Raw genomic sequence first — 55,507 nt, 5'->3', positions numbered from 1 at the left:
TTCCTTATTTCACTGAGCATGATGTCCTCAGGATCCATCCGCGTTGTAGCAGATACCGATTTCCTTCTTTTTGAAGGCTGAATGATAGTCCCACGTATGGATGGACCACATTGTGTTTATCCATTTAGTGATAATGGATCACTAAGTCGTTTTTTAGAAATATTTTAATATGGGCGCCTGGTTGGCTCAGTTGGTTAAGCGACTGCCTTCGGCTCAGGTCATGATCCTGGAGTCCCGGGATCGAGTCCCGCATCAGGCTCCCTGCTCAGTGGGGAGTCTGCTTCTCCCTCTGACCCTCTTCCCTCTCGTGCTCTCTATCTCTCATTCCCTCTCTCTCAAATAAATAAATAAATAAAATCTTTAAGAAAACGAAATATTTTAATAGATGTATTTCAACATAATGGACTTCCTTGTAACTTCTTGTATTTTGTTTTACGCATCTACAAATGGTATTTTGAGAAGACGCTCTGAGCTTCTCCAAACTGACAAGGAAACCCGGTCAAAGGCATTACGACTTTCACAGGTCCTTGTCCATTAAAATAAATAAACGAATAAAAATTATATTTACAACCATGTTGGTATAAAGACGAATATAACCCAGGAAGAACCATATTCATTGTTTTCTTTCTCATTTGAAAAGAAATGAAAACATTTTCGGGGGTCCCTAAAAGTATGGTGGTCCCACATCTTAACTATGCCCAGTGGACATGTGTGCACTGGGTTCAGGACCCCCAAAAGGTTAGGGTCCCTTATGAATTCTTAAATGTTGTGTTTGCAGCATAAGATATGCCATCTCAGCTGCCCCTCTTCCAGGCACCTGGCGATCCCCAAACCCCCCCAGGGTGGCCGATTTCGGGTAGCTCTCCCCCAATTATTACCCTATCCCCCTGTTCTATTCCGTGGAGAGCATTATCACTAGTTGAGATGATCTAATTTTTAAATTGTAGTTACTCTCTCCCTAGACTGCGGGCGCTCCGAGGGCAAGGCTCTGTCCCTCGTGGTCCCCAGCGCCCGCGCGGGATGTGCCCAAAGTCGCCGAAGATGGCAGCCCGAGGTGGGGCGCAGGGTGTCGCTGCGGGGCGCCTCGGGGACTTTCCCTGTCCCGCGAAGAAAGTGTGACCTCACCTTCCTGCCTCGCTCCCCGCGGGACGCGGAAGGGGCGGGCGGAGGCCGGGGGGTGGAGCCGCCCGCGCGCCCTCAATGCCCCGCCACCCGCGGGCACCGCCGCCAGGCCTCCCGGCCTCCAGCCCCCGCGCCGACGATCGATGGAGCGGGACCCCGGGTAGGTGGCGAGGGGACCAGCGCCTGCTGGGTTGGGCTGGGGAGGCTGCTGCTTCCCCTAGGGTTCGCGACCAGCTGCTCCCCCCACCCCCCCGCTCATGGTGCCCTCGCGCCCCTTGTTCGGTGCCCCCCTCAGCCCTCAGCTGCCCTCCTGGGTGGCGCTGGTCCTCCCCGACCCAGATTCCTCCTCACCCCCCTCGCCGTGTTGCTCCCCAACACCCCAGATCTCTCCCCAACACCCTGAATTCCTTCCTGACACCTCGAAGGCCACCCCACCCTCCCGGATTCCTTCCCACCCTCCTGGGTCCCTCCCCAACACCCTAGTTCTTTCCGAACGCCGCCGACTTCCCCCCAACCCCCCAGATTCTTCCCCACACCCAGAATTCCTCCCCCGACATCCCGGATTTCTCCCTAACATCCGGTACCTCTCCCCAACCCTCCGGATTCCTCTCCAGTACCCCCCTCCCCGCATTACACACACACACACACACACACACACACACACACACACGTTTCTGATTTCTTCCCAGAGCTTGGAGCCTTCTGTCCCAGCACCCAGTTCTTCCTGCCCTGCCTGCGCCGCCCCTCCCCCCAGACCCTTCCGGCCCCGAAACCACTTTTCCCAGGGGCTCCCGGGACCCCCCTCCCGCGGCAGGAGCGTGCTTCCCTGGGCTCGAGCCCCCATCAGCGGAGATCCGAGAATCTCCAGGCCTCACACCTCCACCCCTTATGGTGGGGTTTGGGGTTGGTTGTTACCCACCTAGGAGCCTCTGCCGTCACCACTCAGATCTGGGTGGCCCCAGGAGATCCTCAGGGCAACCCCCCCGTTTCTTCCCTTTCCCTGTGGCTGAAGTAGAAGGTTGGGGAGGGGGCTCTGCTGTGACGCCCAGGCAAGCTGGAGGTCGGGGTGTGGGTTCTGGCCTGTGGGGGTGGGCAGGTGGGTTCAGGGGGCTCCTGCCTGGACCTCTGTTTCCTCCTCTGAATAGGGACACGCATCCATCTTTCAGCAAACATTTAGGAAGAACCAGGGGCAGAGTAGTGCCCTCACAGTGTCCTCAGTCAAGACAATAAGCAAAACCGTGAATGGTCACGGTGATGTGTGCCCGATGCATAGAGTGGACATCCAGCAGCTTCTCCGGTGGCCTGGCTTGAGGATTCCTCAGATCCAGGCACCGGAAGGGGCCCCACAGAGTCGGTACTCGGTGAATAAGAGCGGGGGCCCTGGAGCCAGGCTGCCTGGTTTAAATCCCTGCCCCCTCACTTTCCACCTGTGTGACCCAGGGCAAGTGGCTCTACCTCTCTGTGCCTCCCTTTCTGATGTGCACAAAATAGTCCTAACTTCCAAGGTTGCCATGTGCTTCATCCGGTGCCCGCTGCATAGTAGGTGCTCAGTAAACACGTAGTGAACAAATGTCCCTTCGGTCTCCTGCATATTTTTCAGGGACAGTCTGGCTATGTTTTGCCTTCCGTGTCTTGTAATATTTCTTAATCAGCCAAAAGGACTGAACGGCGCCTCGAGTCTGTGCCAGTCCTGGTGGGAGCAGATTAGACTTTTTGTCTTGCTGGGGAGAGGATTCAGCAGGAAACATTTATGGAGCGCTTACTGTGTGCCAGGTGCTGTTCTGTCCATTCATTGATTGATCCTGTCGATCAGTATTTATTAAGCACCACCCGTGTGCCAGTCATTAATGCAGCTGTGAACAAGACAAATGAACATCCCTGTTTTAGCAGTGCTGACTCAGGTGGGAAGCGATGCATTCTCAACAAAGTAAGTTGGGAAACCTATAGTGTCAGGTAAGGAGAAGTTGGAAGGAGAAAAATAAAGCAAGGAGTGTGTGGGAATGGGCTTCAGTTTTAGGCAGGGTGGCCAAGGTTGACCTTGATGAGGAAGTGACATTTGAGCTGAGACCTAAAGGAGGTTCAAAGGAGCCAGCCATCTGAGGAAGGGTGCCCTAGGCTGAGGGAACAGCCAATGCAAAGGCCCTGAGGCAGGATCACGTGTGATATATTTAAGGAGCAGTGTGGTTGGAGGGGAGGGAGCGAGGGGGAGTGGGAGGAGGTGAGGGCGGGGAGGGGACAGGGGCCCGCAGGGAGGACCCATCAAATGAGTCGTGTCTGAGACACCTCTGATTTCTCCGCCCTAATCACAAACCGGCTCTTCCACATTTTCTGAACCAAGTATTTGCGACCAAAGCCTAGGTGCCCTCCTTGCCTCCTACTGATCCTCTCGCTTTCTCCAAATTATCCACAAATCCAACTATTCCCCACCTTCCTTGAGATCCCCACCTGGTCCAGCCCCCGGTCACTGCTTGCCGGAGCAGGTGGTCACCACCCAGGTCCCAGGCTCCTGCCCCTGCTCCCGCGTCCGTCCTCCCTGAAGCAGCCGCCAGAGGGCGCCCCTGAGCCCCCGTGTCAGGCCCCGCCCTCCTCTGCCCACAGCCCTCCAGGGCTCTCACCTCCCCGCTCCCACCGCACGTCCTGAACCCCTGTCCCTCTCTCCCCTTTCCTCACTTTGCTGCAGCCACACGGGGCTCCTCATTGTTCCTCCCACATGCCAGCCTCTGTCCTACGCCAGGACGTTTGCACGGGCTATTCCTTCTGCCTGAAACTTTCTTCCCCCAGGTCTTCACCTGAATCACTCTCATCCCTCCTTCAGGTCTCAGCTTCCATTCGCTTCCTCCCAGAGGCCTCCCTGGCTCCTCAGTAGCCTTTCCCCGGTTCCTCACTACCACACCCTGTTTCATTTTCTTTATGAACTTCTCATTCTCTGCAGTGGATCAGTCTCTCATCTATTATCGGTTTCCCCCAACTGGACTGTGAGCTCTGCGAGGGCAGGGGATCTGTGCATCTTGGGCTGCAACAGCACCTACAACAGGTCTTAACACATAGCAGATGCTCAATGAATATTTGCCCGACGCACGGAGAGACACTGGAGACTGTGGGAGAGGAGAGAGGGGGGAATGGGCATAAGCCAGATGTGGTTAAACATGTTTTAAGAAGAGGAAGAGAAAAAAATAAGTTCTGCCCAATTTTATTTATTTATTCTTATGCGTTATTATGTTGTTATACTGAGCTCCTGCTCATGGGGAGGACCACTTTCTGGGTCTGAAGAAACTGACCTAAGTGGGCTCCACAAGTGGGCAGGTGGCAGAGCGAGGCCCCCACCCCTGTTGGTACTTTCGTCACAAGGCGTCCACACTGTGGGGTGCGCGGTGGACTCTGCCCTGGAGGCCGTGGAGGGTGGGGCGGAATGAGAGCCGGGTTTGTGGCAGGTAGGGGTGGGAGCTGGGCAGGGCAGGGTGGATGCGGAACACACTGGGGGGCCGGTCCTGGGAGTCGGGCAAAGCTGGTGCAGCCACTGTCAGGGCTCAGGCAGGTCGGTGGGGAGGTGGAAAACGGTTGTTTGGCTTCTGATATTTTCCAGGAATGCAGGCGGGGGTGGTCCTGTCTTGCTGCTTCTGAGCCTGGCTCACAGCCTGAGCCTTCCCTGGGGGGCCTCCAAGTCTGGTGGCTGCTGGAAGGGGGCAGGAGTCACGCCCACGGAGCACCCATGGAGTGCCAGGCACCCCTCCAACGGTTTTACATGTGTGAGCCTCTTCAATCCATGCTGACGCTAGCAGATAGGCCTTCTCATTGCACCCATTTCAGAGATGAGAACACTGAGGCACCCGTGTACACATGGCCTGCCCTTCTAGCTTGGGAGTGGTGGAGCTGAGATTGGAACCCCAAGGGCATTTTTTGCCTACCAACTGCTCTCTCTTGCCCTGGAGGTGACTCATTTCAGGTGGGCGTCACATGGATGAGGCGGACGTTGGCCCTCAGACAAGGACAGCCACTGCTATGTTCTCGCTGACTACATTGTTGCGGGTGGTGGAGTTGGAGAACTCTTTTAGAATTTTTTTCCTCTTATTTTTTTAAAGACTGTATTTATCTGAGAGAGCAAAAGAGAGTATGAGCTGGGGGGCGGGCAGAGGGAGAGGGAGAAGCAGACTCCCCACTGGGCAGAGAGCCCTATGTCAGGATTGATCCCCGGGATCATGACCTAATCATGACCTTCAGGCCGACTTCCAACCGACTGAGTCACCCAGGCGCCCTCAACTTTTTTTCCTTTTAATTTATTGACGTAAAACCTGAATTCAGTATAGGACACAAATCCAAAGTCAAACTTGATGAGTTTTCAGAGAGAACGCAGCACAAAACAGAACATGGCGTCCAGCGCCCCCCTCCCCCCCGCCCTCTCCCAGGTGCTATGCTTCTGCACATTTTATCCGCTGTGCCTTTTTATCTGTTAAAATTTGGAGGCCACATGCCAACACATCTGAGTTTTTCTTCTTTTAAGTTGTATACACAGCTGCTCCCAGGAGTCCTCGGGAAGTGGAAAGAATGGTTGATCTGGGACTCGTTGCTGTTGAAGGGGGATATCAGACCATATTCCAAGTAGCGATCTTGCTAATTTCAGAAAGACTTGAGGGTTGTGCAGGAGTTGATCTTGAATGTCATTTTTATCCCCTTACACAGCTGGTGGGGAGCTCACATCATAGCTAGGAGGAGCTACACGCCATCTCTGAGTCTTAATGCTCACCTGCACCTGCTTTAGGTGTGTCCTGCATTAGCCTGTGTCCCAGTCCCCAGGTAGCCATGCTGCTTGGGAGCTCTGTGACCCTAGGCTACTTCGAGTGTCAAAGATGCTGATGATCCCAACCTTACTGGGTCGTGGTGCCAACGTCTAAACTCTTTGCTGTCCAACAGAAACATAAAGTGCAGTGCTTATGCCATTTTGCACTTCCTAGCAGCTATGTTAACAAAAGGAAAAAGTGAAACAAGTCAAATTCATTCTCTTGATACATTGTATCTATCACAATAGAGCCAACGTGTAACCGATATCAAACATTACTAATGAGGTATCTCGCCTATCTTTGTGTGTGGGGGCTAATTCTTCAAAATCTGGTGTGTATTTTACCACGCTGTATTTTCATCAGTTTCAGAGCGAAATCTGACCTTTCTAGAACAAGACTGTGTTTAACAGGGAGAGAATATTTCATGCTGCCTTGGCTTATCAATTTCAATTTCGATTAATTAAAAATGAACCCAGTTTAAAATTCGGTTTCTCCTTAGAAGGAGTGGCTACATTTTTAATGCTCAGTAGCCACACGTTGCTGCCTTAAAATGCAGACGGGACGGCTTACACACCAGAAATGTATTTTCTCAGGGCTCAGGAGGCTGGCAGTCTGAGATCAAGCCGTGGACAGGTTTGGTTCCTTCCAAGGTGTCTCTCCTGGGCGTGTGGACGCCGTGTCCTCACGGGTCATGACTCCGTGCACGTCTGTGTCCTCCCCTCCTCTTCTTGCAAGGACACCAGTCACTCTGGGTTAGGACCCACCCTAATGATATCATTTTAACTTCAGCACCCCTGTAAAGACTCTATTCCCAAATGCACGTCACATTCTGAGGTCCCGGGGGTTAGGGCTCCAACCTGTGAATTCTTCAGGGGGACACAGTTCAGCCAGTAACAGCCCGTTATGCTTCACAATAATTATATGGGCTTGAGAGAGAGGCTTTGGGTTGTGTGGTTACGTACATGGATGCCAAATAGCTGTCACTCGCCGTGTCATCTTAGTCAAGCTTGCCCCTCCAAATGGGAAAAAAATCAAGCCTGTTTCCCGTAAAGGTCCAGGAAGTGAATATTTTCAGCGCTAAGGGCCACACAGTCACTGCTGCGGCCCCTCAGTAATGGACAGTGGCCATGCACTGCTGTGTGCCAAAAAACACGAAAACAGCCCAGTGACCTCTGTCCAAGGCAGTTATGCACAGTGTCCTGAGTGTCATTGGTCTCTGTTCTAGGCAGTTATGTGCAGTTGTGGCTTATTTATTTTTTTAACTAATCTCTACACCCAACATGGGGCTTGAACTCACGACCCGGAGATCAAGAGTCACATATTCTATCAATAGAGCCAACCAGGCGCCCCATCATCAAGCCAATCTTGATTAAAAAAAAAAAATCTGCAGGAGGATAGGGAGTGAGCTGCGGGTTTACCTGGCAAAAGCGTTGCAGGCAGCGGGAAGAGCCAGTATAAAGGCCCTGAGGTAGGACCGTGCCTGGAGATTTTGAAGAACAGCAAGAAGACCAATGGCCTAGAGTAAGTCCTCAATTAAGGGGATCCACTAGGTTATATATTATAGATATGCATACCCACGTTATTGCCCTATTATGTATATATTATATATACATATTATATATAAATATCATGCCCATTGGACTGTTAGCTCTAAGAGGAAAGAGTCTGTTTCTGTTTTCTTTCTCTGTCCTGGTATGTTCAGTGGTGCCCAATACTTGGCAGATGCTGGAAAATTGCTCCTTGAATGAATGTTTCCCTTCCTCTTTCTTACACACTTCATTACTTATCACGTAACAAATATGTTTGGAGTTTTTACTCCACAGATTGCATATTGGCCCACCTTTTTCTTCTTCTTCTTCTTCTTTAAGCTCACAAGGTCTCTTAAAAATATTTGAGGGGTGCCTAGGTGGCACAGTTGATTGAGCGTCTGACTTTTGGTTTCGGCTCAGGTTGTGGTCTCAGGGTCATGAGATCGAGCCCCGCGTGGGGCTCTGCACTCAGCGTGGAGTCTGCTTGAGGTTCTCTCTCCTTTCCCTCTGCCCCTCCCCCTGCTCAGGTGCTCTCTCTTTCTTTCCCAAATAAATAAATCTTTTGTTAATAAAGATTGTTATTTATTTATTTATTGAGAGAGAGAGAATGGTAGAGAGAGAGCACGAGAGGGAAGAAGGTCAGAGGGAGAAGCAGACTCCCCGCCGAGCGGGGAGCCTGATGTGGGACTCGATCCCGGGACTCCAGGATCATGACCCGAGCCGAAGGCAGTCGCTTAACCAACTGAGCCACCCAGGCGCCCTAAATAAATCTTTTAAAAAAAAAAGTTATTTGCATTGATTGCCAGCTTGGCAAATTTAGCAGTTTCCTGAAACTCTGCATTTCTGGCTTCTCTTGAAGTATTAGCTGATGTGGTCCTGCGGAGCTGTTTCTCCTCATGGCAATACACACAAGTCACAGCCACCACATCTAGACAAGTCTAAGGTGGTTCAAAATTTCCAGATCCCACCTCCCTCCGTGTGAAAGCCCAAGTCCTCCCCCAATGGCCCGCACAGCCCTGCAGGACCCACCGGGTCCCCTCCCTGCCCTCCCCTCCTCCCTCTCTCCCCCTCACTCACTCGGCCAAGCGGGCATCCTCGCTGCTCCTCCATCACTCTGGGCTGGTCCTGCCCCAGGGCCTTTGCTCATGCTGTTCCCTCTGTCTAGAACTCTCTTCCCTCAGGTGTCCCCCTGGGTCACATTTGTATGTCCTGTTGAAATCTCTCTTGTCATCAAGGCCTTCTTGAACCACATTGTTTAAAACTGTGAACACCCCACCCCTGATTCTTGGGGTTTATGACCCTCCTTCCCTCCCCATGTTTCTCCGTAACATTTATTCCCAGCTGATGTGCTGTGAATGTCACTCATTTGTTGGTTGTCTGTCCTCCACAGGAGGAAGACAGCTGCATTTGGAGGCGGGGGGGGGGGGTCTGTGCCATTTCACCCCCAACCAAGTCTTCATGTCAGCATCTTGGGCCACTTGTATTTCTGAAACGGCCCGACCGCCACTTGCCTCTCTACATCCTTCCCCCAAGCGCCACCCCCTCTGCTCCTTCTTGGCCACTTCTCTTCTGCCCTGCTCCCGGGGTCAGCTCAGTCCTGTCCCCCCGGCACTTCTGCCCCCAGTGCTGGCTCTCCCCATGCTCTCTCTGGCCTGCATCTGACCTTCCTAGAATCTTTGACCTTGGCCCTGGTGCCCCAGTGGCTCACAACTACTCAAAATGGATTTAAAAAAAAAAAATCCTGAATCATTTTTGCACTGAGGTCTGTGATTCATGGTCTGTGATCCATGAGTCAGCCTTTGCTCTAGACCAGGATCCTCAACGTCAGCACTGAGCAATACTTGGGGCTGGGTCATTCTCTGTCGGGGTGCTGTCCTGGGCACTGCTCAGGGGAGGGGGAGTGAGCCTTGGCCCCCATCTACTTGATGCCAGGCACACCTTTCCCTGCGGTCGTGACAACCATCGATGTCCCCAGACATTGCCAAGGGTGGGGGTGGTTGGTGGTCAGAGGTGTTCTTGGTTGAGAAGCACTGCTCTAGGCTCTGGGGGTGTCGTTGTGGGCACTAGGGTAGACCAGACAGAAGTCTCAGCCCAGCTGAAGGGCATATAAAGTGTTCTCAGTCTCCTGGAATGGATCTGAAATGGTGGTTTTTGTTTTTGTTTTTGTTTTTGTTTTTGTTTTCTAAGTCTGAATATGATGTGCTTTGAGCACCTGGTGACCTCAGTTATAGGATTTGGAATACTCTCCCTAGCATCCTGTTGTGTGCCCTTGTGAAAGGGCCTTTTTTTTTTTTTTAAGATTTTATTTGTTTATTTGAGGGACAGAGTGAGCGAGAGAGGGAACACAAGCTGGGGGAGTGGGAGAGGGAGAAGCAGGCTCCCTGCTGAGCAGGGAGCCCGATGCGGGACTCGGTCCCAGGACCCTGGGATCATGACCTGAGCCGAAGACAGACACTTAACCAACTGAGCCACCCAGGTGCCCCGAAAGGCCTTTTTCTGTGCCTGTTTTTTTCATCCACAGCATTGGGAGGATATGAGTTCTAGCCGCATTCATTCATTCCACAAGGTTAGGTCCCCACTCTGTGGTTCAGCAACCCAGCAGGGTTAGGAGAGGCTCAGCCCCATCCACGGGTGCCAGGAGGCAGACAGCAAATGCAAAAAGTCTAACACACAAGAAAAGTTCACCCAGTGACATGCTGGGGGGAACAAGGTGACGTGGGAGAGACAGACTGGGAAGGACAGCGGCGTCGTGCAGGGCTGCGGAGATGGCGCCATTGTGCCTGAGAGCTGAATGATGAGACTAGCGTCCCTCAGGCAAAGGTCTGAGGAAGGAGCACTCCAAGCAGAGGGAACAGCACTTGCAAGGAGCCCGAGGTAGGAACCAGCTTGGCATTTGTTGAGACATGGAGAGCAAGGAATAGTCTCCAAATGGCTTGGCAGCACCATCAGGCCTGGAGCTGGCTCCCAGCAATTGTTCCTCACGCTAACATCACTACCTGGAGCCCCTATAGCTGTGTAGTGTAAATGACCCCAGGACGTCGTGGTTTAAAAACCACAAACATGTATCATCTCAGACAGTTCCTGGGTGTCAGGAATCTGGAGGAAGATGAGTTGGGTGGCTCTGGCTTAGAAGCTCTCTCGGGGTCGCGGTTAAGCTGTTGGCTGGCGGCTGCCTCACCTGAAGGCTCGACCGGGGCCGGAGTTGCCAGGAGGCCAGGATGTTCCCTCTGCCTACTGACTTCTGGTCATCAGGCTCAGAACTTTCCCTATGTGAAGGCAGCACAATTCCCTGAAACAATCCCACAAGTGAGCTTATTATTATTCCCAATAGGCAGTATAGTTTTGTGGTTGGGCACTCAGCCTCTGAAGCCAGATTTCATGGATTCAGATCCCAGCTGTCACCCACGGGCTGTGTGACTTTGGGCAAGTGACTTCCCTTTTCTGGCATGCTTTTTTTCACATGCAAACGGGGAAAATAGTAGGGTCTACCTTTTGGGTGACACCAGGCAAGTGTTGGCTGCTCTCATCTTGCAGAGGAGGAAATGGAGGCAGGGGGAGGTGACACACCTTTCCCCAGGTCACCCTGATAGGTGGTGGTGGCACTGGAAAGTGGGCAGGTGGGGGTGTCTGGGCCACCTCCCAGAGCTATCCCCTCTCTGGAAGTGACTGTGTCTCTCTTGCTTCACAGGTCTACTGCAGTGTCCCCCATGAGACTCGGAATGGTGAGCACGTAGGTGAGCATGCAGGAAGGCAGGTGGTGTGGAACATGCCTCCACCACCCAGTGCTTCTGCTGCCCACGGCCGCACTCACCTATGCCCATGGCCTGCACGGGTCTGTCGCTCTCCAGCGCCTTTGACATTCTAGGTGCCGCAGGTGAGGGCAAGCTCTTGCATCTTAAGCACAAGCTGAAGACCCTGCGCCCAGGCTGCCGGGGGGCGGACCTCCTGCACGCCATGGTGCTCCTGAAGTTGGGCCAGGAGACCGAGGCCAGGATCTCCCTGGAAGCGCTGAAGGCGGATGCGGTGGCCCGGCTTGTGGCCCGCCAGTGGGCCGGCATGGACAGTGCCGAGGCCCCAGAGGAGCCCCCAGACTTGTCCTGGGCAGTTGCCCGGGTATTCCACCTGCTCGCTGAGGAGAAGCTGTGCCCGGTCACTATGCGGGACATGGCCTACCAGGCTGCCCTCCATACGTTCAGCTCCAGGGATGACCACCGGCTCACAGAGCTCCAGGGAGAGGCCCAGGACCGCTGTGGGTGGGGTATCGTCAGGGACCCAGGGAGCTTCCAGCCCCTTCACTCTGATCAGGGCTGCCTGCCACCATCCTCAGTGTCACCCTCAGGCACTCACAGCCTTCCTCAGCCCATCAGGCACCTTCCGGACTGGAGCAGAGGGTGTTCCCTGAGATCCACCGGCAGCCCCGCCTCCCTGGCCAGCAATCTGGAAATCAGCCAGTCGCCCACCATGCCCTTTCTCAGCCATCACTGCAGCTGCCACGGGCCCAGCAAGCTGTGTGACAAGCCCCAAGCCAGCCCGGTGCCTGAGCCTGCCCCCACGGGCTGCCAGGAGCCTGAGGAGGTGAGCTGGCCACCTTCGGAAGCGACTGTCAGCCCCCCATCGATGGAGACTGCCAGCCCCCCACTGGGGGAGACTGTCAGCCCCTCATCAGGAGAGGTGGCTAGCCCCTCATCCGGGGAGAGTGCCAGCCCCCCATCGGGGGAGGCTGCCCGTCCCCCATCGGGGGAGACTGCCAGCCCCTCATCGGGGGAGACTGCCAGCTCCCGGACGCTACCAAACAGCTCAGCCCCTAGGCTTACTGAGCTGGTCCCAGATGCAAGCCCTGGCCAGCCCGACCCCCCCAAAGCTCTGGAAATCAGCACCCACTACCCGGTGGAGTGCACAGAAGTGTTGGCAGCCCCCAAATCTCTCTCCTTGCCCTCCAGAAACACTTGCCCTGACAAGGACCAGCCCCCACTCCCACTTCCTGGAGAAGATATCACTTCCCAGGTGGCCAGCCCATGCCCACCTGCGCCCTCAGCCCTGAGGACGTCCCCTCCCTGCCCTGCATCATCGACCCCTTCTTCCACTGGCCTGGCCTCCTCCAGCCCATGCCCCCCTTCTCCCGAGTTGGAGTCAGAGCAGAAATTCTATAACTTTGTGATCCTGCACGTTGCGGCGGATGAACACATTGCCCTGCGGGTCCGGGAGAGGCTCGAGGCCCTGGGGGTCCCTGATGGGGCCACCTTCTGTGAGGATTTCCAGGTGCCCGGGCGGGGCGAGCTGCGCTGCCTACAAGACGCCATCGAACACTCGGCCTTCACCATCCTGCTGCTCACCCCCAACTTCGACTGCCACCTGGGCCAGCACCAGGCGGGCCATTCGCTGATGAGCAGCCTCACGCGGCCCGGGTGGCAAGACTGCGTGATCCCCTTCCTGCCCCTGGAGAGCTCCCAGGCCCAGCTCAGCTCCCACACGTCCAGCCTGCTCATCGGCCTGGTGTGGCTGGTCGAGCACTCCCGGATCTTCGCCAGGAGGGTGACCAACACCTTCAAGCCGCAGACGCTACGAGCCCGCAAGGCCCACTGGAGGAAGGAACAGGACGTGCGGGCCCTGCAAGAGCAGCGCCGGCACCTGGAGGGCGAGCGGCAGCGGGTAGCGGCACTGAACGCGGCCTACTCGGCCGACGTCCAGAACTGCTTGTCCTGGCAGGCGCAGATGGAGACACTCCGGGCGGCCTTCGGGAGCCACATGCCATTTGGGACTCAGGTGCCCCCCGGGGGCCCGGGGCCTCTGGGCGCCCCCCGGCCCTTTCCCTCCTGGCCGGGCCATCAGCCGCCCCCTGAGGCTCCGTGGCTGGCCGGCTCGCCCGCGCCCGCCTTCCCGCCGCCCCCCGCCTTCCCGCAGGCCGGCCCGGCGCCCCCTCAGAGCCCCGGGCCGCAGCCCCTCATCATCCACCACGCCCAGATGGTGCAGCTGGGCCTCAACAACCACATGTGGAACCAGAGAGGGACCCAGGCGCCCGAGGACAAGACGCAAGGAGCAGAGTGACCGAGGGGCTGGGCCCGAGGACCCGGACCTTAGGGACGCCCCCCACCGCTTCCAGGGGGGGCAGAGGAGCGTGACGTCGTCGGCCGCTCTCCGGAAACGGTGCAAAATGGGCCCCGACGACTCCCTGGCGCGCAGGGTGGCCAGACTTGGGTGTGGCATTTACAAATTCTCACCTGGGTGGTGGTGGGGCTAGTGGGCTGGGGGATGTGGGTACCGTGTTTTAAGTATAATAAATATTTATTGAATGTTTCCGCGGTGCGGTTCTCCTCTGGGAGACTTGAACTGTACCCAAAAAGGGAACCGGAAGGGAGGAGCTCGCTTCTCCCAGTGTGAGGCATGGACCGAACGGTTTGCGCAGTTTCTCGCATTTCATTGGCCAGAACCTAGTCACGTGGTCCATCGGCTGCAAGGGACCTTGGGAAATGTAGTCTTTTGGGCCGTGGGCTTTGCTAAAAGTTTTGGTTCTAATACCAGAGAACATGGAGAGAAAAGACGCGGGGGGACATTTAGCACTTACTGCTGTAGCCCCCCCTTTTTTTTGCCAAAGGTTCCTGCCTTGATGTGTCGTGTCCCCCACTCCCCACCTTGCTGGACTCAGATCCGACCATGTGATCTTGGGCAAGGGCCTTTGGCTCTCCGAGCCTCGAGTTCTCGTTTGAGAAGTGGGTTTGATGTTTCAAGGTTGTCAGCAGATCCTGTGTGAGACACTGAACCTTGCAGTGTAAGTGCTCATTAACCGCCAGCCGGAGAGGAGGGGGTTAATCTTTTTTCAGGGTCACAGACCTTTGAGAAAGAATAGAATTAACACTTGGGCACTCACATTTACGGATTGCACAGGCTTTAAAGATCTAAACGTATTCGATTTTATTTTTATTTTTTAAAAGTAATCTCTGTGCCCAAGGTGGGGCTCGAACTCAGGACCCTGAGATCAAGAGTCACATGCTCCACCCACTGAGCCAGCCTGGCGCTCCTGAACTTATTTTAATCCCCAAAATTGACCGCCCTCAGAGTAGAAGCTTATATTGTTGGGCTCATTTTACAGATAGGGAAAACAGGCTCAGAGAGGTGAATCTGGGTCTGCACGGTCACACCGGTCAGAAGTGGAGGAATTGTAATTTCCAAGGGAGGAAGTGACGGAAGGGCCAACTCCAGCCGGCGGAGCCAGGAAGCCGCTAGCCCCTCCCACCCAACCGCCCGGCTCAAACATTAACTTTGCAAGCCCTTTTCCTCCGTTTCCTGGGGCCCCGGAGGGCGGGCCTGGCTGACTCACTGAGGGCGTCAGATACCACTGGTAATTTTAGTCGCTGACTCAGATTTTGTTGGGGCTCAGCTTCCTGAAGCCTCCGCAGCACTGAAGTGAAACCTGGGGAGGAGTCCGGGAGACCAGCTTCCAGGGTGGGCCGAGGTGGGCGGGGTTCGTGGACGGACGGTTTCTGTTCATGGAGGCGAGAGCTAGCTGCAAATAACTGGACGATTGCGGTGAACAGACCATTCGTTCATGTGAACAACATTTATTGAGCGCCTACTGTGTACCCAGTTTGTCCCAGGCACTGGAGTGCAGTAGGGGCAAAGGCAGTCGCAATCTATCCCTTGCTCTCCTTTCAGTCGGAGGCGGAGGAGAGGGGACAGCGGATGCGTCATCACAGGAAGTGAGATAATTTCAGAAAGTGAAGGGCTATCAGAAGAAATGAACAGAGTTGGGGGTGTCCCAGGAGGGAAAACTTTGGCCCGAGTGGCCAGGGAGGGCCTCTCTGAGGAGGTGGTGTTAGAGCCAAGCCCCATAGGAAGAGGAGCCCGCCATGATGAGAAGAGCTTGAGGACTGGGGTGATTTTCTGGGCAGAGGAAACAGCTCGGGGGCAAAGGTCCTGGGGCAGGGCCCTGCCTGGCATGTTGGAGGAACAGCAAGGACGCCTGTGTGGCTGGAGCAGAATGAGCGAAGGGGAGGGAGGGAGGAGAGGAGGACAGGGAGAGGACGGTAGCAGGTTCCTGCTGGGCCCTGGGGGCTTCGGGGAGGACTTGGGCTTTTCCCTCAGGGAGGTGGGAGCCCTGCAAGGCTGCGGGCAGAGGAGGGCAGGACCGGACTCAAGTGCTCACGGGCGCCCTCTGGTGGCTGCTCTGGGAAGGACAGGTCAGGAAGTTGGGGGGGCGGGGCGCAGCCCTGAGCCTGGGACCAGAGCAGTGGCAACAGAGCAGATCCAGGCCAGCCGTGACGAGGGCCGGACCCAGGTGGAGGCAGAGGAGGGACAAGTGGGCACATTCAGAGCGTGAGTCTTTGTTTCATCCCTGAGACATTGTGAGACTTGGAACAAGTCACAGCCCTTTCCTGGACCTCATCTTTCCCATCCGTACTCGGTCCTAGTGACTTCAGGTCTGGAGCTCCAATACTTGGCACGTCCCCGTGTCACTCCAGCACACTTAAAGGACAAGCATTTTGAAAGCCCTGGGCGGAGGCTTTTACATGCTGGCTGAGCTTGTTTCATCCTCCCAGCAGCCCAGGAGCTGGAGACTACCCTTGTCCCCAGTTTACAGATGAAGACACTAAGGCCCAGAGAGGGGAAGTCACTTATCCAAGGTCACACAGCACACAGTAGCCTTTGGGGGCTGAAGAAGGAGCCAGGTGTCTCTATTGGGTTCTAGCTCATACGGAGATCGTGAGACTGCTCCTTCATTACGTCCATTGTTTTTTGTTTTTGTTTTTGTTTTTTATTCTGTGAAATAGTCTTGTTCCTTTCCTGGCTCCTGGATCTGTCTGGGTCACTGCAGTGTCTTCAGTGCGCAGCACACGGTAGTTGCTCAGTAAGTGAATCCTTTTGAGGAACAATATGTGGAGCACCTGCTGTGTGCAGGTCCGTCTGGGGCACTATCCCTGACCCCTATGGAGTTCCCTGGGCAGTGGGTGGAGAGGATGTGATTCATCCATCTACTTATCCAACCAACATTTATTGAGCTCCTACTGGGTGCAGGCACCTGTGGGCACAGTGGCGACTGAGTGGTCACCATACCCCCAAGGTGACCTGAGACAACACCGTCCTGTTCTCTCAGAGCTCACGGTCAGCTGCCAGAGACAGAGACAGTGACCAGGGGAATCAGGCCTGTGATGGAGAAGTGTAGGGGTCTGTGGAGGCCCAAAGGGGACTCCTGACCCGCCGGCGGGGATTCAGAGAAGCTTCTGGAAGGAGGAAGTAAGCTGAGACTTGAGGCGTATGGTGGAATGAGCCATGGGCTGGGAAGAGAGCTCCTGGAGGTGCACAGAGCACTGGCGAAGGCCCGGAGGCGAGAGTGTGAGCTAGGACAGCTCCAGACAGAGCTGCGCTTTGCCAGAGCTGGGGGCTCAGCCACACGTCCTGTTGCCCTGGCGCCCCCTGGTGGCCGCCACCGCTCCAAGGCCAGTGCGCCCCCAGTGGCCACCAGGCCTGGGGTGTTTCCTGGGAAACCCCCTATCCCCGCTAGGGACAAACAGCCTTAAGGAAAAATAGGGGGGAATTTTTTTGAAAATTTCCCCTTCTTTAAGAACTCGGAAACATGAATCAATAACAGATGATTTGTTTTCAGAGGTTAATAACTGCGTCCCTGTTAGGAATGATGTCTTTCTGAGATGATTAGATCTTCTACAAATGTCCTCCCGCTCTCTGGGCCCAGAGACGGTAATGCATTGCCCAGTGTCACCCAGTGCATGCGTCGCTGCCACCGAGCCTGGGCAGAACTTGAGGGACTTTGAATCTTGTAAATCTTCTGCCTCTCCGGCACAATCTGGGTGGCCCACCAGAGGGCGCGCGCGAGCACCTCCTCTGCCCTCAGTCCTCCAGGGCTCCACCGCCTTGGGGGTAAAAGCCCGGGTCCTCCCCGCGGCCCCCAAGGCCCCGCGCGACCTGCCCTCCTCTCCTCTCCCTCTTCCCCCCATCTAGTCTGTACGAGCCACATGGGCTTCAACACACAGATGTGGTTCTGCCCCAGGACATTTACACAGCTGTTCCCTCTCCTTGGAATGCCCTTCCTCCAGATGCCGACATAGCCCCCTCCTCACCTCCTGCAGATTTTTGCTCAAATGTCATCCTCTCAATGGGGACTTCTCTGATTACCCCACTTAAAATCATTTACAACCTCATCCACCTCCCCACCCCGTTCTATTGCTCCCTGATGCTTAGCACTTTTAGACAAAAATAGTAAGTCACTTATTCACTGAGCACATTGTTTATCATCTGCCTTCCCAAGAGGATGGGAATTTTATCTGTTGATTTCACTGCTGGACCCCAGTACCTGGCACACAGCAGGTGCTTAATAAATGACTTTGAATTAATGGGCACATCTTTTTATCTTTAAAATAACCTCTTTGGGGGCGCCTGAGTGGCTCAGTTGGTTAGGCGACTGCCTTCGGCTCAGGTCATGATCCTGGAGTCCCGGGATCGAGTCCCGCATCGGGCTCCCTGCTCAGTGGGGAGTCTGCTTCTCCCTCTGACCCTCTTCCCTCTCGTGCTCTCTCATTCTCTCTCTCTCAAATAAATAAAATCTTAAAAAAAATAAAATAAAATAACCTCTTTGTTCTGTTTCCCTCCTGCCTGCTGGTGAATATCCTGTCCATTCGTTTTGTCATCCGTTCACTGAACAGTATGTATTGAGCACCTAGTGTATGCCAGGGAGGGTTTCAGATTTGGTGGACAGTGTTGACTAAAGCAGACCTCATGGGGCTCATAGCTCTGTGGGGGAGACGACACACCACCAGGTGGTTGCAGCCGGGGTGGTCCTGGGTGTGATGGGGGGATGCAGAGGCCACTGTGGGGGCCCTGGGGCTGGGGGCAGTCATGGGAGGCTTCCTGGAGGAGGCATTCCAAGAAGGAAAGGCTCCTGCAGGTGGAAGGTACAGCTCATGCGAAGACCCCATGGTGGGAGGTAGCTTGGCGCCCCTGAAGGCTGGGGAGGAGCCAGTGTGGTCGATCTGAGCACCTGTGTCATGAGTGTGCCCCCTCCACCTTCCCCCAGAACAGGATGCAGCCTTTATTTGTGGAGACCCAGAAGGTGCTGCAGTGAGTATTCTGCGCCACCAGGGGTCGCCATGGGACAGCGATTCGAGCTTCTCCCCTGCCTGGGGCTGGAGAGAGGCTGGAGGAGCAGAGAACCCGCAGAGAGTGCCAAGTTCCAGATCATACCAGCAGCCCCCTTTCTCCGCTTAGAGCCTCTGCAAATAACAACAGCCGCCGCATAAATATCCCCATTAACTGGGGCTTTGGAAATTGTCCAGTCTAATGTTGCTGGGGACCACAGCCCAGAGAGGGTGGACACCTGCTTTAACTTACACCGCAAGTTCCATCCCAACCGGGCCCACACGGTGCCCCCTCCCACCCCGAGTGCTTCTGGGCGGGGATCTTTTATTTTTAGCCTGGTCAGGGGATACAGCCTTTTTATAGCCCTGGGGCGCTCCGGGGTTTCCAATGTCCAAGGGAAGTTTAAAAAATTGTTCTCTTCCCAAGAAAAGGAGCTTCCTGACCTCTCAGGGGGGCCTGGACCAACCTCCTGTCTTCCCTGATGCTCCCCTGGGGTTCCTCAGACCCTCTATCGGGCTCTGTGCCAGTCCCCACCCTGTGAACCCCAACCCCCTTCTCTTCAGGCACCTGAGCACCGGCGGCGGGCAGGCTGGGGTGGCGCCGCGTGCCCGCCCACCCCTCGCTGGCTCTCAGAGCCTTGCCGTCACGCGGGGCCATGATGAACTCGGACACCGCCCCGCCCGTTCCCCAGCCTTGCTCACCTGTCTCCTGTCCTCAGGAGCTTTGCTGGCCTTCTGCCCTCTTCTTTACTGCCTTTCTTTAAAAAAAAAATTTTTTTTTTTAAGATTTTATTTTTCAACAGAGAGAGAGAGACAGCGAGAGAGGGAACACAAGCAGGGGGCGTGGGAGAGGGAGAAGCAGGCTTCCCGCCGATGCGGGGCTCGATTCCAGGACCCTGGGATCATGACCTGAGCCGAAGCCAGGCGCTTAACGACTGAGCCACCCAGGCGCCCTACTTCCTATTTTCGAGTCATGTAAGTTTTCTTTAAACAGGCTTTAAAATTGACTCCCCCCCCAACTTTTTTTTCTCCTGGAATTAGATCGTGGTGATGGTTGCACAACCTTGAGACTATACTAAAAGGCATGGAATTGCACACTTTAAGAATGGTGAATTTTCTCTCAGTAAAAACTTGTAACAAACTCATCTTTATTTTGAAACGTGGGTCATTTGCAGTATGAACACCTGTAAACTCACATGTTGTCAGGGGGTGCGGTGGGGGAGCCTAGCTAAGCTTTGCTCCCTAAGACATATTCGAATAAATACACAAGTAATGTGAAGCTTTCGAAGCTCATCCATAGCAGACGTGTAAGTGGGCGTGCAGACAGCGGACGCCCTGTGACCAGGAGGCTTTGTGCGTCTCCTGTGCCCCAGGACATTTTCACTGACAGCCTCAGTCCTTCCTGCCACATTGCAGGTAGCTGCTGCTGTTCACCCCAAATTACAGATGAGGACACTGAGGCACAGGGAGGGGCGGTGACATTCCCGAGGCCACGTGGCTGCTGTCCTGACCACCACTCCACATGGCCCAGTGAGCATGCTCATTCTCTGAATGAGGAAAACTGGACCCCATCAGAGCTTTGATGGTGGGTTTGTGGCCCGAGGGCTGAAGCCAGAACCACCCCTGCCACACGTGTTTCATTTAATTGCATTTAACTTTTGTTCCTGATAAAATATTTTGTTATTAATGTTTTTAATTCCAGTGTTAATACAGTGATGATTCGTTTCTGGTGTACAATCTGGTGATTCGACACTTACTTCTAGGCATTACTTGGTGCTCACTGTGTCAATTTCATTTAACTTTTAGAAGAACCAGCTTTTGGGTTCATTGATTTTTCTCTATCGTTTGTGCATCTTTTTTAATTTTTAATTTTTTTAAGTTTTATTTAAGGAATTTCTATGCCCAACGTGGGGCTCAAACGCATGACCTGAGAACAACAGGCGCTCACTCCTCTGACCAAGCCCGCCGGGCATCCCTTGTTTGGGCATTTCTGTTTCCCTGATTTCCACTCTGTTTTCCTTCCTGGCTTCCACATACTCGGGGTTTAATTCGCACTCATACTTCCAGCTTCTTGAGGTAACACTTAGACCCCGGTGCAGCCCCCCTCCAGCCTGTTTCTGCAGCTGCAGCCGGTGACCTCCAAGCTTCAAACCAGGCACATCTCTCCTTGCCCTGAGGGTGAAGCGCAGACCGCTCACCCTGCGCCGCCTGCCTGAGCTCCCCTAGCTCCCCCAGCTCCTTCCTCCCTCACTCCATAGGGCCACACGGGCCTCCTTGTGAATTCATTTATTCATTATTCATTCAGCAAACCACCATGTGCCAGACCCTCTTCTAGGCAGGGACACAACAGGGAACGAGCTGGTGCAGGTGACATTCTAGGGAAGGGGACACAAGGAACAAATAAGGAAGCAAATGAAGAAAAGAATCGGGATCATCTCAGGAGCCAAAGTTACGTGCTGGCTGAGAAGGAAATACCGAAGGGGGGACGTGAATGGCTGAGATGCTTTCAATGATAGGGAAGGCTTCATGGAGGAGGGGACATCGGGTCATAATCACTGATGAGCTTCTGGTAGAGGACACTAAGGCATTGGGCAGGGGGAGAGGTTGCACTGGGGAGTCTCAGACGTCCCATCCAAGGCAGGTTCAACGTCTCTCCTGCAACCTACAGGAGGCACAGGGGCCGGGGGGCCGGGAGGGACCACTGCCTCCCTCCGCAGGGGTGGTGGTGGTGGCGCCCGGATTGGGGCTGGGTGTTGCCTAACGCCCACGGCAACTGCTCAGTGGAACGGCCTCCTTGTCCAGTCCCTGCCGAGCCTCCTGCAGGAATCCACACCCACTCGCTCCAGGGACAGAGTCAGCGCCCTGCTGTGCCGGCCCCGAGTGCTCGTGCTCCCGGGGACTGGTCACCTCCCCTTTCCAGCCTGTGACGTGATTTAGAGCCATGCTATCTTTAACCCTGGGCCAGGACACTCTGCTCCCCTCCCTGTAAACACCGCTCAGATGACAGTAATGGAATCCTGTGGGGGTGGCGGGCCCCAGGCATGCGGGGCCCAAGCTGGAGGCCCTGGACTCCCCAAGGTGGGAGACACTCGCCCATGAATTCACCCACCCATCCACTCCCTCGGCACATGGGCTCCCAGGACCCAGCCATGACCAACACCACACAGGGCTCTGGGAGGTCGGAGACAGGGACACACTGAGCAGCCAGCCAAGTGGGCAGAACGGGAGGCACTGATCCCAGCTCAGGGAGGACGGGCAGCGGCTCCCACGGGTGCGGGGCTGCATGCATTCAACACCTCCACCCTGGGCTCCCAGCCCGCTCAGCTTGTCGGCTCACCTGCCAGGGACTTGTCACCACGCCTGTTGTGTGGCCTTAGGGAGCCGTGGCACCTGTCCCTGCGTTTCACACAACCCCACCTTCACTCAGACTGCAGAAGTTTGGGGACACAGGGTGGAGCAGTGCGCACACCGTGCTCCCAGCCCACTGTGACTGGTTGGGGCCAGGGGTGGGGGAGCTCTGACCCCAGCTGGCAGAGAGATGCCCTGCATCCTGCAGGTCACCACCTGGGGGACACATCCTCGCCCCCAGGAACCAGAGCCTCTGCTGCTGTTTGGCGCAGCGGGATCACCGCTCAGTTGAACTCTGAATGGCCTTCGGGAGACTGGGGCTGAAATCACAATTCTTAGTGGCGAGTCTTCAGACACGCCGTACCCGGCTTCCCCCACTTGGGAGACAGGGAGACCACCACCTACTTCCCCGAGCTGCCGTGAAGGTCGGACGGAGGCACGTAGGACGGAGCCTGGCATACAGCAAGGGCCCAATAAACGCTCTGGCCAGTGTTGTGTCTCCTGAGGCCACTCTTGGGCACCTACCGATTTAATGCCCACTCCTTCAAGGCAACGATGTGTTCACACTACAGAGGAGCGGGCGGACGCCCCAGTGAGGCCAGGAGACCAGCAGCAGCCCCCTGCCCGACACGCTGCTGGAGGCCCGGCCTCCCCCAGTCATGCGGGGGGTTCCCCCCGCGCCCCCCCGCGCCCCCCCGCCCAACCCCGGCCTGAGGACACAGCAGGGCTTGGGCCGGGCTAACTGGAGAGAACCAGAACTTCCTCCCCAGACGGAACGGCTCCAGGAAGCCCGCCGAGGTCACCCACAGCCTCTTGCCCCACCCCATCTCAGGAGGGCCACGCCACCTCTTCTGTGGCAACCCTACCACAAAGCAGGGGTTTGGAGTAGGCCACTGGCTTTCCTGTCTTCCCCCCACTCCCTGCGCAGATCAGGCCACTCCCCTGGGGAAACCTGACACAGGGCAGCTCCAGGACACCCCCAGGAACTCCCCCAGTGAGAGACGGTGGCCTGGGGGCTGGGGTCTCCACGGACCCACACCACGGGCCTCTGTGCTCAGCAGCTGCCGATGGCCCCGTCGGAGGGCTTGAGCGTCAGCGCAGAGACTCACAACGTAAACTGCCTCATTGCTTTATTCCGTGCCTTCAAGGGACAGTGACTGTTTCCTGCCTCGACAGGAGGTCAAGCCTGGCCTTGTAAATAAATAATGTCCTAACTAACACTGCAAATCCAAACGAGGCTGAGTTTCCTCGGAGGGGAGGGACACCCAGGGGCCCCGCATGGGGCCATGTTGCTGCCGCCCGCCGAGGCTGCGGGAAAGGTGCAGGGGGTGGGGGAGGACGCCCCTCTCCTGGGCGGGGGCAGCTGCTTCTGTCCCCTTCTACTGTCCCCTGCTCTGCGGCTGGCTGCCGGCGCGTGTGCAGGGCCGCTCCAGAGAGATCACGAGATCTCGAGGCAGCAGTTTCTCCAGCAGAGGCACGTGAGACCCTGAGGGATGGGGAACCAAGCTTCTGTAGTTGGCAACTTGTGGACATTCACTGTCTTACCTGGCTGACTCAGCAGCGTACTCGGAATCTGCTCGGGAACGCCTGGATCCAGGCTTTCAAGCAGCTTAAAGAAAAGGGGGGGGGGCTAGAGCCGCTGGGCTGCCCACCACTCAGGATCTTTGAGGCTGAGGCGGCCTGCCGTTTTTGGACTCAGTAATTGTGAGAACCGCACCCAAGCCAGCCACACTAGTTCTCACTGGGTGGGGGAGAGACACCACACCAGTTCCCTTAGCATTTAGAAAATGCTTCTCTTGCTAATGAGAACATCGGGAAGCCCAAGTAGAAGGCAAATGAGTGAAGTTTAAGAAAAAAAAAAAAAAAAAAGTAGTCACTCTCACTTTCGGGCCCAATGCCGGGGGCTTCTACCTGCCTCACCAAATTCTCCACACCGTAAAGCTCACTCCTGATAGCCTTGCCATCTCAGGCACGACGGAAACCTCCCTGTGTGAAATTAACTTCTTAAATCTGACAAAACATTCTTTAAAAAAGAAAGAAATATATGGCAGCGAAACCTCGGGACTCCTGTGCCCCACGTGTAACCTGCCCACTCATGAATCAACAGAACACCAAACCAACGAAAGCAATGCGAGGAGCAGGCTGCCCAGGGCAGAGAGCCCAGCCCACGGGCTCACGGGCCACGGTCATGGTGGCGCAGCAGGGAGCGGGGTGCAAGTGTGCTGCTGGAAGAATGGAGTCGGTCTTGCTTCTCAAGTCTCCAACTTTCGACCTCAGGAACCCCCGGTCCCGACGCTGCATTTGGCGGCTGGGTTTTTCTGGCAATGTAGGGGCAGAGAAGCATGGAGCCCATTCTCAGCTTCTTCCTGTTGCTGAGAGAGAAAGAAGGCAAAAGCTTCAATTCCTCTGCCTCCAGGCAAGGAGGCGAAATCCTCTGGAACCCAGGCAGATGGAACGCCAGGAAGGGTGTGCATCTTCTCCGGATGAAAGGCTGGCCCGTGGGCTCCTGGCCAAAAACAGCTCCTTAAGCACACGATCCTGAAGGCTGTGAGCACCAACAACCTGCTAGTTCCTTTCCCTTCCCCGCAGAGGTGACGGGGCCGCGGAGGCTAGACAGCCCTTCTATGTCACGCCACCCAAGGGCTCACGAAGAGAGGGTGAGAGCACGCCTAGGCTCCGCCCCTCCCGGATTCTCCTCTCTCCGAACCACGTCAGTGTAGCTCGATGAAGGCCTCCAGCTCCTCGGGGATGAAGCCCTTGTAGGGGATCTTGTTCTTGTCCAGGGCGCGGGCTGCAAGGCACTGCAGGGTGACATAGTTGAAGGGCTGAATGGTGCTCTTGGCCAGCAGCTTTTCATCCAGCAGCTCGTAGGCAGTCTTCTTGAAGGCATTGGTGGCATCCATGTGGGCCCCCGCTTCGATGAGGGCGTTCATGATCCCGGGGCAGTTGTTCTGGGCCGCTATGTGCAGTGGGGTGTTGTTGTCAAAGTCCCGGCTGTCCGGGTCGGCCCCACAGTCAAGCAGCACCTTGACCACCTGGAGGGAGGGGAATCGGCCCACCGGGTAGCGGCCGACGTTGGTGGTGTCCTTGTCCACGGCCATGTGCAGAGGCGTGAAGCCGTTCTTGCCTCGGGGGGCGCACTTCAGCAGTCGGTAGACGGTCTGGTGCTTCAGGTGCTCCTGGTCCGGCGTGCACTCCACTTTCTCCAACAGGTAGAGCAGGTGGAGGATGATGGCCAGGGCCTTGGTGAACTGGGCCGAGTCCCCGGGTTCCTTGGGCAGCTGCAGGGCCCGCTCCACTTCCCGCACTCCTTTGCACAGCACCCCCATGAGGTCTGCAAAGCCGATCTGTGTGCCCAGGCTGCCCTTGGCCGCCCGGTCCTGGAGCACGTAAGAGAAGAGTTCGGCAAAGGACAGGAAGCTGCTGGCGGTCATGGGGCTCAGGGGCTCCAGGTTGCTCTGCTGCATGTCCAGGGCGTACTTCCACAGGCGGATGCAGCGCTCAAAATTGCCCGAGTCGGCGTACACCGCACCCCGGTAGCGGATGTAATAGGAAGTGTCTGGGTGAGAAGGGCCCAGGATGCGCTCTCGGATCAACAGGGCCTGCATGCGCATCTCATCGGGGTCAGTGATCAGCGCTTCCAGCTCCTCAGTGGTGTTCACCTCCCTGGAATAGTCATAGGCCAGGACCAGCTGTGGGGGCTCTGGCTTGGGCAGATAGGCACCGCCCTGGTGCCGCAGCTCCATAGCCCGTCTCCAGTGCTTCAGGGCCCCGAGCAGATCCCGCTTCTTATCCACATACGTGGCTCCCAGCAACTCTAGAGCTTCCACGGCAGCCTCCCGGCTGGTGGGGCAGCAGCTCTCATAAGAATCGCTAAGCTGCTCCTCCGGGGAGGAGCCACAGCAGAGGGACCCCTGCGGCTGCGCGCATCCCCGGCCGGAGGCGGAGGGGCCCTCTCCGGACAGCCCCCGCCGCACCTCCTCCCCGGCAGGCTGCTCCTGGATGAGGTACTCCACGATGTTGGTGTGGCCCGTGACGCTGGCCGCCAGCAGAGGGGTCATGCCGTAGCCGTCGCGCTCCATGCGAGCATTGCAGCCCAGCAGCAGCTGCAGGATCTCCAGGCTGCCGGACTCGGCGCAGTCGTGCAGGGCCGTGTTGCCCTTGGCGCTGCGCCGGTTCACCTGGGCGCCCTGCTCCAGCAGGTAGCGGGCGATCTCGCGGTGGCCCTTGTAACAGGAGATCATGAGGCACGTGTGCCCGTGCCGGTTGGCCACCTCCAGGTCGGCCTGGTGCTCGCCCACCAGGTAGCGCACCACCTCCAGGTGCCCGTCAAAGCAGGCGGCGCGCAGGGGCGTCGAGTTGGTGCGCGTGGTGCGGTTCACCGAGGCCCCGCGGCGCAGCAGGCTGCGCACCACGTCCAGGTGGCCGGCGGCCGAGGCGGCCCACAGCGGCGGCGCGCCCTCGATGGTCTCGCCATCGAAGTGCACCGAGCCGCCCGCCTCCACGCTCGCGCCGCACCGGTCCACCAGGTACTCGACCACGTCCAAGTGGCCGTAGCGAGCGGCGATGAGCAGCGGTGTTCCCCCCCCGGCCACCTCGCCCGTCAGCTCGTCCAGCTCCTCCCGGCTCCGGCCGCTGAGCAGCTTCTGAAGCAGCTGCAGCTTGCCGTCGCGGGCGGCGTTGTACACGGCGGTGCGGAGGTCCATGGTCCGGGCTTCCGCCAGGCCATGGGCCGGCCGCCGGGGGACGCGGAGAGCGCGGGCTAGCGCCCGGAGGAGCAAGCGGCAACCTTCACCGTCTCCCCCGCCGCCATCTTAGGGGCTTCTCCGGCGGAACAAAATGGCTGCCGCGGCCGGGCGCCGCGGGTGATGGCGGGTGTGCAGGGAAATGTAGTCCTGGGGGCCGGCCTCCTCCGCAGGACAGAAGAGGAACGGAGACGGCCAAGACTACCACTCGTAGAAGGATGCGCACAAGCCGAGGCGAACTGGGAGCACGGTGCACGGTGGGGATTGTCGTTCCGACCAAGAGGATTAAGGCCGAAACTGTCAACGCGTGGACTACAATTCCCGTCGCACAATGCTATCACGATGACTTCTGGGACCCGGGCAAGTTTGGCTACGTACTTCCTGTGGCTCCCTCAGGGCTCCAGCCCACCGGAAGCGCAGGCGCAGGCCGAGAGACTCCATTCCCCGAAAGGCATCGCGAGCAACCCGGAGCCAATCAGGAGCGAGAACGAGGGCTAAGCCGGCCGAAAGGCCCTGTCTGATCTGGGTTTGGCGTGGCCGAGCCGCTGGCCGGCAGGGGGCGCTCGGGAGAGGCGGGAAAGCTGAGGGCGCCGGGATGTTAAGGGCGCAGGGAGTACAGGTGGCCCTGGGTTGACAAGTGATGGGATAGGGATTTGAACCCAGCTCCTCCAGCCCCAGACAGAACCTGTGCCCTTAGTCACAGCACGGCAGGTCCCAGCAATCTATGTTATCTTTTATGCCATTGACTGAACTTAGTTTCTACAGTGTTTCTTGTTACATAAATGTTATATATTCTCTACAGAAAAAACAAAACAAAGCAACCCCCCCAAAAACAAAAACAAGTCAGGAAATGCAGACAAGCAAATGAGAAAAACTGTGAAAATCCTTTCTTTACTACATCCCCTAGCCAGGAACAAAACTGTGATTGATCTGCAAACATTTTTTTAAGATTTTTAAAAAGATTTATCTATTTGATAGAGAGAGAGAGAGAGAGCGCGCGCGCACACAAGCAGGGGGAGTGGCAGGCAGAGGGAGAGGGAGAAGCAGGCTCCCCGCTGAGCAAGGAGCCCAATGGAGGGCTCCATCCCAAGACCCTGGGATCATGACCCGAGCTGAAGGCAGACGCTTAACCGACTGAGCCACCCAGGCGCCCTGTAAGATTTTATTTTAGGTAATATCTACACTTAACATGGGGCTCAAACTCACAACCTTGAGATTAAAAGTTGAATGATCCACCAACTGAGCCACCCAGGTGCCCCAACCTATAGACATTTCTTCCCTCTTGCATCCTGTTCTGTGCACGTGTCTGAATTTCCTTCACTCTTAATTGCCTTTAGTTGTTGAAAACAACACTTTGAATTTAATAACAGCTCTTCAGGGGCAAACAAACAAACAAAAAAACACCCACAAAACCGAAAAGCACCCCCACACCATGCTAAACATACACATGGCTTTAAGTGAAATATAGTTCAGGTTCTTTTCCGATTCCTGAAACAATAAAACATGCAAAAGTGGTCTTTTGGGGGATCAAGAGAATACAGGTGTTACATTACCTGCTTTTTTGCACTTAGCATTATAGCTTGAAGATTTTATTATTCATTCAACAGGTGCCACGTTTTATGTAGGCAGTCTCCTGCTGGTGGGTATTTATCGGGTGCCCAGTACATGCCAGGTACCTCTCTGGACATCAGGGGTATGATAGTGAACAAGACAAACAAAAATCTGCGCCTTGGCAGAGCTGATATTCAAATAACATAGATTTTCCAGCAGTACTTTTAGTATAGTATAGTGTTCCATAGTGTGGAAATGTGCTATGATTTATGTAGGTAATCCCCTGCTTTCCCCACTAGCTGTATACTTTTAGCCAAATACTTCTGTGCTTTCTTTATTTTTTTTTTTAATTGGGGCAAAATGTATGTAACATAAAATTAACCTTTTGACCATTTTTAAGTGCACAGCTCAGCGGCGTGAGGCACACTCACACTGTCGTGCAGCCACCCCCACCCTCCATCTCCAGAACTTTCCATCTCCCCAAACTGAGACTCTGTCCCCATGAAGGATGGACTCCCCACCCCCTGCCCCAGCCCCGCTCCCACCATCTACCTTCTGTCTCTATGGACGGGACTCCTCTGGGGACCTCCTGGGAGTGGGGTCCTGCGGGATGTGTCCTTCTGGGTCTGGCTCCTCTCACTGAGCAAAGTGTCCTCAGGGTCCCTCTGCATTGTGGCAGGTGTTCAGGACGTCCTAACCCACTTCCTGTCTGTGGATGTGCCTGTTCTGGACATTCACATAAATGGAATCACACACCATGTGGCCTTTTGTGTTTGGTTCTTTTACTGAGCATTCTGTGCTCGTGGTCCAGCCACATTGCAGATTCGATCTTCATTAAGCCACTACAGTTCTGGATTTTCTGACCCACATTGGCGATGCATCCTAACTCACCCACTCTTAGGGGAAAGCCAGAGGCCAGGGAAGGAAGGGCTGAAGTTTGAATGAGATCGAGGGTAACTGATAAGGCGGGACAGCAGAGGAATTTGGGGGGGTAGAAATCCAGGATGTGGTAGGAACCGACCTTGGACTCATCCACCCTCCAGAGAGAAGACAGAGAAAAGAATATGGGCATGGGAAAGGGGAGAGATTTGGGGGGGAGCCCCAGGGCCCGGAGCTCCCTTAGCTGTGTTCGGCCCTAGAGCAGAGTAAGGACATGCCCACGGCAACTTTTGATTTCGCTGGCCCCTGCTCCCAACTGTGGGTGAGGACCTCAGTCTCCCCTCCAGGCTGGGCTGGAACCCCCGTATACCGGCGTTATGGATTTTTGACAACTACATGTTAAAGCCAGCCAGTACTGAAAATTAAATTATAGGTACCTAAAACTTAACCAATCATGTAAAAAGAAAGTGATAAATACTGGACCCACATCACCTCCTCATTACTACATATTGCTATTAGCCACGCTCTCCGGGGATTCATGCCTCCTGCCTTTACATGGTGGAAATGCTAGGTGATGGTGTGGCTCTGCGGATCTCTTCCTAATTTCCTGCTCTGTGACTCCACCCCCCGAAACTGGAGATCATCCGTGGTGGAAGTATCTGCGGTCCGGAAATGGGCTGATGATAAAAATCAGCAACCCTTCCCCTCAAGACCCTGACTTTGCCCTGTCTTTTCCTCCCCACCTTACGCAGACCACTGTGCATCCTAACCCACTACATAATTTATATATTCCGGACGTTATTCTCAGTCTGCCCATTGCAAAGTCGGCTTGGACTAGCAGAGATTTTTGTCGCTGGTGCTCAATGCCATGTTTCTAGAACAGCGCCTGGCACACAGCAGGAGCTCCACACGTTATGTGGAATGGATAAAGGGATCCTTCCAGTAAGCTCATCTTAACTACAGCACCACCCTGCCTGAGAATGATGGCTGATACCCTGGAGCCAGCACGTTCCACCTTCTCTTTCATTCTGATTTTTGTCTGCTGCCCTCAGCTTCCGGGCAGGCAGCCACGGGGAGACAGGGTGGGGGCCGCTATTTGGCCCTGACTGTGGCCCAGGCCAGGAGACTGCCTCTTCCCCAACCCCTCCGCGTCGGGGGAGCCTGTTGTCCCGCTACCTGTCTCCGCGCCCCGGCCCAGCTGACTGCAAACGTCGGGGCCGCAGTGCGCGCGCACACCTGGGGCGGTCGGCCAGGTGCGCTCCGCGGGCCCAGGTGCGCTCCTTTAGCGCCCCACGCGGCAGGCACGCGGGGGACCGGGCCACCTGAGCGGGGCCGCGCTCCGGGCGCACCAAGCTGGGGGGCTTTCATCCGAGGGCGCCTTAAAAAATTTTTAATGAGAAAATATTTTAAACATTCAGAAAAGTCGCGAAAATAAATATAATAGACCTCAAATAGTAAAAGCCAAAAGGTTAGGCGGATTCATTCATTCCGTAAATACTTGATGAGATGACCAGGTGTCAGGCCCTGGTTTTAGGAGCTGGGAGGCAGCTAGCAGAAAAAAAAAGATAAAAACCTCTTAACTCCAGGGGCGCCGGGTGGCAGAGTTGGTTGAGCGTCTGTCTTCAGCTCAGGTCATGATCTCTGGGCCCTGCTCAGCGGGGAGCCAGCTTCTCTCACTCTCCTTCTGCGTTTTTTTTGTTTGTTTCTCTCTCTCTCTCAAATAAATAAAATCTGTATATAGAAAAGATTTAAAACCTCTTAACTCCAGAATTTGATATAAGTGGGGGAGGCTGGTGCGAAATTACATAAATAAAGATACTCATTTGCTAGTACTGTGTTACCGGTTGAATGTCCCCGCCCCCCCCTTCAGATGCTGAAATCCTAACCTAACCTGTGAAAACAAGGGTGTTAGGAGGTGGAGCCTCTGGGAGGGGCTTAGGTCATGAGGGTGGAGCCTCCATGAATGGCGATGAGCGCCCTTCGAGAGAAGCCCCAGAGCTCCCTGCCCCTTCCTCCCGCGCACAGTGAGAAGTCATCCACGAACCAGGAAGAGGGCCCTCACCCCAACCATGCTGGCACCCTGACTTTGGACTTCCCAGGCTCACAGACTGTAAGAAATAGATATCTGTGGTTTATAAGCTACCCAGACAGACAGCCATAACAAAATATCACAGATGGGGCGTGGCTTACAACAGAAATGCATTCTGGAGGCTGGAAGTCAAAGATCAAGGTATCAGCAAGGTTATGTGTCCTGAGGCCTGACTCCCCGCCCCCTTCCAGACCAGCCATTCACTAGCTGCCCTTACCCACGGGTAAGGGAAGAAGCCCCCCAGCTGAGACCTGCCCAAATTCCTCACCTGTAGAATTGGTGAGATACAAGAAAACAATGATTATTTTAAGCCTGCGTGTTCTGGGGTAGCTGGTGATGCAGCAATAGTAACTGGAACTGCATTAAATGTAGTTTGTGGCTTGAATTTGCATGTCTATAATTACTAACCAAATCACACAGTTCCCCCAAGAGTTTGTTTACTATGTCTGCCTCCTCCCCAGGGGAACTGCCTACTCACTGGGGAAATCTGCCATGGCTTCGTTCCTAAGAAACAGTCTCAACGTGTCCCTGAAGGGAGTCGACAGATTTCTGTTGCCGAGCACAGACTTCGCTCCGTTCATCCTTTCATCCACAGTTACTAATCTTCTGGCCACCTACTATGGGCGGGGTCACCTGCTGGAAGCTGGGGATACAGCAATGAGCAAGCCAAACACCCTTCTCAAGAGCCCGGAATCTGGCAGGAGGGCAGTAACTCAAGTCCTGCTGTGTGCGTGGTGAGGGACGCAGGAGCCCAGGGGATGGACAGACTGTCCCTGGCTGGGGAGGGAGGGAGGAAGTTGGGAGACGCTTCTTCTCCAGGTAGAGTTGTTGCAAGAAGTCGTGTTCTACATCATTCTAGTTATCTTTTGGCTTAACAAACGACCCCAATCTAGTGACTTCTGTGGACTGCATTGTGTCCTCCCAAAATTCATATGTAGAAGCCCCAAACCCCCAGTATGGCCGCATCTGGAGATGGTCGGTAAGAGGTAACCCCCAGCCTTCAAAGTCACACGGTGTCACTTCTATTCTATTTGCTGGGAGGTAGACGCTAAGTCTGGTCCGCTTCAAGGGGAGAGAATCAGATGCCACCCTCTCAGGGGAAGGGAATTTAATGTGGGAGGGATGTCCAAAAGTTTATAGATGTTTTTAATTTTTTATTATTTCTTAAATATTTTATTTATTTATTTGAGAGAAAGAGAGAGATAGTGCACACAAGCAAAGGGAGGGGCAGAGGGAGAGGGAGAAGCAGGCTCCCCGCTGAGCAGGGAGCCTGATGCGGGGCTCGATCCCAGGACCCTGGGATCATGACCTGAGCCGAAGGCAGACGCTTAACGACCGAGCCACCCAGGCACCCCAAAAGAACAGCTTTATTTATTTATTTGTTTGTTTGTTTGTTTATTTGTTTATAAAGATTATTTATTTATTTATTTGACAGAGAGACACAGTGAGAGAGGGAACACAAGCAGGGGGAAAGGGAGAGGGAGAAGCAGGCTTCCTGCTGAGCAGGGAGCCCGGTGCAGGGCTCAATCCCAGGACCCTGGAATCATGACCTGAGCTGAAGGCAGACGCTTAATGATTGAGCCACCCAGGCGCCCCAAGAACAGCTTTAATGAGGTAAACTTGTTATATAATAAACTATGCATATTTAAACTGCACCATCATGTCATCCATGGATAAAGAATTTTTTTTTTCACTTCCTTCCAAAGTAGATGCCTTTGTTTCCTTTTCTCATTGCCCTGGCTAGAACCTCCAGCACACGGTTGGACAGGAATGATGGGAGAGAACAGGCCCGTTTTATTCCCAGTCTCGGGGGGGGAAACAACCAGTCTTATACCCTAAAGTGTACTGTTCACTGTGGGTTTTCATAGGTATCCTTCATTGGGTCAAGAAAATTCCCCCCTACTAACGCTTATCCTGAGGCTGTAAAAAAAATTAAGAATAGATGCTAGATTTTGTCAAATGCTCTTTCTGCATTTATTGAGATGATCATGTGGCTTTATTTTGGTCCTTAATGACATGGATGGCTTGACATGAATCCAGTCCATTCATAGCGAATGACATGGATTGATTTTCAAATGTTAAACCACCCTTGTGTTGTTTGTAACTTCTTCTTTTGATATGATTTCAAGCTTGTAGAAAAATTGCAAGAGGCAAAGTATTTTTGTATATCCTTTACCCAGATTCCTCAATTATTGGCACTTTGTTATTTTTGCTTTATCTCTCTCTCTCTAATAGTATACATATATACCATTGTATAGTCTACTTATATAGAGTCTTGTCTATATAACATATTTATCATATATAAGTATGCAAATATACATAAGTATATAATATACACAGTATTTACATTATAATTTATAACAAAATATAAGGTGTTATAAATAATATATTACAGAATTGTATAAAACTACAAAACAATAATGTATAAAGTATATTACTTTTTAAAAAGATTTTATTTATTTATTTGAGAGAGAGAGAGCACATGAGGGGGGGAGGGTCAGAGGGAGAAGCAGACTCCCCGCTGAGTAGGGAGCCCGATGCGGGACTCGATCCCAGGACTCTGAGATCATGACCTGAGCCGAAGGCAGATGCTTCACCAACTGAGCCACCCAGGCGACCCTGTATAAAGTATATTATAAATTCATATGACACAAAACAAAGTGTAATGCATTTGTACATACACATATACACATACCTATATACACACTCTATACATATATAGTTTCGACACACACACACACACACACACACACACACACACACACACAAACAAACACATATGTTTTCTGAACAATTTGAGTCAGGTCTTGACCAGCTTTACTCTTAAGTACTTCGGTGGACATTTCCTAAAAACAAGGACATTTTCTTACAGAACCATAGCTCAGTGATCAAAATTAGATTTACTGCTGAGTCTGAACCAGGTGGGCTACAAGGATGAATTTTGCTGCAACCATTTCCTTCCCTGGGTCTGTTAAATCTCTCTTCTCTGCCCTGAGGAGCACATTCTGTGACCTGTCTGGTCACTGTCTGTTAAAGGGTCTCACCCTGTCCAGCCCTGTTAGCAATTTCCATCTCAGGGCTTTCTCCTTCTTCTCCTTGGCAGGCTAGACATGGGGCTGGGAGTGGCATGGAAGCCCCTGGGACGCCCTCGCTGTGCCCTGTCCCTCCTGCCTCTCTTTGCACCTGTGCCCAGTGTGTGCTGCTTCTGTCCATCCCTCCTTCACTCGCCTGGGGCAGGGTGTACCAGCAGGCGTGAGTGCTGACCGCCCGCACAGATGCCCTCCCTGCTCTGGACTGGGCACAGGCTGGGCTCCTGGGATCCAGAAGGGCAGGGACGGAGGGAATAGATTCCAGAGCCAGATGTGGGTCAGGGGAGGAAACTCAGCCATCTCCTTGTGATGCTGCCTGCCAGTTGTCATGGAAACTGAAGCCACTCTCTCTTGAAGGACCCATTAAGGTACGGGATGTAATCAACTCTCTCCCGAGTGGACCCCCACCCTCCCTGGTGGGAGGCAACCACCCTCAGGGCCAATAGGAAAAGCAGGCCCTGGATAACGCAGCATCTGAGGCCTGCCCTCCCCACCCCTCCCCAGCCCTGGCTGCAGATGACTCACTGGGTGACCACAGGTCTGCTTCTATTTGCATCTCAATATGCCCCCCCACCTCGGTGGAAAAGACAGAGGGACACGTCACATGGCCACATTGTCTCTGAGTATCAGACTCTGAAAGAGGCATAAGGTAATGGCTCAACACTCAGACCCTGCCTATAAACTGCCCGCATTCAAATCCTGACTCTGTCACCTACTGGCAGTGCAGCCGTCAGGAACTTGCTCCTCTCTGGCCCTTGGTTTCCTCTCCTATAAGATGGATTATAATAATAGTACCTACCTCGTAGGAGGTATTGTACCTGAAAGTTGTTAAGGCAGTGTCTGGATAAAGGAAATGTAGTATATTCATGCAATGGAATATTATTTGGCCATAAAAAAGAAAAGAAGCACTCACTCTTGATACAATATAGATGAAGATGGAAACATTATGCTCAGTGAGAGAAGGCAAACACAGCAGACCACAGAACATATTATACTATTTATATGAAATATTCAGAATAGGCAAATGTATAGAGACAAAAGGGATTAGTGGTTGTCAGGAGCTGGGGGGAAGGAGCCTGGGAAGGGCCTGCTTAACAGAATGGGGTTCCTTCTGGGGTGATGGAACGTTCCAGAAGTAGGTAGTGGTGAGGGTTGCAGAACATTGTGAATGTACTAAATGTCACTGAATTGTGACTTTAAAAGTATTAAAATGCAAATTTTGTTATGTGCATTTGTTTTACAAGATTTATTTTTTTTTTAAGTTTTTATTTATTTGAGAGAGAGAGTGATAGAGAGAGAGCACAGGCGAGGTGAGGGGCAGGGGCAGAGGGAGAAGCAGACTCCCCGCTGAGCAGGGAGCCCGACGCAGGGCTGGATCCCAGGACTCCGGGATCATGACCTGACCCGAAGGCAGACTGAGCCACCCAGGTGCCCCTACAAGATTTATTTTGATGGCAGGACACAACACAGTGACACTTGGAGAGATGAAATGTAGAACACTTTGCTACTTGGAGTTCCAAATAAGAAAGGGTGTGCCCTGGGGGACAGGGGTACCACAAGCTGGAGCTGTAGGGGCAGCTTATACGTGGCAAGCTGTGTGGGGTTAGCTAGGTTTCTTGGACTTCTTGGGATTGGCTAATTTGAATGACTTCCTGGGCTCCTGGACAATGGGGCTGTCCCTAGTTGCCTGGTTCCCAATCCTGGGGCAATCAAAGCAGGTGCATAAGGTCCCTTGAATATGAGAGCTGATAGGGAAGGGGTCCAGGTATGGATTTCATCAGCTGCTCAAGAGGAACTGACGGGCCTCTGGCCTGGGGCTCAGAAATGGGTCCCTCTCACCTACCCTTCCTTCTTCCTTTTCCATCTATCTATCAATCCATTATTGATCCACCTTTATTCTTTTCTTCCTGTCTATCCACCTACTTCTCCGTCATCGTTGCCGTTGTCCTCATTGTAATTTATTGAGCACTTACTATGTACCAGGCATGGTGCCACGCATTAACACACTCAATTTCCTTGATCTTTACGACAGCCTGGAGAGAGAAGCCATAATCATCACCATTTTTACAGATAGGGAAGATGAGCGGGAGGGGAAGGTCTTGCCCAATGTCCCTGCTCATCCTTCTTCACCTCCCTGCCCCAATGACCCATGAAAAGTCTCTAATCCCATCACAGGACTAGAAATTTTTTTTTTTTTGTAGCTTCTTTGCCTGGTGCTCTCCAAAACTTATTATAATGCCAAGAAACAGTCGTGTGCCAAAAGTTGGCTCATTTTAATTTTCAACCCACATAGTGCTTCAAAGGCAGTGTCTCATATGCTTCCCATGAGTCTCTGAGGCATTTTATTCCTGCAATGTTACCTAAGTGGGTAACTCCATACTGCAAACTCTTCATTTTCCCACAGGTGCTTTTTGCTTTCAGAACTGTGTTGTGTCCAGTGTAGACTGGATTATCTGTTTTATTTGTTCTGTCCTTGTCTATCTCTCCAGGGTCTTGAAGCTGCAGCCAGGATATGGGTGTCTCTTGTAGGCAGATCTGCCATGTTGCCCATTCCTATGCCTTTCCTCTTCAGGAGCTTACAATTCTATTTTGAAATATGAGCCTGGAGATACAGGCTTATGGGAGGTCTCAGTTGGAAACTGGCTTGGAAAATGTGAATGACATTAGACAGATTTCCAACTGTTTGAGATATGTGTAGCAGAGATTGCTAGCTAGCTATCCTCAGCAAATGTTCTCTCCTCCCTCACAGCACTAGAACCCTCGACTTTTAGCTGAGCACATCTGACCTCAGAAACAATATTCCAATAAATCATGCACCATATTGGACCATGTGGGCGAGGGTGACAGGATAGTCAGCAATGACATAGGAACCCGGGCCCTGCCATCATGAGACATCAAACCATCCCTGAACTGCATAGATCCAGTTATGTGACATAAGATAAATGTATTCAAGTTTTTTTTTTTTACCAGAAAAATTAAGTTGGATTTTTCACATAGTAAAATGCACAGATCTTTTTTTTTTTCCATATTTTACTTATTTGACAGAGAGCAAGACAGTGAGAGAGGGAACACAAGCAGGGGGACTGGGAGAGGGAGAGGCAGGCTTCCCACAGAGCAGGGAGCCAGATGTGGGGCTTGATCCCAGGACCCTGGGATCATGACCTGAACTGAAGGTAGACGCTTAATGACTGAGCCACCCAGGGCCCCCCTTTTTTAAGTTAATCTCTACATCCAACATGGGGGCTCAATCTCATGACCCCAATATCAAGAGTCACATGCTCTGCCAACTGAGCCAGCCAGGTGCCCCAGCCCAATGTTCTGATTTCTATCAATATAGATTACTTTTGCCCATTGTTCAGTGTCATATAAATGGAATCATGCATATGTATTCAAATTCCTTTTGTTCAGGATGACTTTTCTAGTCCTCTATGCTGCTGTTTATATCATTAGTTTGTTTCTTCCCACCACCCCCCGACCAAGTGCGGACATACCATTATTTGTTTCTCCTCTCACCAGTTAGTTTTTGGTTATTATGAATAAAACTGTTAAAGCTGTTTCTGTAAATTTCATTCTGAGGAAATACATATTCATTTCTCTTCTATCTAAATCTAGGCATGGAATTGCTGAGCTAAAGGGGAAAAATTTATTCCCATTGTGTTTTAGAACTGTTATTTTGAGTCTATCAGAGTAACCGTAGTACATCCCTGTATATGGTTTTCCCTGCTTCTTTGCCTCATTCTCTGGTCCCTTGTCTCCTACTCTCTAGGACCACCTTCCTAATAAACCACACTGTCTGAGCTTCTATTTTCATGGATTCCCAAATTAAGATAAGTGGATACTGACCAAATATGATGAGATAGCTCAATGGGTTGTACCTTCAGTCCAGAAGCAACTCTGTGGGTGCTGGTTCATGTTTATAGGTGTGTATGGCTTCCATCCTTCTGTGTCTGGTGAAGGTAATGGGGCTCAGACACCAGCATTCATATCTCAACTGAATACTTGCTAAGCACTAGCACTTAGCTGGGCATGAGGGGGTATGAAGATGAAACTCATGAGATTAACTGAGATGTCTCCCCAGAGGTCTTCTGGGGGGACATAAAAGGTTGATGGGGTCTTTTTAAAAAAGATTTATTTTGGGGGCACCTGGGTGGCTCAGTCGGTTAAGTGTCTGCCTCTCTGCTCAGCGGGAAGTCAACTTCTCCCTCTGACTCTGTGATCACTTTCACTCTCTCTCAAATAAAATAAAATCTTTTTTTTAAAGATTTTATTTATTTATTTGACAGAGAGAGACACAGCAAGAGAGGGAACACAAGCAGGGGGAGTGGGAGAGGGAGAAGCGGGCTTCCCGCAGAGCAGGGAGCCCAATGCGGGGCTCAATCCCAGGACCCTGGGATCCTGACCTGAGCTGAAGGCAGACACTTAACAACTGAGCCACCCAGGCACCCCTAAAATAAAATCTTTTTAAAAAGATTTATTTATTTACTTCAGAGAGAGAGAGAGAACACAAGCAGGGGGAGAGGCAGAGGGAGAGAATCTCCAGCAGACTCCCCACTGAGTGGGGAGCCTCATGCCAGGCTTGATCTCACAACCCTGAGATCATGACCTGAAATCAAGAGTAGGCCACTTAAATGACTCAGCCACCCAGGAGCCCCTAGTGGGGTCTTTTTTTTTTTATAGTTTTTTTTTTTTTTTTTTATTCGACAGAGAGAGACACAACGAGAGAGAGAACAGAAGCTCGGAGAGTGAGAGAGGGAGAAGCAGGCTCCCCGCTGAGCAGGGAGCCCGATATGGGGCTCAAACCCAGGACCCCGGGACCATGACCCGAGCCAAAGGCAGACGTCCAACGACTGAGCCACCCAGCCTCCCCTAGTGGGGTCTTTTTTAATCAAAGGAAGAATTACCTAAGAATCAGTGGAGAAACTGATCAAAATGCAGATTTTGGGATCTCCCTCCCCTCTGCTTATTTTTTTTAATAATAATACCTTTTTATTTTTATTTTTTAAAGATTTTATTTATTTGACAGAGAGAGAGATAGCAAGAGAGGGAACAAAAGCAGGGGGAGTGGGAGAAGGAGAAGCAGGCTTCCCACCAAGCAGGGAGCCTGATGCGGGGCTCCATCCCAGGACCCTGGGATCATGATCTGAGCCGAAGGCAGATGCTTAACGACTGAGCCATCCAGGCGCACCTCCCTCCCCTCTGCTTATTGAAATTAGGAGGGTCCTGGGAATCTCCATTCTCTGTGAACTTCCAAGGGAAATCATCCTCATATTAATGTTGGAGAATCCAGGTAAGATGTGGTCTTGAGTGGGCTAGTTGTTTGGTGTAGCTGGTGGGACAATGATTGGCAATTACTCTCAGCAGGGAGGTCCTAGATCATGCAGGCTGTGTGAGTATATTGGGATTTTATCCTGCAGGTAATGGGAGTCTTTTTTTTTTTTAAAGATTTTATTTATTTATTTGAGAGAGAGAGAATGAGAGATAGAGAGCACAAGAGGGAAGAGGGTCAGAGGGAGAAGTGGACTCCCCGCTGAGCAGGGAGCCCGATGTGGGACTCGATTCTGGGACTCCAGGATCATGACCTGAGCCGAAGACAGTCGCTTAACCAACTGAGCCACCCAGGCGCCCGGTAATGGGAGTCTTGGAAGGGTTGAAGGCAAAGCCAGGATTTGATCAGATTTGTGTTCTAGAAGACTCCTTAATGTATGTGGGGAATGAGTTGGCTGTGTGCATGTTGGGGGAGGAGGGAAGAGATCACAAGATGACCAAACAGTGGTGGAGGCTGGGGGCTGGAGAAGAGGATGGATTTAACCAGAATGACTTACCTTGCGGGGATTCAGGCAAGAGGATTGGTGGATATGAATAGGGGAGGGTCTCTGGGATGTAGAGAGGCTGCCACGTTGATGGGAACACGGAGAGAGGGGCATACTGGTGGTTGGGTGCATTGGGTGTTCAATTTGGAATGATTAATTTGGAGTAAGTGTGAGACACTCAGTGAGACATTCACAGAACTACCAGGGTAGAATCTCCTCTTTCACTGGGGTCCCTAATTGGGGGGGGGGCAGTATCTGGGTGTCTTTTCCTATCCAAAAGCTCTCCAGTTCCCAGAGGGTGATTCTAAATATAGCAGAAAATCTCTCACAATTAGCCTTAACCCAGACATTGAACCCCCTCTCCCCACCCCATTCATGAACTGCCTCTGGCATTTAGGTGTCTTGTAATCGTATTTTCTCTGCTTGTTAATGGACCCACTGAGGCAGTACTCCTGGGAGAGAGAAAGATTTCATTTGTCTGGGGCTGAAGAGGGAGACAGGGGTTGCTGGAGCTAATGAGGAATCAATGCCTCGTAATTGCTAATTAAATGAGCCTGGCTCTCTCCTGGGGCTATTAGTTGGCTGGCTGGCCCTTGAGTGTCCACAAATTTAATTATACTCCCCAATAAACACCTGCAGCAACCATCACCCTATGGTATCTCTGTGGGGGAGACCAAGGAGAAGCAGGATCTTTATGTGTGTGCTGAAGCCATCAATTCACTTATTGATTGATGCATTGGTTTATTCTCTGATGCCATTATTGATTCAACAAATGTTTATTGATCACCTGCTGTGTGCCAGGTCCTGAATTGGGTGCTGGGGACACAGCAGTGAAAATACAAACACAATCTCTGCCTTCATTGGAGCTCACAGTGTAATGGTGACACAGACAGTCCTGCAGACAGATAACACAAAAAAACTGAAGTGATGGAGAGAAGATATCCCAGGTCTATAAGAATGTATAATATAGACTTGACACGGGGAGGGGGCCAGTGTGAGGCAACAAGGAAAACTTCCCTCAATGATATGAAACTTGGATAAGAAGGTAGCATGAGCAATGGGGTGCTGTGGGGGGCAGAGCTTTCCAAGCTGAGGGAACAGCAAAGCCTCTAAGGCTAGAACAAACTTGCTGTGGTATCTCTGACTTGATTAGGATGCCATAGGGAATTGGGGGTGAGTCTTGTTGAGGTCAAAACTCACCTACCAGGCACAAATTTACATCTGTCCTATAATTGGCCCATGGAACTGATGGCAGGATAGGGGAGAAAAATATCATTCCTGGAAAGGTTATTGAGACGTCTCAAAGAATTCTGGTCTAAGGAGGGTTTCAAATGCCATTCCTTCATTGATTTCCCCCAGGAAAGTGTAGTAAGATGGGTATGGTCCCTGGGTTCAGTCTCAGATACTTTGTATTTCCTGGCCTGTGGGGGTGTACAAGTAACAAAGCCAATACAATATATGGTACACTGCTGTATATTTATGGGGTGCATGCCCCTGTTTTATTCCCTCCCTTATCCTTGTGCCATGGAATTAGCCAGCCCTCCCCCTAGATGTAAGTTGTTCTTCTCTGATTCCCCGTCCCCCACGCTTGCTTGTCCGTCTCAGGCTGAGGTCGACGGGAGTCCACGCTATGAGGAAGCTGTGACTTGTTGTCATAGTACATCAGAACAACAAAATCACTAGTCTTCCACACAGCACTAGACCACAACCAGTCCAGTCTTCTTTGCCCCCTCTGCCCCACATCTGAGATCCCCCCAACCCAGCTCTTACCCCTCACCTGAGCCAAGCCATAACATCCGGGCTTCCTGCTTCTCCACTGCCTCCTCTTTTCCGTTCCTGGTCCCCCTGGATAGAGGCAAGGTCTGATCCCCAAGGGCCCAACTCCCACCCAGGCATGTCAGAAACATGAAATTTGGAGTTGGACGGATGTGGGGTTGACTTGCAGCTTCATTCACCCTTGGGTGCCACTCTCTGGGTCTCAGTTTCCTCAAGTGTCACCTGGGCATAAAAACACCCATGTCCTAGGGTTGAAGATGGCATATAATGTATATAAAACGCTTGGCACAATGCTTCTACAGAAGTCTGGAAAGAGCACAACAACGTCATCTTGGCAAGCGCGCGTTCCCCCGCAGTCCTACCGATTGGCCGTCTCACCTGTTGGGAATTACAGATTTATGTGTGCGGTTTCATTTCACGTGCTGATCTACAAAATAATTCGTTGAAACATCCATTAAATGAGGGGCAAGTCTCCAGAAGCGAAAGACGTCTCAGACCACCCTCTCTTCCCCAGGCAGGGTGCGAGGTCTCCCTGGTTACCAGGGAAGCTGTCCGGTTTCCTGGAGCTGAAATGAAGTCGGCCCGCGAACCCCGCTGGAAGCTGTCCGGAGCTCTGGTGCTGAAGCAGATCGCGGTTCCCTTCGTGGACCCCGAGAGGCGCTGTCCGCAGTATCGGTGCTGAAACAGATAGCCATTTCCTTCCGTGGTGGTCGGAGAGCTGTCCTCAGCCTCGGTGCTGAAGAAAACTTGACTTGCTTCCCTCTCCTCCCTTGGCTCACCCCATTCCCCTCTGTTCTCTATCCCTCTGACTCTCCCCCTCCCCCAGATTTCTTCACCTTTCGATTCTCTTCCCGGGGCGCTCCATAATGGCAGTGGGGGAGGCACGGAGAGGTCGCAACCAGGACTCATACCTGCTCCCCACCTCGTGGCTGTCCCTAGACTTACCTCCCAGGTAGTCAGCCCTGTGGGTCTCCACTTTCCAGACCGCCAACTTTGCCGTCTTTGTCACTTTCTTGGAAGATGTCCATACGCTGATCTGTAAACCAGCCCCATCCCCGGGGGTCCCTGGTCCCTCAGACCACCCCTCCCCCACGGGGCAGTGGCCTCTCCTCTGTATGCCTCACCTGCTTCCAATCTTGTGGGCAGATGCAGGTGATCAGTAGCTGCCGAGGCAGGGACGTGCACTTTTATGGGCTTTGGGGAAGGCGGAGCACCGGGAACCCGAGGAGGGGCTTCACCAGACGGCCAATGGGACTCCGCCTGGAATGCATCTCCAAAGATTACCTCATAGGCTGTGGTCTCGGCTTCAGAATAAAAGTCTGGCATCTGCCCAAAAACTGGGTTGGGATTTCCTAGAGTGGGGAGGAGTCCTCACTGTGGTCCTCAGGGTCTCCCCACTTGGCTCAAATTCCTCCTGGGTCTCTCACATCCAGCTTGGCCCAGAAGCCCTGGCTGGTACCTGCTTCTTCTCATCTCCACATTGTGCTATTGCTGACTCAGGAGAGAGAAAACTAGTAAACTGAGTTGGGGAAAGAACAGGGCAGGTTCAGAATATTTAAATTCAGTTCCAGGTAGAGAAACTGAGGTCTGTGAGAATGGAGAGCTCAGAAGAGCCTGGGGCGGAGGTGAGCCTCAAGACTAGATCTTTTGATTCCTCAGGTCAGAACCCACTTCATAACTTAGTTTATTGTTTTGCTTTACTGAGCAGGCTCTGAGTAAAAAAACAACCAAGCTTGAGTTCAAATCCAGATATTTCTCCTTCCTGCTTTGGGACTTTGGGCACAGTTGAACCTCTTTGTGCTTCAATTTCCTCACCTGTGAAATGATGATAATAGTAGCACCTTCTCAGAGCATTGTGATGAGAAATTCATGATATGGTGTGGATGGATGTTAGAAATAAATAATGTGGGCCAGGACTAAGATAAACAAGTTACCTGCCACAGGTGCGAAATTCAAGACGGCACCAAAAAAACTCAGTAATCAAGGTAAATAATGTCTCAACGCAATGTTTTAAGGAATCAAAATTAATGTAAAAAATCGGCAATGAATACATTGTCAAAATTTTAAATAAAGATAGGATCTGCATTACTGATTTTTCCTTTTACCTCAGGCTTCAGTGCAGCTTGGCATGGCAATAGAAATAATGTCTAGACATGGTAAGTTTCCCAATAATGAAGCTATTATTATTTTCTGAGATGTTCCACCCCTTTACCTAATCAACCAACTTCTGTTGTATTAGGTATGGGGTGGGTGGCACATACATGAATTCAACAACCAAGCTTGTCTTTAGGGAGGGTGAAGACATGAAAGTATAACTATACTCAGATGTAGTATTGTGACAATAGGGAATTGTGTCCTAGCTTGTGCTCTCCCAGTATGAAAGTTCCCTAAAGGGGGCTGCTCATTTTGTGGAATTTGAACTCACAAATGAGCTGTCTGAATATCACCCATGGAACCAGGAGCATCAGATGAGGCACCTAGCATTTGTCAACTATGAGGCCCCATCCAAGGGCTAATTCCATTGATGCACTGGGGAAAGTTTCAGTCAAAACCATGGGGAGTGACTGCAGAAGCTATATAGAATTCTGACACACAGTAGGTACTTAACAAGTCCACTGTCAAGTGTGTGATTCCAGTGAGCTCATCTGAAACGCTCTAATTCTTCCATTCTGCTTCCCACTCAGAGGCCAGTTATGGCTTCACAGTTCCAAAAGGAGGAACAGGGAGCTTGCTACAAAGGGAAGAAGAATAAATGGGCATGCAGCCTGGAGACAGCTGCCTTGTTTTTTTATTTGTTTCCCCCCTTTTTCTTTTAACCATATTATTTATTTATTTTTAAAAATGTTTATTTATTTGAGAGAGAGAGAGAGAAAGAGAAAGAGAGGGCACAGGGAGGAGGGGCAGAGGGAGAGGGAGAGAGAGAATCTCAAGCAGACTCCCCGCTGAGTCCGACTTGGGGCTCGATCTCGTGACCCTGAGATCATGACCTGAGCCTAAATCAAGAGTTAGATGCTTAACCAACTGAGCCACCCAGGTGCCCCTAACCATTTTATTATGAAAAAAAAAATCCAACCCACAGGAAAGTTGCAAGAATCGTGCAATGAACTTCCATGTCATCTTTATCTAGATTCACCCACCCATTGTTAACATTTTGCCACAGTTGCTTTATCTTTGTCTATTTCTTTATGTATATCTTTGTATCTGTTCCAATCCTGTAAGTTGCAAACAAAACTGCCCCTTCATTCCTAAATACTTCAGCATGCATCCCCCAAGATCAAGGACAGTCTCCTATGTAACCCTAATATAATGATCAGCCAATAAGTTAAAATTGTTACAACACTCCTGTCTAATCCCTGGCCCACATTCCAGTTTCACCAGTCATCCCAATATTGTCCCTTATGGCATTTCTCCCCGAGCTGGGATCCACATCAGGATCATGCATTGCATTTCATCATCCTGTGTTTCCCGTCTCTGTCACAGAGAGGTGGGCTTTGTAGTAGCAAGTGATTCTTAGACCCTAGGATTCTCCTTTCAGTCCAGGGATCTGGCTTGTTCACTCTCCTCCATGACGGTGTGCTCTATACATTGTGTTTGATCCCCCTTCTTTAAGACAAGAGTTTTTTTTAGAGGATTTCTTGAGTCTCTTTCTCCTCCAACATTCTAGAAAGATACAGCCATATATACACAACCCCCAAGCCTACTTTGCGAATTCATTCACTCCGTAAAAAATATTTTTGAATGCCTGCTATGTGGTATGTGAGAGTACCCCAGGGAACCAAGGTGATGTGATTTTTGTCCTCCATTTAGTGCAAAAGACAGACAACAAGCAAGTAAACAAATAAAGGAACAATATAACTTCACAGGAAAGACTGCTATGAAGATAATAGATCGGGGGATAGAGCAAGAATTTCTGTCAAGGGCCAGAAAGTAAACATTTTCAGCTTTGCAGGACAGCCAGTCTCTTGTGGCTTCACTCAAAAGCAGCTTTGGAGAACACATAAATGATTGGGTGTGACTGTGTGCCAATAAAACTTTATTTATAAAAATAACAGCAGCTGATTTGAGTCAAGGGCTGTAATTTGCTGGTCCCATGGTAGCATGTGAGTGGCTGGTGAGAGGGACATTGTATTAGCCTGGATGGTTGAGGAAAGTCTCTCTGGGGTGGGGCCACTTGAACTGAGTCCTGAATGATGAGAAGGACATGGCCAGGAGGAAATGTACAGGGCAAGTATCAGGCTGCAGGAACAGTGACTGCCAAAGTCTTGGGTGGCAGTGCAGGGATTGAGGAGGAACAGGCCTTGATGGGTGTGTAGGAGAACGATCAAAGGTGGAGGGGACTGGGAGTAGTCATAACCAGAGAGAGGTCTGGTCATTCATGCTGGGAGCAGGTCACACTAGAAAACCTTTCTTCCTTTCTCTCTTTCTCCTTGAGCAAATTGTGCCAGGCTCCATTTCAAACCATCTACATACCATGAATTCCTAAGGCCTTGGGACAACCCCATAAGGTAGCTACAATTGTTGTCCCCATTTTTAAAAGATTTTTATATGTTTATTTGAGAGAGAGAGAGCACGGGGAGGGAAAGAGGCAGAGGGAGAAGCAGGCTCCCCGTTGAGCAAGGAGCCCGATGTGGGGCTTGATCCCAGGACCCTGAGATCATGACCTGAGCCAAAGGCAGACACTTAACCAACTGAGCCACCCAGACACTCCTGTTGTCCCCATTTTACAGATGAGGAAACTGAGGCTCAGGGAGACTAAGTAGCCCAAGGCCACCTGGAAAGTGAGGAGCAGAACTGGGATTTGAACAGAGCCCTGTCTCTTGGCTCTAAAACTCATGCTCCTGACCATTCCCCATCCTATCATTGTCTTCTTCTGGGGTCCCCCTTGTACCTTCAGGAGAGCAGAGAATGACCTTACACCTAGGATTCCAAGACTCTCTTGCCAATTCCTCTAAGCTCCAGAACAAATATGATAGGTACTAGTTTTAGAGACAGGACAAGAGGTATCTTGTGCAATGAGAAGGGGTTGGAGCGGGGTTGCCGACCCTGGTCCATGAACTCCAAGATCAAAGCTCTTGTCAATTGTCCACTCTCTTCTCTGTCCCTTTCCAGAGGTCCTTCATGAATATATAAACTCCTACATCGTTCTCCCCCACCACACACACACCTTTTTAAAACCTTTTTAAGTGTTCTTTTTTAAAGCCAAGTATATTGGAGTTAACTGATGCATAGCAACATTCATATTTTCAGATGTACAGTTCTATAAATTTTGACAAATGCACAGTCATGGATCCAATGCCATAATCAAGATACAGAACCTTTCCATCACCCCAAAAAGTTCCCTCGTGCCCCTGTATCGTCCATCCCCTCCCCACTCCCCTAGTCCCTGTTAACTGCTGATCTGATCTCCATCATTATAGTTTTGCTTTTTCCAGAATGGCATTTAAATGGAATACACGGTGTGCAGCTTTCCTTCACTAGGCATAATGCTTCAGACATTCATCCATGTTGTTGTGTGTATCAGGAATTAGCTCCTTTTTATTACTGAGTAGCATTCCATTATGTGAATGAACTACAGTTTGTTTATCCATTCACCAGGGCAGGGACATTGGGTTCAGGAACATCTCTAGGTCTTGGAGATTATGAATAAAGCTGCTATAAACATTCATGTACAGGTGTTTGTGCAGACAGTATGTTTTCATTTCTCTGGGGTAAATACCGAGGGGTGGGTTGGCTGGGTGACACAGTAAGGGTATATTTGACTTTATAAGAAACTGTCAAACTTATTTTCCAGAGCAGCCATGTGACTTTGCATTCCCGGGAACGGTGGATGAGATGTTCCAATTGCTCCACGTCTTCATTAGCACTTGGCATTGTCACCTTGTTTTTTAGTCACCTAATAAATGTATTGTGTCTTCTTTCTATTTTAATACAGAAAGTAGCATTCTATACACATTTTGTAAAATGTGTTATCTTTAATTTATTAGTTTATGTAGGAGAACAAGACATAATCCTCAACAAAAAGTCTAGTTGGAGAGACAGATACTCCCTGTCTATTATAACTCAGATTGAACAAAGCTGTAAGGGAGGAACCTCTGGGCACTGGGGGAGCCCAGGGGACTCACCTGCTCCAGTCCAGGTTGAGGAAGGAGGGGGTAAATCAAGGATGGCTCCCTGGAGGAGGTGCCACTGTCTAAACTGAGACCTAAGGCTGAGGAGGAGCGAGCTGGGTGAAGTTGAAGGAAATGTATTCCTGACAGGAAGAACAGCATGTGCAAAGGCCAGGAGGAGACTCTGGACGTGGCACATTTGGACCCAGGACCACTTGGTTGCAGAGTCCTTCCTCCTCCTACCTCTTTCTGCCTGCTTTGGGTCTGATCCATTTAAACAGAGGTGGTGACCTTCCCTTGCAAACACTGGCACCTTGGGAGGCTCCATTCTGCCTTCCAGAATAATCATAGCTGGCATTTTTTAATCACTTGCTGTGTCCGCACTAATTTGGGCTCTGCCCTTGCCATCTTGCTGGGAATCTCAGCTTCACAGAGAGTCCCCTTTGTTCCATTTTCTCCCCTCTGGGTCCCCGGGATCTGCAGCATTTGCCTATGCTCTAGGAGAAAGGCAGGTGCAGGTGGGCAGAAATGAATGAATCTCTTTAGAAAATGTCCCCCATGAGACTCCAGTTAGGAACAGTAGCTAATTATCTCCTGGGATAATAAACCAGCAGTGAGTATTAATTAATAGCTCATCATGGTAGAAAAAAAGGTTTAAGAATAAGGGTCTGGGATGATTCTTCCTCCCTGTCCTCTGCCTTACACACACACACACACACACACACACACACACACATACACACACACACAGCCCCTTCCTCATCCGTTACTATAGAGACCTCTCTTTCCTACCACCCTCATGAGCATTTACAAATCGAGACTGCACAGATGGTGGCCTCAGCAGGCCTGTTGTTCTCTCTTCTAAGGACAATTTCTGGAGCCCTGAGGATTAAGGAAACAGGGCTACTCTGGACAACATCTGCCTGGGGCCCCGAAACCTGACCCTCAAGCCCAGGCAGGGGGAGATTAATGGAGGCATTTAGCCAGAAGGAGCAGAACACACAAACAGGATCACACACAGGTCGCCCTCCCCACCTGAGGCTTCCAGGGAATCCCTAACGAAGGTCTCAATCCCTAACCCCCTGAATGAGAATCACAGGCACTTTTAACACTTCAGACTCTGAGAGAGGAAAGAATCTTGCAGTGTGTGTCCTGGAATTATTACAATATATAAACTAGTGTTTCCTGAGCATCTATTTTGTGCCAAGCCCTACACATTTTATGCATAATAAGTGCATTCTGAAGCCTTTTGTGTATAATAATCATGATGATGCAAATGCTCTTTTATTTGAGCTATATGCTAAGAGTTTTATATACCATGTAAGGGCAAGAATCTGACCCATTTTAATGCCCATTTACTTCCCAATGTGTAGAATGGGTTAGTCACTGAATGAAAGACTGAATAAATGATCTCAGTTGCTCTTCACACCCACCCTGGAGCATGTTAACTAAATCCCATTTTTCAGATGTGGAAGCTGAGGCTCAGAGAGGGGGGGGAAACTCCCACCAAGAATGCCCAGCATGGAAGGGCAGAGGAAGGGTCTGAAAGGAGGTCTTTCTGTTACAGAGCCCCCTATCCCTCATGTTGATGAGGCCCAGAGAGGGAAAGCAACTTTGTTCAACTCACAAAGCATGTCAGGGATCCAGCCAGGATGAGAATCCAGCTTGCCCACCCCCTCTCCCGTGTGTTTTCCTTTGGTCCTCTCTTAATCCCTTGCAGCCTTGGCACCAAGCACAATGGCCCACAAAAAAACTGGGTTCCAATAGATATTTGCAGATGATGCTGTGAGTGCTAGGTTCGGGCCTTCCAGATTCTCCCCAAACCCTTCTCAGGCTGTTATCTGTTTCAGTCTCACATTCCTCCAGGAGGCCAGGACACGGAGAGCAAAGAAGTGGGGAGAGCTGCCATTTGACACCAGAACCCCCACTTATAGTCATATTCTGTGGCTGGTGTCTGTGTCCTGAGTGGGACCAGCCCCCAGCCTCTGAAAGGTGGCTCTTGAGCTGCAGAGTCAAAGATGAAAGCCAACTCCCTCCGGGCCTGGTTTCCACTCCAGCACTCAGTCCTGGAAGAACCTGGAAAGAACAGCAGAACAACGGGTTCTACCTTCTCAGCTTTTGGAGGTGCTTTAGAAACCGGTATTGACAAAATTTCTGGTACAAACCTCCCCCGCAACTGTCCTCCCTCTGACTCTCCATCCTAGTGGGGGAGTGGGTAAGGGATGGGAACAGAATTCCTGGCAACCACAGTGGTAGAGGGGAGCACATCCATAGCTTAGGCAGAGAACAAGATGTGTGTGTGTGTCAGGAAAGTCCCTCTGAGGCTGTGCCATTTGTGCAGAGACAGAAAAGGTGAGAAAGAGCCAATCAGCAGGCACAGAATTCCAGGCCAAGGGAGCAGCAGATGCAAAGGCCCAGAGGTAGGCAGCAGCAGCACTGGAGAAACTGAAAGCAGGCCAGACATACCCTCCTCTCCACTGACATCCTGGGCCACTTCCTGTGGCCAGTGACATAGTTGGTCCTTGGAGCCTGCATTCTCCATAATGAGGATGAGGACTCAGACCCACAGCAGGGCTCAGTCCCCAGTAGGTGCTCAATTAATGTTTGTTGTTGAAAGAAAGAAGGAACAGTGCAAGGAACCGGAAGGGTTTGAAGGGATTAGCCAGTCCAGGAATCAGAAACTCAAATGCCTGCAGGAGCCTTTTACATGAAGACCTCCCAAAACAAAAACATTGCATAAGGAAACAGCCTCCAGGGGCAGCCAATTCAGCATGAGGCCTCTTACCCAATCCCTTTATATTATCTGGGGGGGGGGGGGGGAGGGTGTAAAACAATTCAGAGTCATTAAACTGCGCTTGGAAGTTCTCACAGCTCATAACTGAGAGCTGGACCGTGATGATGATTAGCTTCTGTTTACTGAATGCCTGCCATATGCTTCACATGCATTCTCTCAATAAATACTTACAACCCCCACGAACAAATACCGGCATCCCCCGATTTGTTTTTTTAACTGATGAGAAACCAGAGGCTCAGAGAGGTTAAGGGATTCGTCTAGAGTCACACAGCGGTAAGTGGGAGAGACTGGCTTCGAACCCCGTCTGCTCAGAGCTAAGGCTTTATACAGTCCCTTCAAAAGCTAAACTTTCCATATTTTTGCGCCAGAGGAAACCGACACTCAAAGGAATGGGTGTACGTGCGTGTGTTTGTGTGTGTGTAATTCAATACAGCCAACAGTTTTGAGACCCCAAATCTTTTTTTTTTTTTTTTTAAGATCTTATTTATTTATTTGACAGAGAGGGAACACAAGCGGGGGGAGTGGGAGAGGGAGAAGCAGGCTTCCCGCGGAGCAGGGAGCCCAATGCGGGGCTCGATCCCAGGACCCCGGGATCACGACCTGAGCCGAAGGCAGACGCTTAACGACTGAGCCACCCAGGCGCCCCCGAGACCCCAGATCTTAAGAATCAAACCCATTGATCTGATTCGCGCCCTCAGATCCAGATTTATCCAAACTGGAGGCTAGGGTTCCCCACCCCCACTGCAAGAGCTCCACCCCCGCCCCCCGCCCTCCCGCACTAGGTGTACACAGTAGGCGCTTAATGAGCGCTTTGATGGCGGTCACCCACGCGGCGGGCGAGAATGCTGGAGGGAGAGGGTCCTGCTTCCCCGCCAACCGCACTCAGCTCCTCCGGGCCCGCCCAGCCCCCAGCCCCAACCCCCCGCGCACAGAGGAGCTCTCCCTCCGCAATTACGGTAATTAGCTCCGAGCAGCCCGCCGGGGAGGGAGGAGGTAGGGAGGCGGACTTTGGCCCGGGCTGACCTGCTTCCGCGCGGGCCCCCGGATTGGTCCGCGCCGGGCACGTGGCGCGCGGCGCGGACTTGTTGCTGGGCATCCCGGTGTTGCCGAGGCAACGCCTGCCGCGTGTCCTCTCCGCCAAGTGCCGCGGAGAAGTGGCTGAGACCCTCGGCGGGAGGCGAGGAAGGGGGGACCGGGGGGAGGGAGGCTAACTGCCTCCCTCCCCTAGCTTTCCCCAGGCTCCAGTCCCCCAGCCCAGTCGCCCTAGACCCCCACGGACGTTGACCTCCACGTGGGTGGTCACAGCCCGAACCAGGGGGCACGCACGCAGCCAACAGGGACAGGACCCATGCCAGCGATCCCCCCCGTCCCCATCACCACCATGAGCAGACGGTGTGCAGACAGAACACAGACGCACAGAGCCTGCATTTTACAAACAGTTACTGAAAAGCCACGAGGCTCACAGCCTGTGTTCGGAGCGGGGTGACACTAGACAAGAAATGAGACAGTCCCCGTTCCCAGTCATCATCCTCATCATAAGAGCCCCTGCACCTGAGCACCCCCATGTGCAGGGCCTCAGCTAAGCACTTTACTTGCATTTCCCGCTCGTGACCCTCCTATATTAACCCCATTTTACAGATGAGGAAACCAAGCTTAAGCATGGGACCAGCACCTAGCTAGGAGACAGGGACTCCACCTCCACGAGTGTCTAGTAAAGCTCTCAAGGTCACTTTATAAAACTACTCTGATAATAATAATAAAGTTAGCTATTGCTGCCTAACAGATTACCCCAAAACATAGTGGCTTAAAATAATATTTATTATCTCACAGCTTCTGTGACTCAGAAATTGAGGTATGGCTTAGCTGGGTGCTCTGCCTCACAGCTTTGGAGGTTGTACTGAAGGTGTGAGCCAGGGTTGAGGTATGACTGGAGAGGGTCCACTTCCAAACTCACACGGTGGTTAGCAGGACTCAGTTTTTGGAGGACCCTTGGCAGGAGGCTGCCCTCTGTTCTTGGCCAGTGGGTCTCCCCAACACGGTGGGTTGCTTCATTGAAGCATGCAAGCCCAGGAGACAATAGTTTGCGAGCAAGATGGAAGACGCCATCTTTTATAATCCAATCATGGAAATAGCATCGCATTACTTTGTGTGTGTTTATTGTAGATATATAGATAGAGATAGAAATAGAGATAGAGATAGAGATACACACACACACACACACACACACACATACGTATATTAAATGGCAAATATATTACCATTTTAAGTGCACTAAGGTTTAGTGTACACTTAAATACATTCAGAGTGTTGTGCGGCCATCACAACTATTGCTAAAATTCTTCATCACCCCAAACAGAAACTCTATACCCATTAAGCAAAAACTTCCTCTCCTCCCTTCCTCTCAGCCCCTGCTAACCTGTAATTTTTTTTCTGTCCCTATGAACTTACCAATTCTAGGTGCCTCATACAAGGGGAATCATACAACATTTGTTCTTTTGTGTGTCTGGCTTCTTCTACTTAGCATGTTTCCAAAGGCCCATCCATGCTCTAGCATAAATCAGAACTTCACTCCTTTCTAAGGCTGGGTGATGTTCCATTACCAGTGTATCCTACCTTTGGTTTATTCACCCATTCATGGGCACTTGGGATGTTTCTACCTTTTAGGTATGGTGCATTGTGCTCTGTGAACATGGTAGGGCAGGTATCTGAGAATCCCATGGCTTTGGCTCTGTTCTGTTTGTCAGACGCAAGCCACTTCCAATGCACAAGAGAGTGGCTGAGGGGTGAGGGGCCACTCTAGGTTTGGGAGTGGTCAAGGAAAGATTTTTCTGAAGAAGGGAGTGACATTTAGGCCCAGCTGATGAAGGATGAGAATAAGCCAGCGATCTGATGACCATTTGTGGAAGGGTAACCCCGGGCCGAGAGCAAACACCTGGAAGTAGGAGTGAGCTTGTGATTTGGGCCCCAGGAAACCCAATGTGGCTGCGTGGGAGGAGGGAGCAACCTGGAGAGAGAGTGGGGGCTCCCTGGGTGTTGGCCATGGCTGGTGGAGGCTCCCATCTGTCCAGATGTGTGACTGTTATCCAACTGTTCTAGAAGCTGATACAGGTGCAGAAGAGTTGGATGCCTTTGTTTATGGTGGTAAAAACATAACACAAAATTTGCCATCTTAATCATTTTAAGTGTACAGTTCGGTAATGTTGAGTATATTCACATTGTTGTGAAACAGATCTCCAGAACATTCTATCTTCCCAAACTGAGACTCTGTCTCCACAAAGCGCAGATTCCGCACTCCCTCCCCCTGACCTGGCTCCCACCATCTATTTCCTGTCTCTGTGGCTGGGACCCTAGCCACCTCCCATGAGTGGGATCCTACAGAATTTGTCCTTCTGTGTCTGGCTTCTCTCACTGAACAGTGTCCTTCGGGTTCATCCATGTTGTAGCAGGTGTCAGGATGTCCTTCTTTCTTAAGGCGGGATGCGATCCTGCTGTGTATAGACCACATTCTGCTTGTGTAGTCATCCTTTGATTGGCATTTTGGTTGCTTCTACCATTTGGCAGTTGTGAATAGGGCTGCTATCCACATGGGTGTTTGAGCCCCTGCTTTCAGTTCTTTTCTGTTATATATCCAGAACTGGAATGGTGGGATCATGTGATAGTTTCATCTTTAATTTCTGAGGAAATGCCATACTGTCCATACTATTTTCCACAGTGGCCACGCCATTTTGCATTCTCACAAACAGTGAGAATGTTTGTGGGTCCAGTTTCTCCACATTTGCACCCTCACTTGCCGTGTCCTGTTTTTGTTTTTTTGGTTGGTTGGTTGGTTGGTTGGTTTTTTTATCCTAATAGGTGTGAGAATAGGGTGGCTTTTGGATCAGAGCCTTGCCTGGTGAGTTTGAAAGGCTTGATGGACAAGGAGCAATTGAAGACTTGGGGACAGTGCTGGTTGTGGAATGGGAGTTATAGGTTCACACCAAGGGTCCAGGATCATGGGGAAGGATAGCAAGAGGATGGGGTGAACATGCAGAGAGGAAAGCTGGTAGGAGGGCTTGTTGGTATGACATTGTGATTTCTATTAAGATGGGTAGAGATAGAGTCTTAGATACAGGTGTATTTGGTCTATCTCCCTGTTCCTGGCACCTAGCTCCTAAAACCCTTAGAATTTCCTAAGTGATAAGAGCGAGAAAGGTTATCCAGTGGCTGGTGATTTAATCAATCGTGCCTACATAATGCAGTCTCCATAAAAATTCCCTAAAGCGTGGAGTTTGGAGAAGTGGGTTGGTGAGCACACAGAGGCACTGGGAAGGCATGGAAGCTTCAGACCCTTCCCTGTACCTTGCTCTGTGTGTCTCCTCCATCCGGCTGTTGCTGGGTGTATCCTTTTGTAATAAATGGTAATCTAGTAAGTTAACTGTTTTTCCTGAATTTTGTGAGCCTCTCTGGCAAATTATCCAACCTGTAGCTGGTCGGTCAGGAGCACAAGCGACAACCTGGACTTTGGATTGGAGTCTGAAAGGGGCAGTTTTGTGGGACGGAGCCCCTGCCTGTAGGATGTGATGCTGTCTCCAGGTAGATGGTGTCAGGATCTAGTTAAATTGCAGGACAACCAGCTGGTGTCTGACACTTGCTTCATGTAGGGAAAAAAACCCCACAATTTGGTGTCAGCAAAGTTGACCGTGTTCCTTTCCTGCTCTGCCTTCTAAGGCTCCCTGTGGCACTCAGGGTAAAGTCTAGGCCTCAGTTTGCTCATCTGCAAAACGGGGCTACTAATAGCATCAACCTCCTTGGGATGTAGTAGGAATAAAA

The 55,507-nt window shown here is 51.9% G+C and overlaps 2 protein-coding genes across 3 annotated transcripts; one reads left to right on the top strand and one right to left on the bottom strand.

The window, feature by feature from the left end:
- The first annotated feature begins 1,158 nt into the window (after positions 1 to 1,158).
- TICAM1 (toll like receptor adaptor molecule 1) lies at positions 1,159 to 17,833 on the top strand. 2 transcript variants are annotated; one of them, XM_027586800.2, is made up of 2 exons: positions 1,159 to 1,282; positions 11,115 to 17,833. In XM_027586800.2, exon 2 carries the CDS (start codon positions 11,240 to 11,242, stop codon positions 13,469 to 13,471), a length of 2,232 nt encoding a protein of 743 aa, XP_027442601.1. In that variant the 5' UTR covers positions 1,159 to 1,282; positions 11,115 to 11,239; the 3' UTR covers positions 13,472 to 17,833. The 2 variants fall into 2 exon arrangements, with proteins under 2 accessions (XP_027442601.1, XP_027442603.1); XM_027586802.2 differs by lacking the exon at positions 1,159 to 1,282 and adding an exon at positions 7,300 to 7,418.
- Positions 17,834 to 22,568: 4,735 nt separating this feature from the next.
- FEM1A (fem-1 homolog A) lies at positions 22,569 to 26,680 on the bottom strand. The gene has a single exon (XM_027586813.2). The coding sequence runs from the start codon at positions 26,562 to 26,564 to the stop codon at positions 24,570 to 24,572; it is 1,995 nt and encodes a 664-aa protein (XP_027442614.1). The 5' UTR covers positions 26,565 to 26,680; the 3' UTR covers positions 22,569 to 24,569.
- Between the last annotated feature and the right edge of the window lie 28,827 nt (positions 26,681 to 55,507).

Source organism: Zalophus californianus, chromosome 1 (assembly GCF_009762305.2).
Source record: "Zalophus californianus isolate mZalCal1 chromosome 1, mZalCal1.pri.v2, whole genome shotgun sequence".
NCBI classification, from domain to species: Eukaryota; Metazoa; Chordata; class Mammalia; order Carnivora; family Otariidae; genus Zalophus; species Zalophus californianus.
This window is presented reverse-complemented; position numbering and strand designations above follow the sequence as displayed.

Excerpts from the sequence above, each read along its gene's own strand:
- FEM1A (XM_027586813.2), bottom strand. The coding sequence starts at position 26,564 with ATGGACCTCCGCACCGCCGTGTACAACGCCGCCCGCGACGGCAAGCTG.
- TICAM1 (XM_027586800.2), top strand. The coding sequence starts at position 11,240 with ATGCCCATGGCCTGCACGGGTCTGTCGCTCTCCAGCGCCTTTGACATT.